Raw genomic sequence first — 72,089 nt, forward strand, 5'->3', positions numbered from 1 at the left:
ACGGTAATCACATCGATCTTGGAACCATTCCCGACGCGCATCGTCAGCTCGTCCTTAGCCAATCTTTCTTTAATCCATAGCTCATGTTTTGAGTTACAAATATGAGCAATTGAACCAGTATCAAATACCCAGGTGTTACTACGAGCACTTGTAAGGTACACATCAATAACATGTATATCAAATATACCTTTGTTCACTTTTCTATCCTTCTTATCCGCCAAGTATTTGGGGCAGTTCCGCTTCATGTGACCAGTCCCTTTGCAGTAGAAGCACTCAGTTTCAGGCTTGGGTCCAACTTTGGGCTTCTTCTCGGGAGTGGCAACTTGCTTGCCATTCTTCTTGAAGTTCCCTTTCTTTCCCTTGCCCTTTTTCTTGAAACTAGTGGTCTTGTTAACCATCAACACTTGATGCTCCTTATTGATTTCTACCTCCGCGGCCTTAAGCATTGTGAAGAGCTCGGGAATTGTTTTGTTCATCTCTTGCATATTGTAGTTCATCACGAAGCCTTTGTAGCTTAGTGGCAGTGATTGAAGAACACTGTCAATAAAACAATCAACGGAAGATCAACTCCCAGCTGAGTCGAGTGATTATAATGCCCAGAAATTTTGAGTATGTGTTCACTGACATAATTGTTCTCCTCCATCTTGTAGTTATAGAACTTGTTGGAGACTTCATATCTCTCAACCCGGGCATTTGCTTGAAATATTAACTTCAACTCTTGGAACATCTCATATGCTCCATGACGTTCGAAATGTCTTTGAAGTCCCGGTTCTAATCCGTAAAGCATGGCACACTGAACTATCGAGTAGTCATCAGATCGAGCTTGCCAGACGTTCAAAACATCAGCTTTTGCTCCTGTAGCAGGACTTTCACCTAGCGTGTGTAGGATCGAAAGTATGTCTAGAGGGGGGTGATTAGACTACTTGACCAAATAAAAATCTAGCCTTTTCCCAATTTTATGTCTTGGTAGATTTTAGCAACTTAGCACAAGTCAAGTAATCAACCTACACATGCAAATCTAAGAGTATAGCAGCGGAATGTAAATCATTGCATATGAAGGTAAAGGGAGGAGTTTGGAGGGAGCAAACGCAATGTAGACAAGGAGATTTTTGGCGTGGTTCCGATAGGTGGTGCTCGTACATCCACGTTGATGGAGACTTTAACCCACGAAGGGTAACAGTTGCGCGAGTCCACGGAGGGCTCCACCCATGAAGGGTCCACGAAGAAGCAACCTTGTCTATCCCACCATGGCCATCGCCCACGAAGGACTTGCCTCACTTGGGTAGATCTTCACGAAGTAGGCAATCTCGTTGCCCTTACAAACTCCTTGGTTCAACTCCACAATATTGACGGAGGCTCCCAAGTGACACCTAACCAATCTAGGAGACACCACTCTCCAAAAGGTAATAGATGGTGTGTTGATGATGAACTCCTTGCTCTTGTGCTTCAAATGATAGTCTCCCCAAAACTCAACGCTCTCCCACAGATTTGGATTTTGTGGGAAGATGATTTGAGTGGAAAGCAACTTGGGGAAGGCTAGAGATCATGATTCTTGTGGTTGGAATGGAATATCTTGGTCTCAACACATGTGTAGGTGGTTCTTTCTCAGAAAATGAATGGTAGAAGTCTAGGCACGTTCTGATAGCTCTCTCCTCGAATGGAGGAAGGGTGGAGGGGTATATATAGCCCCCACACAAAATCTAACCGTTACACACAATTTACCAAACTCGGTGGGATCGAATCATGAAACTCGGTCGGACCAATTTAGTTCAAAATGTGAACGTTAGGCTTTTCGGTGGGACCGACAAGTCAACTCGGTGAGACCGATTTCATTAGGGTTAGGGCATAACGTAATCTCGGTGAAACCGATCACATAAACTCGGTGAGACCGGTTTCTGTAATAGGCAAACAGAGAGTTGGTCAGGCAAACTTGGTGGGACTGATCGCTCATTTCGGTGAGATAGAAACGTTATGAAAAGGAAACAGAGAGTTTGGATTGCGAACTCGGTGGGACCGATCGCTCATCTCGGTTAGACCAAAACGTTACGAAGGGAAACATAGAGTTTGCAATCCCATCTCGGTGGGACCGAGATCCCTATTAGTGAGACCGAACTGATTAGGGTTTCTGGCTATGGCTATGTCAAATGAACTCGGTGGCGCCGGATAGATCAAATCGGTGGGGCCGAGTTTGACTTTTGGTTTGGGACATATGTGGATATGAGAAAGTGGTTGAGGGCTTTTGGAGCATATCACTAAGCATTTTGAGCAAGCAAGCCATTAATCAACACCTCATCCCCTTTTAATTGTATTGGCTTTTCCTATAGACTCAATGCGATCTTGGATCACTATAATGAAAATGTAGAGTCTTGAGCTTTTTGCCAACATGTGTCCTTAGCATTTTGAGGGGTCCACATTCCTAGTCCATGCCATGCCAATCATTGAACTTTCCGAAATGATCATCTTGAAAGAGCATTAGTTCAATGAGCTATATGTTGTTAGGAATTACCAAAACCACACAGGGATAGTTGCACTTTCAATCTCCCCCTTTTTGGTAATTGATGACAACATATAGATCAAAACTTCAACAAATGATAATAAGATTGAAATACATCGTCGCTTTGAGAAGTGTGTGATAAGCAAGAGCTCCCCCTAAATTTGTGCATTATTTAAAATTTTCTTTTGAATGCAAATGCACAATCGATTAGGATCATGGGTTACTCTTCCATGTCACATACATCTTGGTGGAGCGCTCAAAATGATAGAAAATAAAATATGCACTCATCACCAAGGCAAAGTGAATGATCATACATTAGAGATAAATAATAGCAGCAATAAGCACAAGCATTAAAGTATGATATGATCAAACACATGATCAACCAAGTATCTCACACACAAAAACATTAAGTATCATCCAAGCAAGCACACAAATAAGTGTCAACCAAATAGCAAAAGAGATAGCAAAAAGAAGCAAGCACTCTCTCTCGAAGCCTATGGTCTATACACTTTCTCCCCCTTTGGCAACAAGTTACCAAAAAGCTCGAAAATGCATAGTGCTATGCGTCTCTCTAGGCTTGATCTTCGGGAGGAGGCATTGAGAGGACTCCAAGGACGAATGCATCTGTTGAAGTTGTTGGAGTTGGTGGAGTGGCAACTGGAGGAGCTGCTGATGCTGTGGCTGCAGGTGCTGATGTAGTCGCTCTTGTGTCAGTCACTGGCACTTCAACAGATCTCTGTCCTCTTGGCACACTTTGAAAGGCATCTGTGGTAGCCTGCCCTTTCCTCTCCTCAGCTTCTTCCTGGATCTGCTCAACTGCTGTCTGCATCTCTGTCACCTTCAAATCAAGATCATAAAAGTTAGGTTCAATGATCCTCTCCAGGCTTTCTTGGTTCTGAGTCAGGGTGGCCAGTCCTTTCTCAATCCTCAAGGTGGCTTGAATCAGATATCCAAGTTGATCTTGCTTAGATTTGAGAAATACTTGAGAGGCTTCTTCAGCACTTGGCATCTTTGCTGCTTTCCCAGCTTTAGCTTTCTCTCTCTTCTCCTAAGCCTCTACAGATGTGGGGTCTTCAGCATCCATGACAACTGTGTTGTCCTCGAAATCAGGCCTCAAGGGAAGATGTTCCTTGTCCAATAAATATGTTCATGTGCCCATCTTGGAGTTGATGAGCATTTGGATGTGTGGAGCATACCCACATGACATCTTTTGATCTGCAGCTGTCCTCTTGATTGTCTCAACAATCAGACTCATCACCTTGAACTTTTGGGGCACATCAAACAACTGCAACAAGTTAATGGAATGGCCTCTGATCATTCTATGATGTCCTGACTTGGGCAATAAGGTATGCCTCAAGATAGTGTTGATGGTGGTCAGGCCAGACAATAGATAGTACACAGAGCCTAGCCTGTGAGTTTACAGGGCTTTCTCAGGAATCTCCTTGTACATGTTAGCCATGGAGCTGTGATCCTTCTTCTTCTTGGCATATACATCTATGTCATCTTCATGCTCTGCAGGGGCATTGATCAGTTTGGCCCATACAGCAACTATCGATTGGTACCTAGTACCCTCAGACATCAAGACAATTCTGCCATCGGGATAGAAATGTGCTGTCGAGTAGAATTGCATGATGAGTTCATCATTCCACTTGGTCAACTTCTGACCCACAAACTTGTCCACTCCACATAGCCTGAAGCTCTCATGCACTCCTGGAAAGTGGTCTTCATTGTTGTCAATATATTTTCAATCTTCCCACTTCATATCACAAACAATTGGCTTCTTATCAAGCAAAAAGTCTCATAGAAGTCTTGCTGCTCCTTGGTGTGGAACCTATAATCCACAACAGTCCTTCTCCTCACAGCATATGGATCAGATTCTCTCCATAGTGTGAGACCTGCATCTTTTCTGATCTTCATGTTCTCTGCCACTGGATGATTGTCACCATGGTCAGGGATCTTTGGCCTGAGCTTCCTAAGCACTTGGGCTTCAGCATCTTCTTCTTCTTCAACTTCAGTCTCAGGCACTGGGGCCTTGTTCTTCTCAACAGCTGGTATATTCCTTGTGCTCCTCTTTGGTGCAGTCTTAGGAGATGGAGCAGAAGCTTTGGGGGCTGTCTTGGGCTTAGAAGGGGCAGCCCTAGACTTGATGGCATCCCCCATCAGCTTTTGAGACTTGGGTGCTGGTGCAGCATCCTCTTCCTCTTCTTCTTCATCAGATGAGTGGTTCTCAAATTCTGCCATGGGATCTAATTTCTTGCACCATCTCCCTCTCTTCCTTTCCTTCTTCCTCTTGCCCTCACCAGTAGCCTCTCCACCAGTTGATTTGGAAGTTTCAAGTGTGGAGGCTCTGGCTTTTGACATGGGCACTCTCTTTGCAGGAGCTCTCTTCTGCATACCAGGCTTGGTGGATTCAGCTGTGCCAAACTCTTTCTTGACAACCTTTTTCTTGGAGCTCACCTCCTCCTCAGCAGCCACATAGTCTTCATCTTCAGACTCAGAATTTTTCTTCCTCCTCTGCCAGATCTAGGGCAGCTGGTCGTGTAGCAGCAGCAGCATCGCGTGCGAGATCTAGGGCAGCTGGTCGTGTAGCAGCGTCAGGTGAGGCTACCCTGAGCCGCCAGCCACCACCGGCCAAACAGCCGCCCCGCCTCCCGCGTCCGGTGGTGCGCCGCCCTGCCCGCACCGAAACCACTCCCCACCGCAGGTCCACCGCCGCCCCGGTCATCCCTCTAGGCCCCCCATGCCAAGATTTTTCTCCGGAGATCCCCAGACCACCACCCCACCATCGCCGGCAACCACCGCTCCCACCCTGAACCCTAGGATAGATACTGGGGTACCTCTCCGGCGAGCCCCCTCCCCGCTGCGACTAAAGTGTAGCTAAATCGGAGGAGCATCGCAAGCGCGAGCAAGAGCGAGAGCAGCAGCAAGAGCAAGAGCAGACCAAGCAGGGGACCGAGAGCAAGAGCAGAGCAGCAGCGCGAGCGAGAGCTAAAGCAGCAACAACTCCTACTAATGTGGACGTCGCCGCCGAGGGAGCGACGCCGTGGAGGAAGTGGCCGGCACCGCCGCCGTGGATGGAGCCGCGCCGTGTCGGCTCGGGACCGAGCGCCGGCAACACCGTGAGATCGAATCAACAAGAAAATGCGGCGATTAGTGTACAACCTCTTTGGTGGTGCCGATTAGGCCTCAGCTTCATCCGAGGAAACGGTGATGATGATGCTCTTCCAGTGGTGTAGGTGAAGACGATGCTGTGGGAATGGAGGTGGCGCGAAAGACGAGGGGAACATCGGGGCAGCTCCTTGGAGGTGGAGGACGGGGTGGCTGAACCGGCGGGACGACGAGATCAACGAAGGATCCTCATCCGGTACGGTGGATGAGGGACGTCGAGGTGTTGCTGTGGACGACGTCGTCAGGGAAGAGGCTCCGGCTGGGTGGCGGACGGAGGAGGGTGTGGGGCTTCGCGGGTTTTCGCGGCCTCGGTGTACGAATGGGTGGGCGGATGGGATGGGAGTGGGGAACCATGGCTTAGGGATGCACTTGTTCGAAATGTGGGGTACGTTACGAAAGTACCCCCACCGATTTGAGCTAGGTGGTTCTTTCGGTTTAGGGGTTTCACGGGCATTTCGCGTGTCGGGATTTCACAGGAGGTGGGAGTTTTCGCGCGCGTTGTAATTTTGGAATAGCAAGGCACGGGTTGAGATGGAGGGAGTTGTCGGAGCACAACGAGACAAAGATATATCTTAAATATTTCGGGAAAACAAGGCGCGGGTTGAAGAGGCGGGAGTTTCGCAGCACGATAGAGAGAGACGCTAGCTTGAAATTTCGGCATAACAAGGCGCGGCTTGAAATTTCGGGAGAACAAGCTTAACGTGTACCAAAAAAAGACAATTCACACCTCATCACTAGAGAGAGCCATGTCCCGTTTTACTATATTACTAGAAATGCATTCAAATACAAAAAAAACTAAAAAAATCGGGACAACAAACATAACGTGTACGGTACCAAAACAATTTGCACTTCCCTCAACAATAAAAAAGAATGTGTGTTGTCTAGCATATGTACTAAATTTGAGTAAATTCCTATATAAATACGAACTACATGTACATACGATCTCAAATTCAAATATATGTATCCATTTTATGTTGAATTCAAATCATAGTACATGTATGCTCTAGCTAGATGTTCAGAATCTAAACCATGTATGATATACTACGTACAATGTGTTTAATAAGCACAACACACACACACACACAAACACCATTTAGACTAGTAAGGTACACGTGCATTGCACGCATGAGATTTGGCAACCAAATTATGAATGAATACCACATTCTAGCATGTAAGCTTTGAGTCATATATGCATGATGTAGAAGTTCATTTAATTCTTATAGTTCATTTCATTCAAAATCATCTAGTTTTTATAAGAAAGCTAATCTATTTTAAGATTCATGGAATTGTGCCTTGTAAGGCATAAAGTAAAAACAAATAATGGCAAATCATGTAGAAAAACATTTGGGCAATTCTGATACGGAAGATTCTAGAACAAAGAAGAAGTGCTTGTGTTTTGAGGTTTGTGCATTATGCTTAAGTTCAACCATGGAGTCTTCTAGATTGTACATGTGACAAAATCCGGTGGAATCTAGATGATATCCAACGGCTAGTAGTGCTCAAATTTGCCATCTCTGCACCATCGGATTGGCCTCATCCAACGATCATCTTTCAAAGTTAAAGTTATCCGCACACTATATAAAAATATAAATTATAATATATATAGGGGGTATAGAGATAGATATGTGATGGGAAAGCCACCCATCATCTCCAATTAGAATAGTGTGTCCATGCACGGATGCAATGTGGCCAAACGATGTCTGCCATCGATATCACAAATTCAAATTAGTCTGACCTTGTTCAATGTGTACACAGTACAACATGCTCGTTTCCAAACCACACCGCACAAATCTCAGTTATATTCATGCATGCATCGGTTTCAAACATCATGATCTCTTATTCAAATATTTGAATTCAACTTTACATTGATTATGACCTCTGATAACCCACAAGTATAGGGGATCGCAACAGTTTTTGAGGGTACAGTATTCTACCCAAATTTATTGATTCGACACAAGGGGAGCCAAAGAATATTCTCAAGTATTAGCAGTTGAGTTGTCAATTCAACCACACCTGGAAGACTTAATATCTGCAGCAAATTATTTAGTAGCAAAGTAGTATGGAAGTAACGGTAATGGTGGCGAAGGTAACAGTAGCAGTTTTGTAGTAATTGTAACAGTGGCAGCGGAAAAGTAACTAAGCAAAGATAAATATGTGAAAAGCTTGTAGGCATTGGATCAGTGATGGATAATTATGTCGGATGCGATTCGTCATGCAACAGTTATAACATAGGGTGACACAGAACTAGCTCCAGTTCATCAATGTAATGTAGGCATGTATTTCGAATATAGTCACACGTGCTTATGGAAAAGAACTTACATGACATCTTTTGTCCTACCCTCCCGTGGCAGCGGGGTCCTATTGGAAACTAAGGGATATTAAGGCCTCCTTTTAATAGAGTACCGGACCAAAGCATTAACACTTAGTGAATACATGAACTCCTCAAACTATGGTCATCACCGGGAGTGGTCCCGATTATTGTCACTTCGGGGTTACCGGATCATAACACATAGTAGGTTACCATTGACTTGCAAGATAGGATCAAGAATTCACATATATTCATGAAAACATAATAGGTTCAGATCTGAAATCATGGCACTCGGGCCCTAGTGACAAGCATTAAGCATATCAAAGTCATAGCAACATCAATCTCAGAACATAATGGATACTAGGGATCAAACCCTAACAAAACTGACTAGATTACATGGTAAATCTCATCCAACCCATCACCTTTCCAGCAAGCCTACAATGGAATTACTCACGCACGGCGGTGAGCATAATGAAATTGGTGATGGAGGAAGGTTGATGATGACGACGGCGATGGATTCCCCTCCCCCGAGCCCCGAACGGACTCCAGATCAGCCCTCCCGAGAGAGATTAGGGCTTCGCGGCGGCTCCGTATCGTAAAACGCGATGAATCCTTCTCTCTGATTTTTTTCTCCCCGAACGTGAATATATAGAGTTGGAGTTGAGGTCGGTGGAGCCTCAGGGGGCCCACGAGGCAGGGGGCGCGCCCCCACCCTCGTGGACAGGGTGTGGCCCCCCTGGTGTTGATTCTTTCGCCAGTATTTTTTATATATTCCAAAAATATTCTCCGTGAAGTTTCAGGTCATTCTGAGAACTTTTATTTCTGCACAAAATAACACCATGGCAATTCTGCTGAAAACAGCGCCAGTCCGGGTTAGTTCCTTTCAAATCATGCAAGTTAGAGTCCAAAACAAGGGCAAAAGTGTTTGGCAAAGTAGATACGATGGAGACGTATCAACCACACCTAATCTTTTACACCCACACAGTCGTCTCCTCTTTTATAATTGTACCACTAACTTTCTCCCGTGCATGCATGCACACACATGTGACGCCCCCGATTCAATCGTACACTAATTATACATGCAAATGTATACGATCAAGATTAGGGACTCACGGGAAGATATCACAACACAACTCTAAAATAAAAATAAGTCATACATGCATCATAATACAAGCCAGGGGCCTCGAGGGCTCGAATACAAGTTCTCGATCATAGACGAGTCAGCGGAAGCAACAATATCTGAGTACAGACATAAGTTAAACAAGTTGCCATAAGATGGCTAGCACAAACTGGGATACAGATCGAAAGAGGCGCATGCCTCCTTCCTGGGATCCTCCTAAACTACTCCTGGTCGTCGTCAGTGGCCTGCACGTAGTAGTAGGCACCTCCGGTGTAGTAGGAGTCATCGTCGACGGTGGCGTCTGGCTCCTGGGCTCCAACATCTGGTTGCGACAACCAGGAAGAAATGGAAAGAGGGGAAAGAGAGAGAAAAGCAACCGTGAGTACTCATCCAAAGTACTCGCAAGCAAGGATCTACACTACATATGCAAGGGTATATGTGTAAAGAGGCAATATCAGTGGACTGAACTGCAGAATTCCAGAATAAGAGGGGGATAGCTAGTCCTATCAAAGATTACGCTTCTGGCAGCCTCCATCTTGCAGCATGTAGAAGAGAGTAGATTGAAGTCCTCCAAGTAGCATCACATAGAATAATCCTACCCGGCGATCCTCCCCTCGTCGCCCTGTGTGAGAGCGATCACCGGGTTATATCTGGCACTTGGAAGGGTGTGTTTTATTAAGTATCCGGTTCTAGTTGTCATAAGGTCAAGGTACAACTCCAGGTCATCCTTTTACCGAGGGACACGGCTATTCGAATAGATAAACTTCCCTGCAGGGGTGCACCACATAACCCAACACGCTCGATCCCCTTTGGCCGGACACACTTTCCTGGGTCATGCCTGGCCTCGGAAGATCAACACGTCGCAGCCCTACCTAGGCACAACAGAGAGGTCAGCACGCCGGTCTAAATCCTATGGCGCAGGGGTCTGGGCCCATCGCCCATTGCACACCTGCACGTTGCGAGGGCGGCCGGAGAGCAGACCTAGCAACCTCCATTACAAAGGAAGTTGCGTCACACGGTCCAACCCGGCGCGCGCCGCTTAGTCGCTGACGTCAAGAAGGCTTCGGCTGATACCACGACGTCGAGTGCCCATAACTGTTCCCGCGTAGTTGGTTAGTGCGTATAGGCCAGTGGCTAGACTCAGATCAAATACCAAGATCTTGTTAAGCGTATTATTTTGAAGCAACCGCGGACGCCGACCAGGGCCAGGCCCACCTCTCTCCTAGGTGGTCTCAACCTGCTCTGTCGCTCCGCCACAAAGTAATAGTAGGGGGCCGTCGGGAACCCAGGCCCACCTCTACCGGGATGGAGCCACCTGCCCCTTCAGCCCCCATCTCCGAACAGTATCATAAGTAATGTAATAGTATAAAGTATATAGCATATGCCCGTGATCACCTCCCGAAGTGATCACGGCCCAGTAGTATAGCATGGCAGACGGACAAGAGTGTAGGGCCACTGATGGAACACTAGCATCCTACACTAAGAATTAGGATAGCACGTAAAGGTATCAACAATTGTCGTAACAATGACAGGCTATGCAGCAGAATAGGATTAACCGAAAGTAGTAACATGCTACACTACTCTAATGCAAGCAGTAGAGAGAAGGAATAGGCGATATCTGATGATCAAGGGGGGGGGGGCTCGCCTGGTTGCTCTGGCAAGGAGGGAGCGTCGTCGATGTAGTCGTACTCAGGGGCATCAGCGTCGGTCTCAGGGTCTACCGGAGAAGAAGAGGGGGAAGAAACAGTAAATACATTGCAAACAGATGCATGACGATGCAAGACAAAACAAAGATCGGTGCTAGGTGTGCCCTAACTCGGTAGGAGGTGATACATGCGAAGGGGGAAAACATCCGGGAAAGTATTCCCGGTGTTTCGCGTTTTCGGACAGATGAACCGGAGGGGGGAAAGTTGCGAGTTTGCTATGCTAGGGGTGTGTGGTGGACGAACGGGTTGCGTATCCGGATTCGTCTCGTCGATCTGAGCAACTTTCATGTAGAAAACATTTTCATCTAAGCTACGGTTTATTTTCTATGTTTTTCTAAAGTTTTAATCATTTTCTGAATTTATTTATCTATATAATTCTAACATTATCCAGAACAGTGTGGGATAACGTCAGCATGACATATGTATGACGTCAGCAGTCAACCGTATAGTTGAACTGGTCAACCTAACAAGTGGGACCCACCTGTCATACTCTGTTTAGGTTAATTAGGATTTAGCTAATCTAATTACTATTTAATTAAACTAACTCGCTAATTAGATTAATTAAACATGATTAATTAACTTAATTAATTCACTAATTAATTAATTAATTTTATTAATTCATTTTTTATAAAAACATTCTGGGGCGGCCCCACATGTCAAAGGCCCAGAGGGGCCTATTGGGTTCGAGCACTAACGGGCACAGGGCGGCGCGAGCGGGCGCATGCCCAGGAACGGGCGGAGCCGGCAAGGCGCCGGAGCAGGGGGCGGTGGCCACGGCAAGGCCATGGCCGGAACGGGGAGGAGCGCTGGGCAAGGGAAGGTGGCGGAGGGGTGGCCGCGGCGGCAGTAGGAGGCGGCGCCGGAGTGGGGCGAGGGGAGCAGGGGCGAGGCCACGCGCGTGGCGTGGGCATTCGACCAGGCCACGGCTGCGGCAGCTTGAGCAGCAGCTTGAGCAGCAGCAACTAAGAGCAAGGGCGCGACCCTAGCGGCAGAGCGGGCGCGCGCTGGCCTCCGAGCAGGGGGCTCGCGCGGGCGCGGCACGGCTGCAGGACAGGTGCGACGCGGCGGAGCAGTGCAGTAGCAGCAGCAGGTCGCGGGCAAGCGTGGCGTGCGGGAGACGGGCACCTGGGCGCGGCCATGTGCGGGCAGCAGCAGCGCTGGAGAGGCGACGGACGGGCGCGCGCGAGGCCACGCGCGTGCGTGCTCGTGCACGGGACGAACCAGCGAGCGCGGTGACCGCGGGGAAGGGAGGAAGGAGGAGGTCCTCACGGGGGTTGTAGGGTCAGGGGCAATGGGGGGCGAGGAGGAGGACGGAGACGACCGGCGACGGGGAGGCAGTCCGCGGGGAAGCGGTCCGGCGAGGTCCAGGCGGGCCCTGGGCAGCGACGGACTAGGGCGAGGCGGCGGCGCACGGCGGCGTCTAGCCCCGATCCGATCTGGATCGGGGGAGAGTGGGAGCGCGAGTGGGGGAGTGGGAGGTGTCGGTGGCTAGGGTTTCGGCACCAGGGGGTTAAGGGAGTGGGGATGGGCCGGCCTGGCATGTGGCTGGGCCGAGGCCCAATGGGGGCAGGCCTTTTCTCTTTTCTGTTTTTATTTTTTTGTTCTATTTTTATTTATTATTCTCTTACTATTTTTATTTTATATCACAATTTATTTTTGTTTTTAAAATACATATTCAACACCCAAATTTGCATTACTAAATATACCTCTGCCACAATAACTTTGGCACCTAAATAAAATAGTTTCCTAATTATTTATTATTTAAAAGTATTTATTAAATAACAGTTTTGCTGCTGTTTTAATTACTATGGTGCATTTAAATACTTTACATAAGTGTGGTTTCTTCACCAATATTTAGTATGGATTACTTGCCACATCGCGAACATTTTAGTTTTAATGTTTGAAAACTTTTATCGTTTGACCTTAATTCAAATTTGATTTTGAAATGTTTTGATCTAACGCGAGGTTAGCAATAATAACAGAGGTGACGTGGCATCATTAGCGTAGGTTTACTGTAGCATAATTATCCGGGCGTCATAATTCTCCTCTACTACAAGAAATCTCGTCCCGAGATTTAAGAGGGGAGTAAGGGGGAAGATTAGGTTACGAAATTTCAACGATTCTTCTCGGTCTTGGTTGCTCTTCTCGAAGAGATCGATCCATTACATTGATGTCTTCATTCCACTGCTTCAGGTCATCATGATGAAGTCATCATCCTTTCTTCAGAAATTTCATCGTACTTTCGAAAGGACAAGGGGTAACTTCGAAAGAACGGACCTTACAAGGTTGACTATCTGGCAGATAACTCAGGGAATGTGGTAGAAAGTAACTCTCGAATAGATACTTAATAAAATATCGAGAGTAAAGTAAGAAGGTACCATGAGAAGTTTCCAATGGGCAAGCAATCATTCGGTGGCCTAATCAGAAGGTGAAAGGGGTTCAGAGCAACGAGAACAAGTATTGCGTCTGATACCAGAATAGATCACTAGGCAGGTGGCCCGTGAATTACATATGAAGTCAAGCGCGAGGAATAACTTTGACAACAGGGTGTACAGGAGAGTCAGGTTTCGATCCTGTGGAACTGTGGGTTATGGGCCCAGCATGTGAGTTAACGGTAGGAAGGGCGGTGACATCTTGTATGACCATGTAGGCAAGACATGTCAGTGAATAGCCTGTCAGTTATGTCGGCAACAACGTCGGTACCAAGGGCGAGGGACGAAGAGAACCATCTTCCTGCTCGTTGAGCGAGGCAGACCAATAGGCAAAGTTCTCGTCCATCGGTGGTTACCGGAATGTCATCAACAATAGTAACAGGGTCTTTTGACACGATTGTACACCTAGGCGTTTACATAAGCAGAAGAATATTACTTCTTAGATCATATAGATCACCGGAAAGGTTAAACAAACCAATGTAAAGGAAATGTGATCATCAGATTAAACAGAACAAATGGAAAGGAAAATGTGTTTAAACACATATTACAGGGGTATATCCTTCCCAAGGGCAAGCAGAGCATCATATCCATGACGAGATATAACATAGAAAACCCTTTAGGAAAGGGGAGAGAAATTTCATGACATTACCCATGCAACAGTGTTTGGATAATTGATAAGGAAATTTAGCATTGTGCTTCAAATGTTTTTATTGAAAATCGGAGTACCACACACATGCTTCGAGAAAGCATTGACATGGTCTTCAAGCAAAAGACAGACTTTGGATACACAAAGGATCCATCAGGAACAACTTATAGCATAAGTCTTGCAATTTCCTCATGGAAGAATGGTTAACCTTGCTAAAAAGGAAACTATAATAATAGGGCCTGCGGCCAGGTATGGTAGGCATGACACCACCTTACCGGGTCATATAAAGACCAATGTTAAAACTCTTGGAAATATGTTCCAACCATCGTATCTGGCCGAGATTCAGATCTGATTGGTGTCAGGATACCTCAGACTCGGGATGCCTGAGAAGAAGAGGTGCAACACAAATAGACGAGATGACATTGTAGATTCTCGGGAAATGAACTGTGGAAGCGAGTTCTGAAACAAGAGTTCATCATTAAACCAAGGAGAGGATGAGGAGGTAGCTGATGGACTTAGCGACAATTCATCGAGATTTCCCTAAAGATGGATTTCCACAACTATGTGAATCCAGGAGATAACATTAGTCAGATCAAATGATATAATGATGTAGGCTCGAGGGAAACATACACAATTGAACAATGATAGAAAGGTGCACCCAGGAATCTGGACTAGGTAGCACGATCAATGTTCAAATGATGATTCAATAAGCAATAGTCTTAGAATGAAACTATAGACCAATAACTTCAAAGCAATAGGGTTGCTAGAAGTATAGAATTTACACATCACAGACCATTTGTCGATATTCCGGTTAGAAACAACACGGGGACCAAGAAAAGAATGGTGATGGTAAGAAGTATCACTTGTATCAAGAATTCTTAAGGGTGGTGAATTTCTCGCAACATTCTTGACATAAAATACGATAGTGCTCCAAGGTAGGACATAACTTAAGCTGGATAGCAAGGAGCTCCATAGCATGAACAAGTATGTGTTGGGGGGAAGGCAATAATGGTGTCGATGATAACACAAACATCGAGGGGGCAAGCATGGAATTTCTCATCAGGAACTCAATGTATGTCTCGGAAGACGTTAAAATGCTGATGATGATCACGGCACATTTGTCGAGGGGTTTCAAGAAGATGTAATCGATCGGCGAAGACATCAAGCCAAGGGAAAGGTGAAGCAAAAGGTTATTATAACCATAGATAAGATGCCATCTCAGAATTCCGAGTTGTTTCTCAAGACGAACAAAATGATGCTGAAAGTCGATGTAATCTTAGAGCACTGTTGGAATTATGTCCCAGAGATGAAGGACATAGGTAGATGGTCAAGCAGTCAGCCTAACGATGATGATGTAGTCAATCAGTTGGGAATGACATGATCGAGTACAACTCGTAAGCAATGAAGATTACTAAGAGTTGCTGAATCGCAGTGTAGACTCATTCCAATTTTTGGTGTCTTTGAGTGTTTAATAACTCAGAGCCCATGAAAAATTTGAATCAGTGAGAATGTAGTACTTGATGAAGAACCCATAAGAAGTTACGTAGTTCCGTGATAATCTCGAGATACTAGGGGGGGGGGGGTAATACTCGACGACAGACCAAAGTAGAGGTTGGACTGGGGTATTGTTCTGCAAAAGACAAGTGCTTAAACTTGCATGAAATGGTATTTAAAGGAGATCATGGTCGGATCCACGATTGCAAAATGCCAAATCCCAGATATAAGATGAACTTATACCAAGGGGATAATTAATTTAAGAGAAGCTTTAATGATAATATCTACATCGTGTCCATGGGCATGAACACAAAGTTCAAGGTCGACTCCCACTTCTCCAATGCATAATCTTTCATTCACTTCTCACTTTCCATGAAGTTGTAGCATTGAAATTTTATCTGACTAAAAGCCAGTAGAGTATAACCCGCATAACTTTCGAGTTCACACGGATAATGAAAGGCACGGGTTCAACCCATCGGGGCATCTTAGGAACATATACCACAAACTTCAGTAGCAAATAACTCAAGTTCGGAAGTAGAGCATGGTTGACAAAAGCAGATGATACAACATACCAAAGGCGTTATGTATCAAGGGAAGAACTCAAGGTGTTGAGAATATGCTGGAACGGTCGGATAATAATCCACAAAAGGATCTGGCGGACCGCAAAGAATTGGATGTGAGTATCGATACTCAACTAGAAGAAGAAAGAATGCAAGGGGATCAGATTATAGAAACAACTGACTAATTCAATCAAGTGCAAAGGAATTATGATCTCCAAATCAAGAGACCAGAAGCAAACGCTCTGGTCAAGGCTTAGGGGTACAATCGATGGCAATTTGATGGGTCGATAACCAGCTCATGTTCAAAATGACATCTGAGCCGGAAAGATAATTTAGAAGGATCATCGATGATTGCGTGCATTCACACTCATGTTGAATCAATAGGATCAAAATGACGGTGTCAAAGGAGACTAATGAATATTGCCAGCCATATGGGACCATAATGCAAGCAGACAAGTATTTGCAGAGCAATAAGCTACTAAGGATTTTCGGAGGATAGAATAGTATTTCGAAGACTTTTGTGAAACACCTGAACAACGGGGAAAGAACGGATACTCGGTAAGTGTAAGGAATTATCCCTAGGGGGTATTCATGTGGCAAGAACTGCAAGGCAGTAGGCACAAAGTATTCTCGCATAATAGAGAGAATTTCGGGGTATCTTGTAATAACAAGATCAACGGGGAATGACTGTATGAATGGCAAGTGTACGTGGTTATTCATATGGGTTTATCGATGGAAGTGAATTGCAAAAGCGATGGCACAAAGTCTTGAGAGAACATCGTAGAGTATCCTCCGAATCTTCCGGCGCAGCAGGCGATCATCTGGAATGAAGGGGCTCTCCGGGAGGAAGTGGTTACGAGAACCTAGAGTCATATTTAGTAAAATCATTTAACCCGAATAGAGAAGAGATTAGAGTCCTAGAGTATAGGTCGAGGAATAAAAGATGCTAATTCCACCCAGCGGCAACGTGGGTCCGTAAGACACACAACCATGTTAGTAAAAGTTTTGCAATGTCTAGACTCAACTTTGGCCAAGGAGTTTGGAAGGGGATTCCTACAGGCAGTCGGCTCTGATACCAACTTGTGATGCCCCCGATTCAATCGTACACTAATCATACATGAAAACGTATACGATCAAGATTAGGGACTCATGGGAAGATATCACAACACAACTCTAAAATAAAAATAAGTCATACAAGCATCATAATACAAGCTAGGGGCCTCGAGGGGTCAAATACAAGTGCTCGATCATAGACGATCAGCGGAAGCAACAATATCTGAGTACAGACATAAGTTAAACAAGTTGCCATAAGATGGCTAGCACAAACTGGGATACAGATCGAAAGAGGCGCATGCCTCCTTCCTGGGATCCTCCTAAACTACTCCTGGTCGTTGTCAGCGGCCTGCACGTAGTAGTAGGCACCTACGGTGTAGTAGGAGTCATCGTCGATGGTGGCGTCTGGCTCCTGGGCTCCAACATCTGGTTGCGACAACCAGGAAGAAATGGAAAGAGGGGAAAGAGGGAGAAAAGCAACCGTGAGTACTCATCCAAAGTACTCGCAAGCAAGGATCTACACTATATATGCAAGGGTATATGTGTAAAGAGGCAATATCAGTGGACTGAACTGCAGAATGCCAGAAAAAGAGGGGGATAGCTAGTCCTATCGAAGACTACGCTTCTGGCAGCCTCCATCTTGGAGCATGTAGAAGAGAGTAGATTGAAGTCCTCCAAGTAGCATCGCATAGCATAATCCTACCCGGCGATCCTCCCCTCGTCGCCCTGTGTGAGAGCGATCACCGGGCTATATCTGGCACTTGGAAGGGTGTGTTTTATTAAGTATCCGGTTCTAGTTGTCATAAGGTCGAGGTACAACTCCGGGTCATCCTTTTACTGAGGGACACGGCTATTCGAATAGATAAACTTCCCTGCAGGGGTGCACCACATAACCCAACACGCTCGATACCCTTTGGCCGAACACACTTTCCTGGGTCATGCCCGGCCTCGGAAGATCAACACGTCGCAGCCCTACCTAGGCACAATAGAGAGGTCAGCACACCGGTCTAAATCCTATGGCGCAGGGGTCTGGGCCCATTGCGCATTGCACACCTGCATGTTGCGAGGGCGGCCGGACAGCAGACCTAGCAACCTCCATTATAAAGGAAGTTGCATTACGCGGTCCAAACCGACGCGCGCCGCTCAGTCGCTGATGTCAAGAAGGCTTCGGCTGATACCACGAAGTCGAGTGCCCATAACTGTTCCCGCGTAGTTGGTTAGTGCGTATAGGACAATGGCCAGACTCAGATCAAATACCAAGATCTCGTTAAGCGTATTATTTTGAAGCAACCGTGGACGCCGACCAGGGCCAGGCCCACCTCTCTCCTAGCTGGTCTCAACCTGCTCTGTCGCTCCGCCACAAAGTAACAGTCGGGGGCCGTTGGGAACCCAGGCCAACCTCTACCGGGATGGAGCCACCTGCCCCTTCAACCCCCATCTCCGAACAGTATCATAAGTAATGTAACAGTACAAAGTATATAGCATATGCCTGTGATCACCTCCCGAAGTGATCACGGCCCAGTAGTATAGCATGGCAGACGGACAAGAGTGTAGGGCCACTGATGGAACACTAGCATCCTATACTAAGAATTAGGATAGCAGGTAAAGGTATCAACAATTGTAGCAACAATGACAGGCTTTGCAGCAGAATATGATTAACCGAAAGCAGTAACATGCTATACTACTCTAATGCAAGCAGTAGAGAGAAGGAATAGGCGATATCTGGTGATGAAGGGGGGGGCTTGCCTGGTTGCTCTGGCAAGAAAGAGGGATCGTCGTCGACGTAGTCGTACTCAGGGGCATCAACGTCGGTCTCAGGGTCTACTGGAGAAGAAGAGGGGGAAGAAACAGTAAATACATTGCAAATAGATGCATGATGATGCATGACAAAGCAAACATCGGTGCTAGGTGTGCCCTAACGCGGTAGGAGGTGATACAGGTGAAGGGGGAAAACATCCGGGAAAGTATTCCCGGTGTTTCGCGTTTTCGGACAGATGAACCGGAGGGGGGAAAGTTGCGAGTTTGCTATGCTAGGGATGTGTGGCGGACGAACGAGCTGCGTAACTGGATTCGTCTCGTCGATCTGAGCAACTTTCATGTAGAAAACATTTTCATCTGAGCTACGGTTTATTTTCTATGTTTTTCTAAAGTTTTAATCATTTTCTGAATTTATTTATCTACTTAATTCTAACATTATCCAGAACAGTGTGGGATGACATCAGCATGACGTATGTATGACGTCAACAGTCAACCGTACAGTTGACCTGGTCAACCTGATAGGTGGGACCCACCTGTCATACTCTGTTTAGGTTAATTAGGATTTAGCTAATCTAATTACTGTTTAATTAAACTAACTAGCTAATTAGATTAATTAAACAGGATTAATTAACTTAATTAATTCACTAATTAATTAATTTTATTAATTCATTTTTTCTTTTTTTTCTTTTTTTATAAAAACGTTCTGGGGGCGGCCCCACATGTCAAAGGCCCAGAGGGGCCTATCGGGTTCGAGCACTAACGGGCACAGGGCACGGCACGAGCGGGCGCATGCCTAGGAGCGGGCGGAGCCGGCAAGGCGCCGGAGCAGGGGCGGTGGCCACGGCAAGGCCATGGCCGGAACGGGGTGGAGCGCTGGGCAAGGGAAGGTGGCGGAGGGGTGGCCACGGCGGCAGCAGGAAGCGGCGTCGCAGTGGGGTGAGGGGAGCAGGGGCAAGGCCACGCGCGGGGCGCGTGCATTCGACCAGGCCGAGGTTGCGGCAGCTTGAGCAACAACAACTAAGAGCAGGGGGCGCGGCCTTAGAGGCAGAGCGGGTGCGGCCACAGCGGCGGACGCGCGCTGGCCGCCTAGCAGGGGGCTCGCGCGGGCGCGGCGCGGCTGCAGGACAGGTGAGACGCGGCAGAGCAGTGCAGTAGCAGCAGCAGGTCGCGGGCGAGCGTGGCGCGCGGGAGACGGGCGCCTGGGCGCGGCCATGTGCGGGCAGCAGCAGCGCCGGAGAGGCGACGGACGGGCGCGCGCGAGGCCACGCGCGTGCGTGCTCGTGCACGGGACGAACCAGCGAGCGCGGTGACCGCGGGGAAGGGAGGAAGGAGGAGGTCCTCACGGGGGTTGTAGGGTCAGGGGCAACGGGGGGGGGGGGGGAGGGCGAGGAGGAGGACGGAGACGACCGGCGACGGGGAGGCAGTCCAGCGGGGAAGCGGTCCGGCGAGGTCCAGGCGGGCCCCGGGCGGCGACGGACGAGGGCGAGGGAGCGGCGCACGGCGGCGTCTAGCCCCGATCCGATCTGGATCGGGGGAGGGGAGAGTGGGGGCGCGAGTGGGGGAGTGGGAGGTGTCGGTGGCTATGATTTCGGCACCAGGGGGTTAAGGGAGTGGGGATGGGCCGGCCTGGCATGTGGCTGGGCCGAGGCCCAATGGGGGCAGGCCTTTTCTCTTTTTATTTTTTTGTTCTATTTTTGTTTATGATTCTTTTACTGTTTTTATTTTATCTCACAATTTATTTTTGTTTGTAAAATGCATATTCAACACCCAAATTTGCATTACTAAATATACCTCTTCCACAATAACTTTGGCACCTAAATAAAATCGTTTCCTAATTATTTATTATTTAAAAGTATTTATTAAATAACAGTTTTGCCGCCGTTTTAATTACTATGGTGCATTTAAATACTTTACATAAGTGTGGTTTCTTCACCAATATTTAGTATGGATTACTTGCCACATCTCGAACATTTTAGTTTTAATGTTTGAAAACTTTTATCGTTTGACCTTAATTCAAATTTGATTTTGAAACGTTTTGATCTAACGCGAGGTTAGCAATAGTAACAGAGGTGACGTGGCATCATTAGCGTAGGTTTACTGTAGTATAATTATCCGGGCGTCACAACACAGTACCAGTCGGCATTATCCATCACACACATGCAATCTTTTTCTTGCGGTCGGTCTCCCATGCATGCACACACACACATACCTCCCCCTCTCCATCATATCAGGCATTCTTTATCTCTCACGTGCATGCGCAATGATCGATGTTCCACTATGTGTGTATTTATATAGCTAGGTCTTTCACAGTTTCCCACACAAACCAATCAATCTATATATCTAGTGAGGTCTCACCCTCTTTCCACGTCCACAACCATCAATCTATACCTCTCTATATAGGATTACATAGCTAATACACACACATTAATTATATATCCAACGTCCCCCTCTCATCATCCCTGCCTTCCGCTTCATCTCTCAGACGCGCGCACAGTGGCGAAGACAGGGGGTAGCAAGGGCCCTGCCCCCCTAACATCACTATATATCGAGGCTAATATGAATGTGATCATTAGACAATTGCTGGTAAAATGGTTTAAGTTGATGAATTGGCCCTCCTCGTAAAGGATTAGCAATGCTTGGCCCCTTAGCTCATTTATTTTTCATGGCTTCGCCACTGCGCGCAACGACGCACGTTCTCACCCCCCTCTCTTTAAATATCGGTCTCGCACTTGTGCACTCCTTCATAGTCTCCCTCCACTTGGCCCCCCGCACCATCTACTAGCCCCCACTGGATTTTGCCACATGTACAATCTAGCAGACTCCATGGTTGAACTTAAGCATAATGCACAAACCTCAAAACACAAGTGCTTCTCCTTTGTTCTAGAATCTTCCGTATCATAACTGCCCAAACTTTTTTTCTAGTTGAATTGCCATTATTTGTTTTTACTTTATGCTTTACAACGCACAATTCCACGAACCATAAAATAGATTAAGGGCTTCTTTGATTCAAAGGATTCTCAAAGGAATTTTGGAGGATTCTAATCCTTAGGAATTTTTCCTATCTTGGTTGTTTGATTCGTAGGATTGTAAACCATAGAAATTTTTTCAGTGGATTCATTTGCACTAGATTTCATAGGAAACATCCCATCCAGTCAAACCTCTTTGAAAGAATCCTACATTTTTCTATGCACAATCAAATACTCGTAAAATCCTATAGGATACAAGATGACACTCCACTCTAATCCCATGTTTTTCCTATTCCCGTGTTTTGGAAATCCTACAAATCAAAGAGGCCCTAGCTTTTTTATAAAAACTAATTTATTTTGATGAGATGAACTATAAGAATTAAACGAAGGTCTACATCAGGCATATATGACTCAGAGCTTACATGCTATAGTGTGGTATTTATTCATAATTTGGTTGCCAAATCTGATGCGTGCAATGCACGCGTACCTTACTAGTACTTCGAGTATGTGCAAAACACGTAAATTAGGATTCCAATGGCACGCTACACAGTGTCTCTCTTACAGTTCATGAAGCCACGTGGCACATGTGGAGTTGTTGTCGCGACCTCCTTGTGTGGATTGATCACAGTGACGTGTTGCTTGTTCCAGAAGAATGTACTCGTCCTCTCTGAGCCACACTAGCGGTACATGCATGAAGCAAAGATGTGCACGCACGCCACGCACGCACTCATTCCCTCGCACGCACACGTGGGTACACGGGGGGACGCATTTTTGTATGAAAATCCACCCCATGTGATAATTTGACGCGTGTAAAGTCCTTCACTTCACCGATGGTCAATTAATACAGCGCATGCAAATTGTGTGGACTTGAGGGCGGAAGAAAGACATTACTACTCCACTGCACGCATGCGAGTAGTTAAATCATGGGTTGCTAGTACTTCCATTGGTATCCTTCGTATTTTGTGCCAATTTTTGACCATATTTGTAAGTAACAAAATATTTATGCATGTCATAAAAAGTGGCACAAAAAAAGGGGGCGAATAAACCAGGACGCAGGCAAAATGATCAATTTTTGCGAGGGCTACTGTTGGTGGCCTTTGTATTTAAATATGGATGGAGTGGAGTAGTACTATCTTTATCTTAGCCTCGTAGGGCTCTCCCAGCGCCTAGGCTCGCCTCCCTGCCTCGCCCACTGGATCCCGCAATGGAGAATCCCGCGGGCTGCCCTCTCGCTGCGGCCCGCAGCCCTGCCGCCTTTGAGCGGAACCCACATGTGTTTTAGAGGGGATCCATTACTCTGGAATCACAGATCGGTGGCGCCAGAGGACATGCCAGGGCTGCGTTTCAGGTGGTGGGCAGCAAGGGAAAATCGGATCGAGGAAGCATCGCATCGATTGGAGAGAAGTTCCAAGGAGTTGCGCCTGGCGCAGCACAAGGCGGAGGCACAGGTCGATCTCAGGGGAGAGATGCTGAGGATGTCAGCATCTGGCAGCGTCGTGTTGATTTCGAGCTATGGCTAACGGCAGAGATCATATTCACGGAGTCGACTGCGGAGGAAAGAATGTGCATGCCTACGCAATGGTATGAGCAACCGGTGCAACTGTTCAAATGGGCGGTAGGAGAAGCCAAATCCCGGGACCAGTTGCGGCGGCGCTGCTGGGCATGCATCGTAGGCGAGGTGAGCTGCCCTCCTTCCCCGCCAACGATGCAGTGACGTAGTCGGTTGCTGCTGCAGTGAACTTGTACCGCCATGTCGGTTTGCAACCTTGACAATCACTACATCTATATGTATTGTATTCCTGTGAAAATACTTGGTCGTTTGGAAAAAGATGGTAAGTGATTTATCACTAGTTTTAGAATGCTTGGTCGTGACAATCAACCGAAGACACAACCAGAAGTCTCCATCGCGTAATACTTTACGGTCGGTCGCTGATGATCCACAAGTATAGGGGATCTATCGTAGTCCATTCGATAAGTAAGAGTGTCGAACCCAACGAGGAGCAGAAGGAAATGACAAGCGGTTTTCTGTAAGGTATTCTCTGCAAGCACTGAAATTATCGGTGACAGATAGTTTTGTGATAAGGTAATTTGTAACGGGTTACAAGTAACAAAACTAGATAAAGTGCAGCAAGGTGGCCCAATCCTTTTTGTAGCAAAGGACAAGCCTGAACAAACTCTTATATAAAGGAAAGCGCTCCCGAGGACACATGGGAATTATCGTCAAGCTAGTTTTCATCACGCTCATATGATTCGCGTTCGTTACTTTGATAATTTGATACGTGGGTGGACCGATGCTTGGGTACTGCCCTTCCTTGGACAAGCATCCCACTTATGATTAACCCCTATTGCAAGCATCCACAACTACAAAAGAAGTATTAAGGTAAACCTAACCATAGCATGAAACATATGGATCCAAATCAGCCCCTTACGAAGCAACTCATAAACTAGGGTTTAAGCTTCTGTCACTCTAGCAACCCATCATCTACTTATTACTTCCCAATGCCTTCCTCTAGGCCCAAATAATGGTGAAGTGTCATGTAGTCGAAGTTCACATAACACCACTGGAGGAAAGACAACATACATCTCATCAAAATATCGCACGAATACCAAATTCACATGACTACTTATAGCAAGACTTCTCCCATGTCCTCAGGAACAAACGTAACTACTCACAAATCATATTCATGTTCATAATCAGAGGGGTATTAATATGCATAAAGGATCTGAACATATGATCTTCCACCAAATAAACCAACTAGCATCAACTACAAGGAGTAATCAACACTACTAGCAACCCACAGGTACCAATCTGAGGTTTTGAGAGAAATATTGGATACAAGAGATGAACTAGGGTTTGAGAGGAGATGGTGCTGGTGAAGATGTTCATGGAGATTGGCCCCCTCCCGATGAGAGGATCGATGGTGATGACGATGGTGATGATTTCCCCCTCCCGGAGGGATGTTTCCCCGGCAGAACAGCTCCGCCGGAGCCCTAGATTGGTTCCGCCAAGGTTCCTCCTCGTGGCGGCGGTGTTTCGTCCCGAAAGCTTCCTTCTGATTTTTTCTAGGGCGAAAGACTTCATATAGCGAAAGATGGGCACCGGAGGCCTGCTAGGGGGCCCACGAGACAAGGGGCGCGCCCAGGGGGGTTGGGCGCGCCCCCACCCTCGTGGCCAGGGTGTGGGCCCCCTCTGGTTAATTCTTTCGCCAGTATTTTTTATTAATTCCAAAACGTGCCTCCATGAAGTTTCAGGACTTTTGGACTTGTGCAGAATAAGTCTCTAATATTTGCTCCTTTTCCAGTCCAGAATTCCAGCTGCCGGCATTCTCCCTCTTCGTGTAAACCTTGTAAAATAAGAGAGAAAAGGTATAAGTATTGTGACATAATGTGTAATAACAACCCATAATTTAATAAATATCGATATAAAAGCATGATGCAAAATGGACGTATCAACTCCCCCAAGCTTAGACCTCGCTTGTCCTCAAGCGGAAGCCGATAACAAAAAATATGTCCACATGTTTAGAGATAGAGGTTTCCACATGATCATTCTTATAACAGCAACATATATTGTCATATGATTTCTTATGCTAAAGTAACAATCTATTCACAAGGTCGAGTGTGAATCAGAAACTTCATTGAGAACCAACAAACTATGATCTCAGCCATTGAGGCAATTGCAATTTATCATAACATAGGAAAGAGTCAATATAAGAGCTTTTCAGCAAGTCCACATACTCAACTATCATTTAGTCTTTCACAATTGCTGACACTCACGCAATACTTATGGTTATGGAGTTTTAATCGGACACAGAGAAAGATAGGGGCTTATAGTGTTGCCTCCCAACCTTTTACCTCAAGGGTAACGTCAACAATAATAGTTCATGCTAACTTACATCTAACTGGATATATATATATATATATATATATATATATATATATATATATATATCAGGATCTTTCCAACACAATGTGCTTGCCAAAGGATAAAATGTAAAAAGGAAAGGTGAAGATCACCATGACTCTTGTATAAGATATAAGTCAAGAATAAAAGATTGGCCCTTCGCAGAGGGAAGTAGAGGTTGTCATATGTTTTTGTGGTTGGATGCACAAAATGTTAATGCGAAAGAACGTCACTTTATATTGCCACTTGTGATATGGACCTTTATTATGCAGTCCATCGCTTTTATTTCTTCCACATCACAAGATCGTATAAAGCTTATTTTCTCCACATTAATAAATCATACATATTTAGAGAGTAATTTTTATTGCATGCAACAATGACAACTTACTTGAAGGATCTTACTCAATCCATAGGTAGGTATGGTGGACACTCATGGAAAAACTGGGTTTAAGGATATCCAGAAGCACAAGTAGTATCTCTACTTGGTGCAAAGAATTTGGCTAGCATGAGGGGGAAAGGCAAGCTCAACATGTTGGATGATCCATGACAATATACTTTATTTCAGATATAAGAAAACATAACCCATTACGTTGTCTTCCTTGTCCAACATCAACTTTTTAGCATGTCATATTTTAATGAGTGCTCACAATCATAAAAGATGTCCAAGATAGTATATTTATATGTGAAAACCTCTCTTTCTTTATTACTTCCTATTAATTGCAACGATGACCAAAACTATGTTTGTCAACTCTCAACAACTTTTATTCATCATACTCTTTTATATGTGAAGTCATTACTCTCCACAAGATCAATATGATCTCTTTAATTCGTTTTACTCTTTATTTTCTCTTTTATTTTTATTCCCTCGAGATCATAGCAAGATGATCAAGCCCTGGACTCAAAACTAATCTTTATTATATATAGCTCACGGACTCGATTACATAGAAGGATCATAAAGCAAAACTCAAAACTAGATCATACTAAAACTTTATTCTACTAGATCAAGATATTACCAAAAGGATCGAACTAAGAAAAAAGGTAAAGATAGGAGTGTGATGGTGATACGATACCGGGGCACCTCTCCCAAGCTTGGCAGTTGCCAAGGGGAGTGCCCATACCAGATACTTAGTTCTCCTTTGCTGGTGAAGAAGATGGTGGTGATGATGGATATTCGCACATCGAGTGTAGGAGATCCTCCAATTTGGGGATAATGCCCTTGAGTGCGGTGATATGCTCCTTCAACAAAATATTTTCACGTGTGAGATACTTATTTTGTATGCGAGCTAACTCAATCATCTTGAAAGCTTCAATCTCCGTTGGGGTAAGAAGATTGTAATGAGGTTGGAGGATGTCTTCGTCTTCTGTTGCCGGAGCTTGATCCTCCATGGCCTTCTTGATCCCATCATCCTTGTTGATCATCCCGGGTTCTTCTCTCTTCAACTCTATCTTCATTAGCCAAGCATCATTGCCCTCATTGTTGGAGGAGGGGGACGACATAATGCTTGGCCTTTGATAACTCTGGCAGAAAACAACTCGAAACAAAAACAGAGGATATTTGCGTGGTGCGGTGGTCAAAACCTTTGGGAGATTATATAATGAATTTTTACCGAGTAAAAGAAGTATCGTGCAAGAAAACGGAGTCCGGAGGGAACACGAGGTGCCCACGAGGCAGGGGGCGCACCCAGGGGGTAGGGCGCGCCCTCCACCCTCCTGGATGCCTCGTGTCCCTTTCGGACTACTTCTTATTTTCCTATTTTCTTAAATATTCCAAAATGGAGAAAAATTGCCATTAGAACTGTTTTGGAGTCGGTTTACTTACCGTACCACATACCTATTCCTTTTCGGAGTCTGAAACGTTCTGGAAAGTGTCCCTTATATATTTCTCTGGGGTTACGGTCTCAATAACATTAGTTTCAACATTTATTGGATTACTTGAGATATAATGTTTGATTCTTTGACCGTTCACCACCTTTGGATTCGTGCCTTCGAAGTTGTTGTTTTTTATAACCTTTTCTTTAAATAGTTTGGCATTCTCATAGGCCTGGGTTCTCCATTCATCAAGTGAGCTAATGTCAAATAGCCTCTTCTCACCGGCAAGTTTCAAATCATAATTGAGCTCTTTAATGGCCCAATATGCCTTATGTTCTAGTTCGAGAGGTAAGTGACATGCTTTTCCATAAACCATTTTATGCGGAGACATACCCATAGGATTTTTATATGCAGTTCTATAGGCCCATAATGCATCATCAAGTTTCTTGGACCAATTCTTTCTAGATCTATTAAAAGTCTTTTGCAAAATTAATTTAATCTCTCTATTACTTAGTTCTACTTGACCACTAGACTGTGGATGATATGGAGATGCAATTCTATGATTAACATCATACTTAGCAAGCATTTTATGAAAAGCGCCATGAATAAAGTGTGAACCACCATCAGTCACTAAATATCTAGGGACTCCAAACCTTGGAAAAATAACTTCTTTAAGCATCTTAATAGAGGTGTTATGATCAACACTACTAGTTGGAATAGCTTCTACCCACTTAGTAATGTAATCAACAACAACTAAGATATGTGTATACCCATTAGAGGAAGGAAACGGTCCCATATAATCAAAGCCCCAAACATCAAATGGTTCAATAACAAGTGAATAGTTCATAGGCATTTCTTGACATCTGCTAATATTACCAATTCTTTGACATTCATCACAAGACAAACTTACGCGCATCTTTGAAAAGATTAGGCCAATAAAAACCGGATTGCAATACCTTATGTGTAGTTCTATCTCCAACATGGTGTCCTCCATAAGCTTCGGAGTGACACTTGTGTAGGATCTGTTCCTGTTCATGCTCAGGTACACAACGTCCAATAACACCATCTACTCCCTCTTTATAAAGATGTGGATCATCCCAGAAGTAATGTCTTAAGTCAAAGAAAAACTTTTTCTTTTCCTGGTATGTGAAACTAGGTGGTATAAATTTGGCAACAATGTAATTAGCATAATCAGCATACCATGGAGCAGTACGAGAAGCATTTATGACAGCTAATTGTTCATCAGGAAAGCTATCATCAATAGGTAGTGGGTCATCAAGAACATTCTCTAACCTAGAAAAGTTGTCTGCAACGGGGTTCTCAGCTCCCTTTCTATCTATAATATGCAAATCAAATTCTTGTAGCAAGAGAAACCATCTAATAAGTCTAGGTTTAGCATCCTTCTTTTCCATAAGATATTTAATAGCAGCATGATCAGTGTGAATAGTTACTTTAGAATCAACAATATAAGGTCTGAACTTATCACAAGCACATACAACTGCTAAAAATTCTTTTTCAGTAGTAGCATAATTTCTCTGGGCACTGTCTAGAGTTTTACTAGCATATTGAATAACATTTAATTTCTTATCAACTCTTTGTCCTAAAACAACACCTACAGCATAATCACTAGCATCACACATAATTTCAAAGGGTAAATTCCAATAAGGTGGCTGAACAATAGGTGCATAAATCAAGGCTTTCTTAAGTATTTCAAATGCTTCTACACAATCATCATCAAAGACAAAAGGAACATCTTTTTGTAACAGATTAGTCAGCGGCCTAGAAATTTTAGAAAAGTCCATAATGAACCTTCTATAAAAACCGGCATGACCAAGGAAACTCCTTATACCTTTAATGTTCTTATGACACGACATCTTTTCAATAGCATCAACTTTAGCTTTATCAACTTCAATACCTCTTTCAGAAACTTTATGCCCCAAGACAATACCTTCATTGACCATAAAGTGGCACTTCTCCCAATTCAAGACAAGATTAGTTTCATCACATCTCTGCAAAACTCGATCAATGTTGCTTAAGCAATCATCAATAGAAGTTCCATATACGGAGAAATCATCTATGAAAACCTCAACAATCTTTTCACAAAAATCAGAGAATATAGCCATCATGCATCTTTGGAAGGTAGCAGGTGCATTGCATAAGCCAAAAGGCATACGTCTATAAGCAAAGGTACCGAAAGGGCAAGTAAAAGTGGTCTTTTCTTGGTCCTCTTTTGACACAGGTATTTGAGAGAAACCAGAATAACCATCTAGAAAGCAAAAATGTGTATGTTTAGATAATCTTTCTAGCATTTGATCAATAAAAGGTAAAGGGTAATGATCCTTTTTAGTAGCTTTATTCAATTTGCGGAAATCAATTACCATTCTATAACCTGTAACAATTCTTTGTGGGATCAATTCATCTTTATCATTAGGAACAACAGTAATACCTCCGTTCTTAGGGACACAATGGACAGGGCTTACCCACTGACTATCAGCAACGGGATAAATTATACCTGCCTCCAGAAGTTTTAGTATTTCTTTTCTTACCACTTCTTTCATCTTAGGATTTAACTGTCGTTGGTGATCAACAACTGGTTTATCGTCTTTCTCCAATTTTATTTTGTGTTGGCATAGAGTGGGACTAATGCCCTTAAGATCATCAAGAGTATATCCAATAGTAGCACGGTGCTTCTTCAGAGTTTTCAATAATTTCCCTTCTTCCTGCTCTGAAAGGTTAGCATTAATAATAACAGGATATATCTTCTTTCATCAAGATAAGCATATTTAAGAGTATCAGGTAATGGTTTAAGCTCAAACACGGGATCACCCTTGGGTGGAGGAGGATCCCCTAGAATTTCAGCAGGCAAGTTGTGTTTCAAAACAGGTCCCTGTTTAAAGAATACTTCATCTATTTCCCTTCTTTCATTCATAAACATATCATTTTCATGGTCTAGCAAATATTGTTCTAAAGGATCATTTGGAGGCACGGCAATAGAAGCAAGACCAATAATTTCATCTTTACTATGCAATTCTTTATCATGGGGTTGTCTACGAAATTTAGCAAAATTAAAATCATGAGACATATCCCCTAAACCAACGGTAACAATATCCTTTTCGTAGTCTATCTTAGCATTAACAGTATTCAAGAAGGGTCTACCAAATATAATGGGACAAAAATCATCTTGTGGGGAACCAAGAACAAGAAAATCAGTAGGATATTTAACTTTCCCACACAAGACTTCAACATCTCTAACAATCCCAACTGGTGAAATAGTATCTCTATTGGCAAGCTCAATTGTAACATCTATCTCTTCTATCTCAGCAAGTGCAATATCATGCATAATTTCTTTGTATAAGGAATGAGGTATTTCATTTGCACTAGCACCCATATCACATAAGCCATGATAACAATGATTTCCTATTTTAACAGAAATAACAGGCATGCCAACAACAGGTCTATGTTTACCCTTAGTAGCGGGTCTAGCAATTCTAGCAGCTTCATTACAAAAATAAATAACATGCCCATCAATATTATCGGACAAGAGGTCTATAACCATAGAAATACTAGGTTCAACTTTAATTTTCTCACGAGGTGTAGGTGTTCTAGTATTACTCTTACGAACCACAGTTGAAGCTTTAGCATGATCCTTTATTCTAACAGGGAAAGGTGGTTTCTCAATATAAGCGGTAGGAACAATAGGATCAAAATTATAAGTGATAGTCTTTTCTTCAACTTTAGTAGGTTCAACTACTTTTACTTCAATGGGAGGATGATATTTAAACCACTTCTCCTTAGGGAGATCAAGATGAGTAGCAAATGATTCACAGAAAGAAGCTACTATCTCAGAGTCAAGTCCATATTTAGTGCTAAATTCACGAAAAGCATCGGTATCCATAAAAGACTTAACACAATCAAACTTAGGTGTTATACCTGACTCCTTACCTTCGTCGAGATCCCAATCTTCAGAGTTGCGTTTATTTCTTTCCAATAAATCCCATTTTAATTCAATAGACTTCATCATAAAAGAACCCGTACAAGAAGTATCGAGCATGGAGCGATTATTGAGAGAAAGCCGAGCATAATTTTTTTGGATAATAATTTCCCTTGAGAGCTCATGATTGGGGCATGAATATAACATTGACTTAAGCATCCCCCAAGCTTGAGCGATGCTTTCTCCTTCGCGAGGCCAAAAATTATATATATAATTACGATCACGATGAACAAGATGCATAGGATAAAACTTCTGATGAAATTCCAATTTCAATCGGTTGTAGTTCCATGATCCCATATCATCACATAGCCTAAACCATGTCAATGCCTTTCCCTTCAAATATAAAGAAGACCTTCTTCTTAATAACACCTCGGGCATACCTGCAAGCTTAAATAATCCACAAACTTCATCCACATAGATTAGGTGCAAATCGGCATGCAATGTTCCATCTCGTGTAAAAGGATTAGCTAGCAGTTTCTCTATCATACCTGAAGGAATTTCAAAGTAAACATTTTCAGTAGGTTTAGTAGGTTGAGGAGCAAATCTTTGCTCTACTGGTCGGGGTGAAGATACCCCGAACAAGCCCCTCAAAGGATTATGTTCCATAGTAACAAGAGACAGTAAATTTCAGCACACTATATAAATTTTTCCTTACCAAATTCCACCTACCAAAGGCGCTTCACTCCCCGGCATCGGCACCAGAAAAGAGTCTTGATGACCCACAAGTATATGGGATCTATCGTAGTCCTTTTGATAAGTAAGAGTGTCGAACCCAACGAGGAGCAGAAGGAAATGACAAGCAGTTTTCAGTAAGGTATTCTCTGCAAGCACTGAAATTATCGGTGACAAATAGTTTTGTGATAAGGTAATTTGTAATGGGTAACAAGTAAAAAAAGTAGATAAAGTGCAGCAAGGTGGCCCAATCCTTTTTTTAGCAAAGGACAAGCCTGGACAAACTCTTATATAAAGGAAAGCGCTCCCGAGGACACATGGGAATTATCGTCAAGCTAGTTTTCATCACGCTCATATGATTCACGTTTGTTACTTTGATAATTTGATATGTGGGTGGACCGATGCTTGGGTACTTCCCTTCCTTGGACAAGCATCCCACTTATGATTAACCCATATTGCAAGCATCCGCAACTACAGAATAAGTATTATGGTAAACCTAACCATAGCATGAAACATATGGATCCAAATCTGCCCCTTACGAAGCAACTCATAAACTAGGGTTTAAGCTTCTGTCATTTTAGCAACCCATCATCTACTTATTACTTCCCAATGCCTTCCTCTAGGCCCAAATAATGGTGAAGTGTCATGTAGTCGACGTTCACATAACACCACTAGAGGAAAGACAACATACATCTCATCAAAATATCAAACGAATACTAAATTCACATGACTACTTATAGCAAGACTTCTCCCATGTCCTTAGGAACAAACGTAACTACTCACAAATCATATCCATGTTCATAATCAGAGGGGTATTAATATGCATAAAGGATCTGAACATATGATCTTCCATCAAATAAACCAACTAGCATCAACTACAAGGAGTAATCAACACTACTAGCAACCCACATGTACCAATCTAAGGTTTTGAGACAAAGATCAGATACAAGAGATGAACTAGGGTTTGAGAGGAGATGGTGCTGGTGAAGATGTTGATGGAGATTGACCCCCTCCCGATGAGAGGATCGATGGTGATGACGATGGTGATGATTTCCCCCTCCCAGAGGGATGTTTCCCCGGCAGAACAGCTCCGCCGGAGCCCTAGATTGGTTTCGCCTCGTGGCGGCGGTGTTTCGTCCCGAAAGCTTTGTTCTGATTTTTTTTCTAGGGCGAAAGACTTCATATAGCCAAATATGGGCACCGGAGGCCTGCCAGGGGGCCCACGAGACAGGGGGCGCGCCCAGGGGGTAGGGCGCACCCCCACCCTCGTGGCCAGGATGTGGGCTCCCTCTGGTTAATTCTTTCGCCAGTATTTTTTATTAATTCCAAAACGTGCCTCCGTGATGTTTTAGGACTTTTGGAGTTGTGCAGCATAAGTCTCTAATATTTGCTCCTTTTCCAGTCCAGAATTCCAGCTGCCGGTATTCTCCCTCTTCGTGTAAACCTTGTAAAATCAGAGAGAAAAGACATAAGTATTGTGACATAATGTGTAATAACAACCCATAATTTAGTAAATATCGATATAAAAGCATGATGCAAAATGGACGTATCAGTCGCACCAACAGACTGTCGGTCGGACCCGCGTCTCACCGAAGGGACACGCATCGGCTTGGTCTGAACTGTACGACCAGTTACATCACTGACTTGTGCGACCGCATTTGAGCAGTGTAGTACTCCCTCTATCTTAGTTTACAAGTCTTGCACGTGTACCTAGGTCGTTAATTTGACCAACTTAATAAGAGGCATACAGTAAGAAAAATATATCAATACAAACTTCAAATATTCTTTTTAATGATATATTTTTTATGTTAAACAATTTATTTTATATAAGTTACATTGGCGACCTAGATATACGTGCAAGCCTTGTAAATTGAGATGGAGGAAGTACTTGAAATTTATGTTCCACTAAACTCATCGGGAGCCGTTTCGGGCCTCGAAACCAAAACCATCAATTAATCTTTACCTTGTTCCCATCACATTCCAAAGTACTAGTGCTACAATTAAGTGCAAGCCTGCTCACACCTACTAGTACATACCAAACCTGAACGTGTTCCCACTATGCAGGTTTTAGTACTAGTGCTAGTACTTAGGTTATAAAAAGGGGAACTACTTAACCGAAAATTAGTCTACCTTCCTCCTCATAAGTCCTTCTTCGTCCGTCCTTGCCATGGCCGGTATGCAGAGCTCTAGGTCGAGAACTACTCGTAACAAGGGAGCGGCAACCAAGGCTACGGAAAAAAAAGAGGGCTCGCTGCCACGCAGAGACCTCGAAAGATCTCTCACGGGCAGGCGATGGCTCCCAGGAGCGCCCTAGCCGCGGAGGCGAACATGCCGAGCTGGCGGCGCTAGAGTCGTTATCCCTCGACGGCATGACCGATCAGCTCAGTAAGCACCTCAATAAGCAGAAGGAGTTCATCCACGGCTTGGTGGAGCTGCTGAAGGAGAGCCTCGACGACATGCCCGCTGAGCTCAATGAGCAGGGGGAGTTGACCGCCGGCTTGGTGATGCTGCTGACGAAGAGCATTCCCTCGGAGAAGAAGGCGACCGGCGAAATCCTGGAACTTCAGGAGGACAAGGCGAAGCTCTGCCACGAGCTCGACCAGCTGAAGGAGGAGAACGCCGACTGGAAGAAGCTGCATGAGAATAGTAGTTCCTCGATGAAGATGCTGCAGGCCCTCGTCATGCAACAGAAGGAGGAGTTGGCGAAGCTCCGTATCAAGCACCCGGCTGCTGTCAAGGTACGTAATGCGGCCGTGGAACAGATGATGAAGGCTCGCGTCGAGAAATCCCACGTCATGGACAGAATGAAGAAGATGGCGGAGGAGACGCGCAAGGAGATGGAGGTCGTGGAGGCGATGAAGAAGCAGTTACGACTCCGTGGCCAGCAACCCTTCATGTAGTAGAGAGCAGCGCCCCAGACTTGTGTGTGCGTCTTCCTTCTTTTTTTGGGTGATAATCTTCCTTCTTCTTTTGCTCCTGTGTTTCTTCTTTTGCTTCGGGTGTTTCGCCGCACGTGTCATGTTCTCTGCGAGGCATGAATAGAACAATGCTAACAATGAGATGACTAGCAAATTAGATCATTTTTTATCGCCATATGGCACTGGGCTGCCGTGTTTCGTGCTCCTCCGTCGTACTACTCCAGCGGAAAACTTGAGTATACCGCACGGTTCTTTGCTCCTCGTCAGGTCGTCGGCACATTTATACAAGCAGTCAAATCACAAGGCCCCGCCTTCCAGCAGTAATGAGCCATCGAATCACAAAGGCCCTCGCCTCTCTTCAAAGCGACCAAGCTAGACTGCCCCGCCCTCTAGCCTTTTAAAAAATGTATACTTTTGTACGGTAGTAGTATCGATGGATTGCGCCATGGAGCAAAACTAACAGGATGAAATTAAAGAAAAAAGGTGGTACATATAGAGAGCACTTGTCACCAAATTATGCATATAGTACTATTAAAAAAGCTAGGACGTGCTTAAATGGGGTGCAAAATGATATTAAAGAAATTAGCATACCTATTTAATTCTTGGGTTCTTATTATTTATGCCACTAGTTGTGTATCACTACTCAGTTTTGCCATTAGAAGTTACAACTACTCAAAAATGCCATCGATCCGTGAGATGCCTGCTCAAAAATGCAATTAGATATCTAAAAAATGCCATCGTTAGGTTAGATGTTTGCTCAAAAATGCCATTAGACATTGTTATTTTCACGTCAAAACCGTTGAGCATGTTATATGACAAAAATAAGCCGATTCTCACAATGATAAGTGTGGCCCCGCTTGTCAGTACTAACCAAGCGAATAATTTTACAGGAAAATAAGAACGCTGTTGGGATCAATAGGCCCGACACTTTATTTTACTGTAGTGAGATAGAGGGAGAGCTGGCATGTTGGTCCATCGGTATTTATGTCATTGTAAAATGGCCAAAGGGATTTGAGTCACAATAATGGTGTACATCACAACACACCCCTCAAATAAAACTAAGCACCTTGAACTTCTTTGACAACTAAACTGTTGGCTATATGATGTTGGCCATATATATTGTACGTATATAATATGAAGAAACGAGTGGTAGTACTATACCAACTAAAAGATGAACTGTAAGAAATACTAGTATGTACGTACTGAAGAGTTAAAGTAACAAGAAGGAACATAACATAGTTCTGCTGGGGGCTCAGCACAACACACCCCTCAAATAAAACTAAGCACACCTGAAATTAAACTAATCAACTAATCCGGTAGACACTGCATTAGAACCACCATGAGCAACGACACTACCACCTTACTCGGACTCCTCGTCCACGTGCTCGACTTCGTCCTTGTCCCTCTTCCTCTTGGGCGATACTTCTTTGCTTGAACCGCACACTTGGCTCTTGCTCTTCATCCAACCCATGTAGATGTTGAAACAAAGGTAGCCATCCATTGCAGCGTAGTGGATGTGGTCTCTATCTAGTACATTCCACTCCCATGCATGATGAAACTTGAACGGAGGTTTCTTTAGTGTACGTACGAAGGATGAACCATGGCTCCTGCCAGGGTCAGCATTGAAGGCTGATCACGGGAGGGCACCCGCCCTTCCTTCTGGAGGTCGACGGGGTTGCCTACGATGAGGCCTATCCGACCCAGGATTTCCTTATCGTTCCTAAAGTCTACAGTAACGAATTTGACTCTGCCACCCTTGAGGAACTTCTTAAATTCCTCGCACTCAACATCGGCATGGCATATGTTGTAGACCAAGCATAAGTCATGCACACAAACCTAGATCACGGCGGGCTTCTTCTCTAGTCCAGTGACCCACTCATCATTTGAGTTTTTGAACATGCATCTGAAGCGAGCTAGGCATCCTTTCACCGTTGCCGAAGAACGGGTGTAGATGATGTCGAACTCATCGCCGGTGATGGTTCTAACCTTGTAGTCACCGCCGATCATGGAGATTTGGGACGCCATGGATTTGGGAGGAGGGTTAGGATTAGTGGACTGTAATGTGAAAGGACGGGAAGACTAGGAGCGAACTGTCGTAATGTTAAAGGACGTCCGGGGACGAGTATGAGCGACAATTGCCAGCGGTTTTTGTAAAAATGTTGAGTGGGGCGTGTGAACGGCAGGGTAGTGGCTTGCCTGGTGGATAAATGGATTCATGCACAGTACTATGGGACCCCAATTAGATGTCATGTCTACTCGACGCCCAATTAAATGGCTTTCGATATCATGTCAAGCGCCGGGAAAATTACAGGTGATACGAAGCTTTCCATTCTCCCATGATACGGGATTCCGGGAGCCCTTGGATCTAAGATCGAACGGTTGCATGGCGTGATTCTAGACCTATGGGTGAATATCCTATCCTGGAGGGTTATTCTGCAAATTTTCAGCAACTTAGCATGCGACCGTTCGATCTCAGATCCAAGGGCTGCCAGCAGCCCGTATCATGGTCGCGCCTACCACGACCGTCGCCTCGCTCGTGCAGTCGCGCCCTTGGATATTTAACACGGTGCGTTAGGCTATATGATGTTGGCATGTCATACATAGTCATCACTTATACAACAAGGTTAGCTATAAGGTTGGCTATAAGAGTATTTTTTTTACTTCTCTCTATCTCTTTCTTCGAAGTATTTATTGCATTTACCAAGGAGTGACCTCTTCCAATGAAATGGTAGTCTCAAGTCATTAAAAGCATGCACACCCCACATCTCTTATTGGTTTATATGTCAAGAAACAAGAAACGATGTATGCACCGCTCCTAAGTGTTTTGGGATTATTTGGTTTTCGTAAGATGACTTGCACACCTAGACGGAGGGAGTAATTAACTTGCCACATCAGACTTTATGCCTATGTGGCAGGCCTAGCACCTGTACGAGCAAGTACAATACTGGGCTATAAGCCCGCTTACATGGCATTTTTGCATATGTGGAGGAAAGAGGCAAGGAAAAAGTGGAGGAGTGGGCTCTCATGCAAGAGCCAGCCTCTACATGGTGGAGCATTGGGAGAGGCACCTGTATACTATGGAGGTGGTCAGGAATCGGGAGACTCACGCCGGTCGTAGCGCCACAGTTAAAATGATAAAATGGCAAGTCAAATCACGAGGCCCCACCTGTCCAGCAGTAACTCGCTGTCAAATCACACAACCCTACGTTTGCAGTAGCCTACTCCCTCATCTTCTCGCGTCTCTGTCGAACCAACTAGGCGGAACTGCCCTGCCTACCGCGCGGGAAAAGCCCCGCCCTCGACTTTTAAATAATACGGTATACTAATATTGTATCCATGGATTGCGCCATGGAGCAAAGCCTCAAGAAAACGGCGGTACACATGTATGGAGTATACAGCACGCCCGTCGGGTTTGCGTGGCACCCCAGACGGTCAGTCGGTATTGCACGCCGCTCTCCGAATGGAACGCGGGTCATATTGTGTTTGCACACACATGCTGTCTCCTTTGGGCAGTGAGGTTATGGTTTCTGGTCATGTGGCATTTTTTTGTGTTATATGTTATAATCCGATGCTTCAGATCAAAATGACGACAACTTCACCTCCCGGGCACGTGCATGAAGACTTCTCGACAGTCATTGATGAGGTCAAGCCGGCTCCGGTAGACAAAAGAAAACTAGTACTCCACTATATAGGTAGGAGCCTCCGCGCTTGCTTGCTAGTGTTGCTCTCTTCACACTGTCTCGTCCTCTCCAGATCTAAACATGACAGCGGTGGCCACACTCTCTCACTCTGCTCACCGCTGGTCAAAGATCCAGCTGGATCCTCTCCGCTGGGGAAGGTGAGAAGGTGTCACACGGTCGTCCTCGGCGACGGCTCTTACCCACTACCAGCACGTACCGATCAGCATGCCTTGCCGTTCTCTCCCAAGCACCGCTGGCTAGGGAGGGCCTCCGACCCCTTCTTCCTCGCTGCCGTAGTGTGGGCAGATCCGGCCTCCCGTCGCCCACCTATCGACATCCCGGCAACCCTTAGCTATAATTTCCTTCGAAACTGGCCTTGCTCTACTTTCCGAGCTCCTGGCTGCATTTGTATCTTTTACTATTTCCCAGGCCCCCTCGTAGATAGGATCGATCGGCTGTTCGAAAGCCACCTAAATTTTGACTGTTAAGAGGTAAAAGTAGTTCATGCACTCGAATCTAGTACTACTTGGTTCAAACAAGGAAGAAAGGGGGTGGGGGGTGGGGGAAGATTTGTTACCTGAATCTAGGACTTGGTCGAAAGAGGAAATAATGGGGGCGAAAAGTAGCAGAGACTGGCTATCCAAGTGGTCTCTTGGTCTAATAGGGAAATAAAGGGAAACACAATACAAACTCAATATAAACCCGATCTATTGGTTGAAAAAGGAAATATATCCTGTTCTGATGTTTTTTGCCCCGAGCCACTCTTATGTAATGCCGCTAGTAAAATGTAGCAATCACACTGTTAAAACTAAGGACACGTTAAACCAATGTTGTTTTCAATGTAATGCCTCCAGTAATATGAATCAATGGAAATTTTTTCATGTCCTGCTAAATTTCCCATTAAGATAAGTTGCTTCTTTTCGTTAGAAATGCAACTGTCCTGGTCCGCCTACTCTCCCGTGCCCAAATACCAACCCTATAGCAGCTGTTAATGTAATGTTGCTGGTAAAATGAAGCAATGGCACCATTAAAGTAATGTCATATTTAGCGGTTGTCATAGATAATCCTAATGCCCACACTAATATCTTGCAATGCTGGTGCTTTAGAAATTGCTACTGTCCTTGTAGGATTGCCATTCAGATAAGGAACATGCTTCTTTTCATTTGATGTATGTTTCATCACTTGTTTGTCACCCTCCTTTCCACCTTTTTTGTCCAAACAGAGACATATATTTCACGCTTGATCTTAGTTGAACTGCACAACTGATATCCAAATTATAGTTGAACATTGCAGGAGCTTCACAACCAACCTTGATATTGCTCAATTTTATTGCAACTAATGAAGATGAAGCTATGTGGGTTTCGTTTTCTGATGGAAATGGAACCGGGGCTGAAGCCCTTTTCTTAAAAAAAATGAAGAAGAAGCTGCTAGCTCATGGGACATTGCTTCATTTTAGGTGAACTGCACCAAAAGGTCCCATGAATTGAATCATCCATGTTGGTGACTGGTGTCATCCCTTCTATGATGGTGTTGACTGCAGATATGGTTCCCATCACGAGGTATGTGGATTTTTGGTCTGATCGTTTGCCAAAGATCCCGCATGTTGAGTCTGCTCTTGTGCTACTGTTTTGGCACTGCCATGATAAAGCGGTAATGTTATTATTTTGCACCTTAATCTAGTGGCACTATTAATTTGAGGCAATGTTTTGGCATCGCCAGTGCCACAGATTTTTTTATATATCGAAAGAGGGGGTTTCCTCGGATTTCATTAAAGAAACCCTACCATAGAGAACCATTATCCGACAACACTCAGTGTAAACAGGCAGTTATGCAACTACTACTAGACCGGACTGAGTACTAGCAGGAGACAAGTTCGCCACATAAGCTAGGCAAGTAGGGGGACGCAACACCAGCTCGACAAAGTTTGGATTACAACCCAAATGCTACCACAGAAACATCAGGGGGGAAGATAGAGCCAGCTTCAGCATCCCAGTCTAAGCACCCCCGCCCTCCATCCTTGCGACGCACGGTACACCTCGTTTGCCACCTCCTCGACCCTAGTGTCACTGGTAAAATGAAGTAATAATATAGTTAAAATAGAGCGAGTGTCCTCTCTATCATTTCATTTCCAATGTAGATAAAGAAAGTGCTTCTCTTTGTAAGTACATGTTTCATCAACTAGTCCCATTGTTAATGTTTAAGCGTTTTTGCAAACTGGGGTGCTTAATTTTAGTTGATCTGCACAAAAATAGAGATTGGAATGTCTCAAGGCCCCTCCTTGTACTACCGCTGTACACTGATGTTCATCACTGGCAGAAGGTGTATCGGGGAGACTTGGGTCGATTACTCGATTTCCAGTATGAGGCGTACCGTATGAGGCGTCGCAGGGCCCATCTCGCCCTCGCAACATGGCATACAATGATACTATCGCAATATTTTCTTCTATTTATCACTATATGTTTCATCAACTAGTGCCACTACAATGTAATCACGCTTTTTCATTATTTGTGCAAACAGGGTTATTCAGCTGCATTTTGGTGGAACTACACAAATGTACGGATGGAACCGGCATATATGCAGAGTGCGAGGTGCCAAGTAAAAATTACCGACACCAACCCTGCTCCATCTAAGCATTGGCATCCACCACCACCAGTGGCATGTGTGGCGCTCATTGTGGACGGATCTTTCTCGGCAGCAAATCCTCTAACCAAATACTAGTAGCTTAGACTTCAAAAAAAAAATACTAGTAGCTTCTATTGGCAGTTTTCTAGGGAGTACTCTTTTCTGAAAGAAGCACCAATCTATTTTTCTTTATTTGTACAGAGTGTCACAACTTTGACCCAAGGTCCAGAGCTATTTTAGGGTGATTGGCGTAGTACTCGGAGACTGATTGTAAGCATGATTTTTATTAGCTGTCACACTGATTGTAAGCATGAGCAGATGGAAGATTAGGTTAGTGCGAAGCTTACCTTAAACCCTACCGACGCCGTTGAAATGAGGCGAGCATCGAGGGAACCATGGAGAACGGCGGGGATGCGACGTCGCGCCATCTGGCCCCCTCTTGCGGTGGTAGAACGAATACTCATGTGGCTCCGGCTGGCTCTGCACCCTCACGAACGGCACACCGTACTCGATCGATTCGTTATCCTCTCGGTGCTCGACCTTCGACCTGTATGCCCACCACTTTCGCCTGACTTTCGCCTCGGGCGAATCTGTCTGCTGCATCGCCCAGAGGAGATACTCGATGAACTCGAAGGACTGCGGCGTGACTGCCGCCGAGGAGTACATCGCCGCCCTCATCGCCGCCGTCTCGCTCTTTCGCATACATTGCCACATGGCCCTCAGCATCCTTGAAATCTCCCACTCACTATCAAACCAAGTAAGGATCTCCTTCAACCTGGCTAACTTTGCCTGGTCACCGCCGGCGATCTGCCTGATTCGCTGCTGCATCCTCTCCATAGATGTCCTTCTGAGTGGTCCGGTGCTAGCTTTGGAAGATAGGAGGAGAGACGGTGGTCTTGCAATAGAGAAGAGGGAGAGGCAAGACGTGGTTTTGGAATGGAGATGATGGAGAGGAGAGGGGTTGGTTTTGCAATGGAGAAGAGGGAGAGGTGAGACAGTGGTTTTGGAATGGAGATGATGGAGAGGAGAGGTTTCCCTACCTTTCGGTCGCTGGCAGGTGGGCCCCGCACTTGGTGGGACCCATGTGTTAGTGTATCAATGGCAAGATGGGCTACGTCAGGGGATCCTCGTCCGAGGAGAGAGGAGGTGGTTTTGCAATGGAGAAGAGGGAGAGGCGAGGCGGTGGTTTTGGAATGGAGATGATGGAGAGGAGAGGAGGTGGTTTTGCAATGGAGAAGAGGCAGAGGAGCGTGCGGCAACAATTTAGGATTGGACGAGAGGGCCGGCGCGCTGTGACTGGATCAAAATCAAAATCAAATTACCCTTCAATTAAGAAAGCGACCCCACATTAACTAATCTCTCTTTTATTCTGGGTCATCATTGACCATGATTTTCACAAATAAAATATATGTTATACATTGCAAAAATAATATAATTTGAAAGTACATTCAGATATGAACCAAACGATACAATTCTTGGTGACATGCATTCACATTTTGCTTGTCAAATACAGTACGTGGTGAAACTTTGACCCAAAATACAAAAAACAAAAAATACTTCCAAGACCAGCGCCGCTCCTCTCCTCTTAAACCACCACCCTCCTCTCCTGTTCCAATCTAAATCCAGCGCCGCTCCTCTCATCTTCCATTTCAAAACCATCGCCCCTCCTCTCGTGTTCCAATCCAAAACCAGCGTCGCTCCTCTCCTGTTCTAATCCAAAACCAGCGCTGCTCCTCTCCTCTTCCATTCAAAAACCACCGCCAGCGATTGAAGGTGTTGTGGAGAAGTTGATCGATGGAGGAGTACAACCGATACGTGAGGATCGCAGCTGGCGACCCTGTGAAGCTAGCTAGGATGTTGGAGATACAATCTTGGTTTGAGAACAAGGACCAACTAGCGGCGACGGCGATATCCATGGCCAAATATCTGCAACAGAGTGAAAAGGCGGCGATACCCCCGAAGGGAGTCGCGTGGGAGTACATAGAGCTCCTCCTCTGGGCCATGGAGCAAATAGACTCACCGAATCCGATCGTGAGGGAGCGGTCGTGGGAGTATCGATCCTAGATGGAGCATCCACCAGAGATTGAAGGATCGAGCATCTACAGGGTGCCGTTTGTGAGGGTGTCGTGCCAGAGCGAGCCGGTGGAGTCTTCGTCGACCGAACCCAACTTCAAGAGGTGAAAAGCAGTTGGCCCGACGACGCTTCCCCGCCATCCTCTCCCTCGCCATTCACATCGTCTCACGGGGCGGCTGTCTGCCGCTGAGGAATAGGAGGGGACTGCCCCCCCCAGCCCTATAGTCGGGCAGGTTGTGAATTGCCAGGAGGAGCTTAGGGTTGTCAGTATTTGCAGGTTGTGAATTGTGTTTTGTGTTGTGTATTTTGAGAGTACTTTCAGATATGAATGTCTTTTGAATTTCAGATTTACAGTATTGAGCATATGAAGTATTTTATGAATTCTAGAGATCTATTTTTAGCACTTAAAAAATGTAGTTTCATAGGAGTATAAAAGTGCAGACAATGTGATTCTCAGAGAAGAAACTGCAAGTTCAGTTTTAGATAAGAAACTGCTACTTTCAGAGGCAGAGCATTTATATTAACACGGCCTTTTCAAATAGGGTTAACATCATGTTGGAAGTTTTATTCATGGTCGAAAATGTAACTACCAGCCAGTTAACATCATGCTGATCAACATTCATGCATAGCACATCTTCATATGATGCATAGTCAAAAAGGTATGCTATTTTCAAAATGCCCACACAATGTCGAGTGTGCGAAAAACAGAGAAAATGAGGGACGAAGTTTTGGCAAGTGTTGGACGTGGTATGCGTAGATGACAATGGGGACCCACATGTCAATAATGGCAGAGGCAAAAAATTTGGAGATATTTTCCCTGCATCAGGTGGAATCGAACCCGGGCGGAAGAGCTGTCGCCTGTCGGGTAGTGTCACTTGGCCACTGGGCTAGTTCAGTACTTTCGTTACAAATAGGGCACTGCCTCAGGTGGTCCGATCTCCTCCTGTGCCTTTGTGCGCTCGCCGCGGCGCCGCTGTCTGCCGTTGTGAACATGCTAAACAAACGAGAGGAATCTGGAGAGGACTGTACGTGGAGAGGCGGACAGTCGGGACCCACCAGGTTTATGGCCGTACACAAGCAAGTGCCTCATCGAAAAAATACTCCCTCCAAATGCTATACCGACGTTGGGGCCCACGGGTTTGTCAACATAGTTACATTTTTTTAGGTGCTTCAACGTAGTTACTATAGGAGATAAATTCACAACGAAGCCGGGGAGCTGGCAGGTATCATTTATTATCACTGGGGCAACAAGTATCTGCTGGGTTTTGGGCTGCCCTGTCTAGGCTTTCTTTTTTAACATGCACAACCCATGACATGCCGGTTTATATTTTTTTGAGGACTGTCATGTATCGACCGGCCTATGGACCTCCCATCCAAGGTTTTATTTTTCCTGAAACATCGGCAGCCCAATTTATGTATTTTTTTTGAAGAAAAAGCAGAGGTCTGTTCGATTTTTCTATATAAGAATAGGAACGCCTGGTCCAAGATATGTTTCCCTTCTAACTATGTTATATATATTTAAATTATTTTATATGTTATTATATATTATTGTTATTGTCATCATATATTTAACAGATACTTACATATGTAAGAAAACAATATCCCACATCTTATTAACTTATAAAAATAATTTCTTAACAATAAAATGCTCGATTTTTGGCAACGAAAACCCTGGTGATTGTGTACAAAAGCTTGGTAAGATTTAAGGACCAATGTAATAATTAATCACTTATTACTTAAATATATTTATAACAAAATGCTCAGCTCCTGTTTATTTTTTGATAACATTGTTGCGCCCAGCCCAACATTATAATTAGAATCAGCCCAGCAAAATCGTGTATATCGAGAAAGTGCAAATGGCCTGTAATTTTTTAGGAAAAAAATAAATGGGCAGCATGGACGCTACATTATTTGTTCACCCAGCCCATCAAATGGACTGTAATTCTAAAAAAAGAGATCAAATTGAGTGTAAATTCTGAAAAATGGGTTGAATACGTGCCACATTTTTGGAGGCTTAAATGTGGGCCAATAGGTCGAAGCCAACGCAAGCCAGTGTCAACTTAGTCAACAAATGATTCTGACATCGTTAGCTATTGGATTTACATCCAACGACCGTCATCCATCTTCAATCTCTCGTCTTCTTCCTCCAGCGGCGCCGGGACCACCTGCTCCCGCCTCCTCCTGCTAGCAGCTCTGCTTAGCACGCTTCGCTGTGAAGCGCTACCCCACCGTTGGCCAGGCCATCCCTCCACCCCTCCACACCTCCTGTTCTTCTCCACCGACTGCCGAACCACATTGCACCAGAGCCAGTTAACCCTCGTACACCTCTCCATCTGCGACTCTACTCCCGCGTCTTCCCATCTCCGGCTCGTTGCTGTCCGGGGCCTCGCCGTCGTCCACCACCTTGGATGCGCTCGGCGCAGAGTGGTCAATGTGGTCAATGAACGACATCCATCGGACGTAGACTGTGCGTGGAGAGGCTGACAGCTGGGTCCACGGCCGCACGCAAGGAAATGCCTCCTTATTACGCGCAAAATAATGATTCCTCCACCTGATAGCTGGGACCCACCGGAAGGGCCTCTGTATTTTGCACAAAAACATTCCCTCCGCTGACAGGTCGGACCCACCAGCTATATCTTCGCACGCAAGGAAGTGCCTCCTTATTACGCACAAAAAAATGAATACCCCCTGCTAGCTGGGACCCACCATAGTGGGAGGCTGACTTGTGGGCCTACTAAGTTGACTGGGATGGAGGCCTTTGTCAACTTAGTCAATATGAACGATTCTAGCTCCAGTGACCGTACGATGTCCATCCAACGGCCCTAGTGCTTTTTCAACCTCTGGTCTTCTTGCTCCAGCCGCCCAAACCAGCGCCGGTCGTGCCGCGTGCTCCTGCCTCCCGTGGCTGGCTTGTTGGGGAACGCAGTAATTTCAAAAAAATTCCTACGCACACGCAAGATCTACCATGTTGATGCATAGCAACGAGAGGGGAGAGTGTAGTCCACGTACCCTCGTAGACCGTAAGCAGAAGTGTTATGACAACGCGGTTGATGTAGTCGTACGCCTTCACGATCCGACTGATCCTAGTACCAAAGTACGTCACCTCCGCGATCTGCACACGTTCAGCTCGGTGACGTCCCACAAACTCTCGATCCAGCTGAGTGTCGAGGGAGAGCTTCGTCAGCACGACGGCGTGATGACGATGATGATGAATCTACCGGCGCAGGGCTTTGCCTAAGCACTACGACGATATGACCGAGGTGGATTATGGTGGAGGGGGGCACCACACACGGCTAAGACAATGATCAACTTATGTGTCTATGGGGTGCCCCCTCCCCCGTATATAAAGGAGTGGAGGAGGAGGAGGGCCGGCCCTCTCTATGGCGCGCCCTATGGGAGTCCTACTCCCACCGGGAGTAGCATTCCCCCCTTCCAAGTAGGAGTAGGAGAGGAAGGAAGGAGGCGAGAGGGAGGAAGGAAAGGGGGGCTGGCCCCCCTCCCAATTTGGATTGGGCTTGGGGGGGTGCCCCCACCTAGGCCGCCTCCTCCTCTCTCCCACTAAGGCCCATTAAGGCCCATGTACTCCCCGGGGGGTTCCGGTAACCCCCCGGTACTTCGGTAAATGCCCAAACTCACCCGGAACCATTCCGATGTCCAAACATAGGCTTCCAATATATTGATATTTATGTCTCGATCATTTTCGAGACTCCTCGCCATGCCCGTGATCACATCCGGGACTCCGAACAACCTTCGGTTCATCAAAACACATAAACTCAAAATTCCAATTGTCACCGAACATTAAGAGTGCGGACCCTACGGGTTCGAGAACTATGTAGACATGACCGAGACTCATCTCCGGTCAATAACCAATAGCGGAACCTCGATGCTCATATTGGTTCCTACATATTCTACGAAGATCTTTATCGGTCAAACCGCACAACAACATACGTTAGTTCCCTTTGTCATCGGTATGTTACTTGCCCGAGATTCGATCATCGGTATCTCAATACCTAGTTCAATCTCGTTACCGGCAAGTCTCTTTACCCATTCCGTATGCATCATCCCGCAACTAACTCATTAGTCACAATGCTTGCAAGGCTTCTGTAGCCCCAAACTTTACGAAATGACAACTTGGGTTTCTTGCCAAACCACAGTTCATAAGGTGTCGTCTCAACGGATTTAGAAGGTGCCCTATTTAACGTGAATGCAGCCGTCTCTAAAGCATAAACCCCAAAATGATAGCGGTAAATCAGTGAGAGACATCATAGGTCGCACCATATCTAGTAAAGTACGATTACGACGTTCGGACACACCATTACGCTGTGGTGTTCCAGGCGGCGTGAGTTGCGAAACTATTCCGCGTTGTTTCAAATGAAGACCAAACTCGTAACTCAAATATTCTCCTCCACGATTAGATCGTAGAAACTTTATTTTCTTGTTACGATGATTTTCTACTTCACTCTGAAATTCTTTGAACTTTTCAAATGTTTCAGATTTATGTTTCATCAAGTAGATATACCCATATCTTCTCAAATCATTTGCGAAGGTAAGAAAATAACGATACTCGCCGCGAGAATCAACACTCATCGGACCGCATACATCAGTATGTATTATTTCCAACAAGTCTGTTGCTCACTCCATTGTTCCGGAGAACGGAGTCTTAGTCATCTTGCCCATGAGGGATGGTTCGGAAGCATCAAGTGATTCATAATCGAGTGATTCATAATCGAGTGATTCATAATCAAGTGATTCCAAAATCCCATCAGCATGGAGTTTCTTCATGCGCTTTACACCAATATGACCTAAAGGGCAGTGCCACAAATAAGTTGCACTATCATTATTAAACTTATATCTTTTGGCTTCAATACTATGAACATGTGTATCACTACTATCAAGATTTAGTAAAAATAGACCACTCATCAAGGGTGCATGACCATAAAAGATATTACTCATATAAATAGAACAACCATTATTCTCTGATTTAAATGAATAACCGTCTCGCATCAAACAAGATCCAGATATAATGCTCATGCTCAACGCTGGCACCAAATAACAATTATTTAGGTCTAAAACGAATCCCGAAGGTAGATGTAGAGGTAGCGTGGCGACGACGATCATATCGACTTTGGAACCATTTCCCACGCGCATCGTCACCTCGTCCTTAGCCAATCTTTGCTTAATCCATAGCCCCTATTTCGAGTTGCAAATATTAGCAACAGAACTAGTATCAAATACCCAGGCGCTACTGCGAGCATTAGTTAGGTACACATCAATAACATGTATATCAAATATACCTTTCACTTTGCCATCCTTCTTCTCCGCCAAATACTTGGGGCAGTTCCGCTTCTAGTGACCAGTCCCTTTGCAGTAGAAGCTCTCAGTCTCAAGCTTAGGTCTAGACTTTGGCTTCACTTGAGCAGCAACTTGCTTGCTGTTCTTCTTGAAGTTCCCCTTCTTCCCTTTACCCTTTTTCTTGAAACTGATGGTCTTGTTGACCATCAACACTTGATGCTCCTTCTTGATTTCTACCTCCGCAGCCTTTAGCATTGCGAAGAGCTCGGGAATTGTCTAATCCATCCCTTGCATATTGTAGTTCATCATGAAGCTCTTGTAGCTTGGTGGCAGTGATTGAAGAACTTTGTAAATGACACTATCATTAGGAAGATTAACTCCCAGTTGAGTCAAGTGGTTGTGGTACCCAGACATTTTGAGTATATGTTCACTGACAGAACTATTCTCCTCCATTTTGTAGCTGTAGAACTTATTGGAGACTTCATATCTCTCAATCCGGGCATTTGCTTGAAATATTAACTTCAACTCCTGGAACATCTCATATGCTCCATGATGTTCAAAACGCCGTTGAAGTCCCGGTTTAAGCCGTAAAGCATGGCACACTGAACTATCGAGTAGTCATCAGCTTTGCTCTGCCAGACGTTCATAACATCTGGCGTTGCTCCTGCAGCGGGTTTGTCACCCAGCGGTGCTTCCAGGACGCAATTCTTCTGTGCAGCAATGAGGATAATCCTCAAGTTACGGACCCAGTCCGTGTAGTTGCTACCATCATCTTTCAACTCAGCTTTCTCTAGGAACGCATTAAAATTCAACGGAACAACATCACGGACCATCTATCTACTACAACATAGACATGCAAAACACTATCGGGTACTAAGTTCATGATAAATTAAGGTTCAATTAATCATATTACTTAAGAAGTCCCACTTAGATAGACATCCCTCTAATCATCTAAGTGATCACGTAATCCATATCAACTAAACCATGTCCGATCATCACTTGAGATGGAGTAGTTTTCAATGGTGAACATCACTATGTTGATCATATCTACTATATGATTCACGCTCGACCTTTCGGTCTTAGTGTTCCGAGGCCATATCTGCATATGCTAGGCTCGTCAAGTTTAACCTGAGTATTCTGCATGTGCAAAACTGGCTTACACCCGTTGTATGTGAACGTAGAGCTTATCACACCCGATCATCACGTGGTGTCTCGGCACGACGAATTGTAGCAACGGTGCATACTCAGGGAGAACACTTATACCTTGAAATTTAGTGAGGGATCATCTTATAATGCTACCGTCGAACTAAGCAAAATAAGATACATAAAGGATAAACATCACATGCAACCAATATAAGTGATATGATATGGCCATCATCATCTTCTGCCTTTGATCTCCATCTCCAAAGCACCGTCATGATCACCATCATCACCGACTTGACACCTTGGTCTCCATTGAAGCATCGTTGTCGTCTCGCCAACTATTGCTACTACGACTATCGCTATGATAACCCACAAGTATAGGGGATCGCAACAGTTTTCAGGGTAGAGTATTCAACCCAAATTTATTGATTCGACACAAGGGGAGCCAAAGAATATTCTCAAGTATTAGCAGCTGAGTTGTCAATTCAACCACACCTGGATAACTTAGTATCTGCAGCAAAGTATTTAGTAGCAAAGTAGTATGGAAGTAACGGTAACGATAACAAAAGTAACATTAGTAGTTTTGTAGTAATTGTAACAGTGGCAACGGAAAAGTAACTAAGCAAAGAGTAATATGTGAAAAGCTCGTAGGCATTGGATCGGTGATGGAGAATTATGTCGGATGCGATTCCTCATTCAATAGTTATAACATAGGGTGACATAGAACTAGCTCCAATTCATCAATGTAATGTAGGCATGTATTCCGAATATAGTCATACGTGCTTATGGAAAAGAACTTGCATGACATCTTTTGTCCTACCCTCCCGTGGCAGCGGGGTCCTATTGGAAACTAAGGGATATTAAGGCCTCCTTTTAATAGAGTACCGGACCAAAGCATTAACACTTAGTGACTACATGAACTCCTCAAACTACGGTCATCACCGAGAGTGGTCCCGATTATTGTCACTTCGGGGTTGCCGGATCATAACACATAATAGGTGACTATAGACTTGCAAGATAGGATCAAGAACTCACATATATTCATGAAAACATAATATGTTCAGATCTCAGAACATAGTGGTGATGGAGCATTAAGCATAGCAAAGTCATAGCAACATCAATCTCAGAACATAGTGGATACTAGGGATCAAACCCTAACAAAACTAACTCGATTACATGGTAAATCTCATCCAACCCATCACCGTCCAGCAAGCCTACGATGGAATTACTCACGCACGGCCGTGAGCATCATGAAATTGGTGATGGAGGAAGGTTGATGATGGTGACGGCGACGGATTCCCCTCTCCGGAGCCCCGAACGGACTCCAGATCAGCCCTCCCGAGAGAGATTAGGGCTTGGCGGCGGCTCCGTATCGTAAAATGCGATGAATCCTTCTCTCTGTTTTTTTCTCCCCGAACATGAATATATGGAGTTGGAGTTGAGGTCGGTGGAGCACCAGGGGGCCCACGAGGCAGGGGCGCGCCCAGGGGGGTAGGCGCGCCCCCACCCTCGTGGACAGGGTGTGGGCCCCCTGGCCTCGATTCTTTCGCCAGTATTTTTTATTAATCCCAAAAATATTCTCCGTGAAGTTTCAGGTCATTCCGAGAACTTTTATTTCTGCACAAAAATAACACCATGGCAATTCTGCTGAAAACAGCGTCAGTCCGGGTTAGTTCCATTCAAATCATGCAAGTTAGAGTCCAAAACAAGTGCAAAAGTGTTTGGAAAAGTAGATACGATGGAGACGTATCAACTCCCCCAAGCTTAAACCTTTGCTTGTCCTCAAGCAATTCAGTTAATAATTCGAAAGTTATAAAGAAAAACTTTTACAAACTCTGTTTGCTCTTGTTGTTGTAAATATGTAAAGCCAGCATTCAAGTTTTTAGCAAAGATTATGAACTAGCCATATTCACAATAACATTTAGGTCTCATGTTTACTTATATCAATGGCATAATCAACTAGCGAGCAATAATAATAAATCTCGGATGACAACACTTTCTCAAAAGAATCATAATATGATATAACAAGATGGTATCTCGCTAGCCCTTTCTGAGACCGCAAAACATAAACCCAGAGCACCTTTGAAGATCAAGGACTGACTAAACATTGTAATTCATGGTAAAAGAGATCCAGTCATAGTCATACCCAATATAAATTAATAGTAATGGATGCAAATGACAGTGGTGCTCTCCAGCTGGTGCTTTTTAATAAGAGGGTGATGACTCAACATAAAAGTAAATAGATAGGCCCTTCGCAGAGGGAAGCAGGGATTTGTAGAGGTGCCAAAGCTCGGTTTTTGAAATAGAGATAAATAATTTTTGAGCGGCATACTTTCATTGTCAACATAACAACTGAGAGATCTCGATATCTTCCATGCTACACACATTATAGGCGGTTCCCAAACAGAATGGTAAAGTTTATACTCCCCCTCCACCAACAAACATCAATCCATGGCTTGTCCGAAACAACGGGTGCCTCCAACTAATAACAGTCCTGGGGGAGTTTTGTTTGCAATTATTTTGATTTGATTTTCTTAGAGCATGGGACTGGGCATCCTGGTGACGAGCCATTTTCTCATGAGTGAGGAGCGGAGTCCACTCCTCTTGAGAATAACCCGCCTAGCATGGAAGATACAGACAACCCTACTTGATACATGAGCTATTTGAGCATACAAAACAGAATTTCATTTGAAGGTTTAGAGTTTGGCACATACAAATTTACTTGGAACGGCAGGTAGATACCGCATATAGGAAGGTATAGTGGACTCATATGGAATAATTTTGGGGTTTATGGAAGTGGATGCACAAGCAATATTTCCGCTTAGTACAAGTGAAGGCTAGAAAAAGACTGGGAAGCGACCAACTAGAGAGCGACAACAGTCATGGACATGCATTAAAATTAATAAAAATTGAGTGCAAGCATGAGTAGGATATAATTGTAACATCCCAAATTTTCAATTTGGAATGTTATACATAGGTCATTCATGCATATCATATTTTACTGCATTTCGTTCCTCAATCCTTGAAATTCTAAGCAACTCAAGGACCCACGGAGAGAGTTGGGGATTTCACGTTTCTCATATTTGAATTTTATCAAATATTGAAACAAGGATCATTTTGGTTTTAATTAATTTTTCTCTCTGAAAATATTTCATATCAAAATATATGAGAGGAGATAATATGAATTCTCCAAAATAAATGAAATATTGGAGGAAAAAATATTAAAATCAAATAAATTATTTTATTTGGATTTTATTACAATTTTATTCGAATTAGGAAAAATACGCGTTTTTCAAAATTGCACTAGAAGCCCAAATAAATGTTCACTTTGTCCGGCATATCTTTAGAGGACAGGGAAAATTTATTTCGGGATTTCTGGAGTAGTTTAGTATTTTTTTCTTCGTTTTTCTGCGCGTCGGAATATTTAAAAAAATAAAAGGGTAACCGACCTAACCGGGCCGTGCCCGACTAGGACACGCCCAGCCGGCCTTTATCAGCCGCGCCGCCCGAGCCACCCCAGCCCACCGAAGCCCGCGCCGCGCCCAACCCTAACCCTTACCATGCGCCGCCGCCGCCAGCCGCCGCCGCCGTTGCTTTGCGCCCGCGCCACCGTCCCGCCGCCCCGCGACCCCGCAGCCGCTGTTGCCGACCTCGCCGGAGGTAGCGCCGCCGCCGGTTTTCGCAAGAAAAACCCTTTTTTTGGTTTGTTCGGTTTTTTTAGAAACCCTACATCCTTTTTTAATAGATCGGTTCGGTTTTCCGTCGGTTTATTTATTTAGCGGACGTTCGTCCGTATGCTCGTTGTAGTGAACGTTGTTCGCCCTTTAGCCGCAGACAGCGAACGTTCGTTCGTTAGCCTGTTCGTCAGTTTTTCTTTTTCCAGGGTTTTTCAAGTTTATTTTCGATCGCGATTTCTGCCCTGATTTTCGTTTTAGTTTAACTTTTCGCTCGTTTATCGGAATCAGGCGATTCAATCGCCTAGGTCTTCGTCTCGAAGCCCTCTTTCTGTTTAGCCAACTTGAACAAGATTTTGGTACTGTAAAATTTGACTTTAGTCCAGAATAGTAATCGGATCTTGTTTCTTTCGCAGTTTGAGTTCGTTGCTCCATTTGATTTGATTCTTTTTGCAAACCGGAGTTCTTCAATTGAACTTTCTGGTTAGATCTTCTTATTTGAGATTTACCCGTGCATCTTTGCTTGATTGCTTATGTATGCTATTGTTTGTTTGTGATAGAATTCCCGGAGTGCGAAGCATGCTACTACGAGTCTCTAGGATTTGCAGATCGTCAGCAAGGCAAGTAACACATTGATCATACCCCTTTATTACCCAGTTTTTATGCATTAGTTACAAACCTCACACATTGCATGAGTAGGATCTCTGAACATGTGGGTTTGGGAAGTAGATGATGAGGTAGAACCTATTACCTGTTTTATTATCAAACCCTTGGTAGTTACTTCTACGTTATGCTTATTGCCATGCTATGCTCGTAGACATGGATTGGGTTTGAGTGTATCCATGACAGATGTGAGTTTGTTAATTAATGGTTCAACTTAAGGTGGCAACTTTAACACACATCTGGGGGGATTGCTTGTGGGCACCTAGAGAATCCGGTGTTGTCCTAGGATATCCCGGAGTACCCGTGTGATCATCCTACGGTCCACCACCCAGGCTCAAAGGGATCATAAGATTATTCATGCTAGAAACTTACGTGTGCAGCCACAAGCCATTATGGGATCTGGCATAGTTGAGTATGTTGCATGACCTCTTCCAGTGGTAGGCTAGCAGATGTAGGGGATGTAGGTTGGTACTGTCTACCCGGGGTTAGAGTTAATGCTTCTGAAAGACTGTGTCTCGGTCATCCGTTTCTCAAACACCATGCAGTGCGAGAAATCCAACGGAGGAGATCGAGTCTTGTGGGGAAAAGTGCGCAAACCTCTGTAGAGTGTATAAACTAATCATGGTTAGCCGTGTCCCCGGTTATGGACTACTTGAGTATCTGGTACTTGAATTATTAATGTGATCTCATCACTCTAAATTAACTTGTTGGGTTGTTAATGATTACTTTAATTGGGATTGAGTTGGAGGAACATTCTCGATGATGTTTCAACCACCATGATAGTTAAATAAAAAAATATTGCTTTGTTGTAGGGAAAAATTGGCTTTCCGCAAAAATATATAACCATCGAGCCTCCACCAGCCAAATATGCATGTAGTGATAGCATTTATCTATTCATTGCTCTACTGTGTTATATTGCCGGCATATTCCATGTGCTGACCCGTTTTCGGGCTGCAACGTATCATGTTGCCGACTTTTCAGATGAGGAGTAAGCTGCGCTAGGTCGTTTGTCATGCACTCAGCTATGCCGTTGGAGTTGATGGACTCACTTTATCTTCCAAGCCTTCCACTGTTATCTTATTTAGATGGCCTTAAGCCATATTTATTGTAGTAAGTTCTCTTCGGAGACTTTCGATGTAATAAGTGTGTGATTGCTACTCTGTTATAAATCCTTCGAGTACTGTGTGTGTCAGCATTACCGATCCAGGGATGACACTGAAGCACAGAGACTTGACCGTCTGAGGTCGGGTCGCTACAAGATGGTATCAGAGCACACGCTGAATGTAGGACACGACCACTAAAAAAAGCCATAGGTCACTCTTCTCTACTCATTTCTGACTTCTCTCTATTTTCTACTCCATAGGATGGCGGACTCGAGGAACAAGTTTGCACAACCGGATGAAGACACACCCTTTGGACGACACTTGAAGGAAGTCACTAGGTACCTGAACATCGGAATACCAAGCTTCACCGGGACCTACACCGCTACTTTACCAGAAGAGGAGCGCTTGATGATTCGAGTTCAAGTTCCAGGAAGGACATTCACGCCAGTCACTGAGTCCATCGAGTTTTCCTTTGATGCCCCAACCTGGAGTCTAGGAAAGAGCATGGCAGCCCACATTGCCATGGGACACATCAGCGAACTTTACCACAAGGATCTTAAGGATACTATCTACCAGATATGTGGGCGCCGAGATGAGCAATGGGAGATAGTCAGCACCAGGAGGGACAGATCCATTGCAGCTTTCATCCAGGAGTTAAACCAGCACATTTGATGCCAGGAGAACAAGATGTGCACAAGCATGATAGATTTGAAGAAGGCGATGACTAGGATCACCGAGCTAAAAGAGGAACTCAAGTCTTCACGCGATGGATATGGGTAGGAAATGACGATACTCGTGGAGAAGAATGACAACCTGACAAGGAAGCTAGGAGTTTTCATGGGAGACCCCGCGCCAGGAGGAGAAGACGACGAGCCCAAGGAGATTCGTGCTGAAGACTACATCAGCATTGACGACACCGACTCCGACCCTGATGGTAGTGATGATGATTAGGAAGACGAAGCTGGAGCGGATATCATGGAGTCTTCCACCGATCAAAATTTCTAGATGACCACCATATGATTAGTAGTATTCCCCCTATATATAGTAGTAGTCTGAGCACTTTTAACGCTAGTTCTAGAACGATTGTATACCCTTGCTTGATTGATTGAGTGATATGATATGATTGTGTTTGTCTCATGTGCGTATGGGTAGTGCTTTCTCACTAGACCTCCTTTCTATTCTAATCTCTCCCCTCTAAACCCATCAGGTGCCTCCGAGACGTGACACCGGATTTGTTTTCCCACCGGAGATCACCCAGTTGATCCAGCAGCAGAATGCCTTGATGCAGATATTAGTCCAGAACCAAGGCAACAACAACAACCCTCCACCACCACCACCAGTTGACAACTTAGCCCGCTTTCTGAGGTTGCAGCCGCCGGTGTTTTCCAGTAGCACCGAGCCCATAGTTGCGAATGACTGGTTACGCAAGATTGGAAGGAGTTGACCACCGCAGGTTGCACAGATGCTGAGAAGGTGCGTTTTGCCGCACACCAATTGGATGGACCAGCAGCATCATGGTGGGAGAATTACACAGCCACCTTCCCTATAGCCAATATCACTTGGGATCAGTTTCAGCAAGCCTTCCGCACAACCCATGTCTCAACTGGAGCTATGAGCATGAAGAAGCGTGAGTTTCGCAACTTGCGCCAAGGAAATCGTACTGTGGCTCAGTACGTAGATGAGTTTAGTAAGCTATCCCTTATGCCCCTGATGATGTGGCCACAGATGCCGCGAAGCACGAGAAGTTTATGGAAGGGCTGAATGATGAGATGAGCATGCAGTTGATTGTGGCAACATTTAACAACTACCAAGAGTTGGTAGACAAGGCTCTTATGATGGAAGGGAAGCAGCAATAGATTGAGAGCCACAAAAGGAAGTATGTACAAGGAAAGTACAATTTTGGAGCTCAGCAGAAGCCTCGTTTAACCCCGAAATCGGGAGGATATACCCATAACCATGGAGGCCATACTCACAATGGAGATAGTTCCTAAAGGTTTTGTTGCAGCATTAGAGGTTCAGTCAACATTATTGGAAAAGATACGAGAAGCTCAGAAGGAAGACAAAGAAATTGCTGAAATAAAGGAGAAAATGAGCGAAGGAAAAGCCAAGGGTTTTCGTGAGGACGAGCACGACACCTTGTGGTTTGAGGACTGTGTATATGTGCCCAAGAATGCAGAGATCAGCAAGTTGATACTACAGGAAGCTCATGATTCGCCATACTCGATACACCCCGGAAACACCAAGATGTATTTGGACTTGAAGGAGCGTTTCTGGTGGACTGGAATGAAGAAGGATATTGCCGAGTATGTAGCGGTATGTGATGTATGTCAGAGAGTGAAGGCAGAACATCAGAAGCCAGCAGGATTACTGCAGCCTATGCCGATACCCGAATGGAAGTGGGATAAGCTTGGCATGGATTTTATCATCGGATTACCGAGGACCCGATCGGGATATGTTTCTATCTGGGTAGTGGTGGATCGCTTGACCAAAGTAGCCCACTTTATCCCAGTGAAAACCACCTATACCAGTGCAAAGTTGGAGAAGATATACATGACCAGGATCGTATGTCTACACGGAGTTCCGAGGACCATCGTATCAGATAGAGGAACACAGTTTACCTCAAAGTTTTGGCACCAACTGCACCAGACCTTGGGTACCAGGCTGGAGTTCAGTACTGCTTTTCATCCGCAGACAGATGGACAAACCGAGAGAGTCAATCAGATTCTGGAGGACATGTTGAGATCTTGTGCGCTAGATTATGGATCTAGTTGGGATGACAACTTGCCCTAAGTGGAGTTCTCGTACGAGAACAGCTACCAGGCCAGTTTGAAGATGGCACCGTTTGAAGCCCTGTATGGAAGAACATGCCGAACACTGTTGATGTGGGATGAAGTTGGAGACCTCCAGTTGTTTGGACCGGATTTGATTAAGGAGTCCGAAGAGAAGGTTAAGCTGATTCGAGATAGACTGAAGGTAGCTCAGTCCAGACAAAAGAGTTATGCAGACTCGAAACACAAAGAGGTAGTCTATGAAATCAGAGATAGAGCATATCTGCGAGTGTCACCTCTTCGAGTAGTTAAGGGAAAGTTAGCACCGAGATTTGTAGGACCGTACCGTGTTTTGGAACGCATGGGAGAGGTTGCTTACAAGTTGGAGTTACCCGAAGGACTGTCAGGAGTTCATGATGTGTTTCACGTTTCCAAGTTGAAGAAGTGCCATGCCGAGATGGCCGATATTCCTCTGAGAGATACAGTGCCCCTGGAAGCAATACAGTTGGACAGTGATTTGACATATGAGGAGAAACCTGTCAAGATTCTTGAGTTTGCCAGCCGAGTTACTCGCAGCAAGGTTATCAAGTTTTGCAAAGTTCAGTGGAGCCACCATACCGAGGATGAAGCCACCTGGAACGAGAGGATGATCTACGCAAAGACCACCCACACCTATTTTCTAGCCAACCCGAATCTCGAGAACGAGATTCATCTTAAGGGGGGTAGGTTTGTAACATCCCAAAATTTCAATTTGGAATGTTATACATAGGTCATTCATGCATATCATATTTTACTGCATTTCGTTTCTCGCTCCTCGAAATTCTAAGCAACTCAAGGACCCACGGAGAGAGTTGGCGATTTCACGTTTCTCATATTTGAATTTTATCAAATATTGAAACAAGGATCATTTTGGTTTTAATTAATTTTTCTCTCCGAAAATATTTCATATCAAAATATATGAGAGGAGATAATATGACTTCTCCAAAATAAATGAAATATTGGAGGAAAAATATTAAAATCAAATAAATTATTTTATTTGGATTTTATTGCAATTTTATTCGAATTAGGAAAACTACGCGTTTTTCAAAATTGCATTAGAAGCCCAAATAAATGTTCACTTTGACCGGCATATTTTTAGAGGACGGGGAAAATTTATCTCGGGATTTTTGGAGTCCGCTTAGTATTTCTTTTCTTTGTTTTTCTGCGCGTCGGTATTTTTTTTTAAAAAAAGGGTAACCGACCTAACCGGGCCGTGCCCGACTAGGACACCGCCCAGCCGGCCTTTATAAGCCGCGCCGACCGAGCCGCCCAAGCCCATCGAAGCCCGCGCCCAACCCTAACCCTAGCCGCGCGCCGCCGCCGCCCCGCGACCCCGCCGCCACCGTTGCCGGTTTTCGCGAGAAAAACCGTTTGTTTTTTTCGGTTCGTTCGGTTTTTTAGAAACCCTAGATCCATTTTTTAATAGATCGGTTCGGTTTTTTCGTCGGTTTATTTATTTAGCGGACGTTCGTTCGTACGTTCATTTTAACGAACGTTGTTCGCCCGTTAGCCGCAGACAACGAACGTTCGTGCGTTAGCCTGTTCGTCAGTTTTTCTTTTCCAGGGTTTTTCGCGATTATTTTCGATCGAGATTTCTGCCCTGATTTTCGTTTGAGTTTAACTTTTCGCTCGTTCATCGGAATCAGGCGATTCAAGCGCCTAGGGCTTCGTCTCGAAGCCCTCTTTCTTTTTAACCAACTTGAACAAGATTTTGGTACTGTAAAATTTGACTTTAGTCCAGAATAGTAATCGGATCTTGTTTCTTTCGCAGTTTGAGTTAGTTGCTCCGTTTGATTTGATTCTTTTTGCAAACCGGAGTTCTTCAGTTGAACTTTCTGGTTAGATCTTCTTATTTGAGATATACTCGTGCATCTTTGCTTGATTGCTTATGTTTGCTATTGTTTGTTTGCGATAGAATTCCCGGAGTGCGAAGCATGCTACTACGAGTCTCTAGGATTTACAGATCGTCAGCAAGGCAAGTAACACATTGATCATACCCCTTTATTACCCAGTTTTTATGCATTAGTTACAATCCTCACACATTGAATGAGTAGGATCTCTGAACATGTGGGTTTGGGAAGTAGATGATGAGGTAGAACTTATTAACTGTTTTATTATCAAACCCTTGGGAGTTACTTCTACGTTATGCTTATTGCCATGCTATGCTCATAGACATGGATTGGGTTTGAGTGTATCCATGACAGATGTGAGTTTGTTAATTAATGGTTCAACTTAAGGTGGCAACTTTAACACACATCTGGGTGGATTGCTTGTGGGCACCTAGAGAATCCAGTGTTGTCCTAGGATATCCCTGAGTACCCGTGTGATCATCCTACGGTCCGCCACCCAGGCTCAAAGGGATCATAAGATTATTCATGCTAGAAACTTACGTGTGCAGCCACAAGCCATTATGGGCTCTGGCATAGTTGAGTATGTTGCATGACCTCTTCCAGTGGTAGGCTAGGAGATGTAGGGAATGTAGGTTGGTACTGTCTACCCGGGGTTAGAGTTAATGCTTCTGAAAGACTGTGTCTCGGTCATCCGTTTCTTAAACACCATGCAGTGCGAGAAATCCAACGGAGGAGATCGAGTCTTGTGGGGAAAAGTGCGCAAACCTCTGTAGAGTGTATAAACTAATCATGGTTAGCCGTGTCCCCGGTTATGGACAACTTGAGTATCTGGTACTTGAATTATTGATTTGATCTCATCACTCTAAATTAACTTGTTGGGTTGTTAATGAGTACTTTAATTGGGATTGAGTTGGAGGAACCATCTCAATGATGTTTCAACCACCATGATAGTTAAATAAAAAATATTCCTTTGTTGTAGGAAAAAAAATTAGCTTTTCACAAAACTATATAACCATAGAGTCTCCACCAGCCAAATATGCATGTAGTGATAGCTCTTATCTGTTCATTCCTCTACTGTGTTATATTGCCAGCATATTCCATGTGTTGACCCGTTTTCGGGCAGCAACGTATCATGTTGCAAACTTTTCAGACGAGGAGTAAGGTGCACTAGGTCGTTTGTCATGCACTCAGCTATGCCATTGGAGTTGATGGACTCACTTTATCTTCCATGCCTTCCGCTGTTATCTTATTTAGATGGCCTTAAGCCATATTTATTGTAATAAGTTCTCTTTGGAGACATTCGATGTAATAAGTGTGTGATTGCTACTCTGTTATAAATCCTTCGAGTACTGTGTGTGTCAGCATTATCGATCCAGGGATGACACTGAAGCACAGAGACTTGACCGTCTGAGGTCGGGTCGCTACAATAATCCACCATGAACATAAATATCATGAAGGCTATGTTGATTTTGTTTCAACTACATGCGTGAACATGTGCCAAGTCAAGTCACTCGAATTGTTCAAAGGAGGATACTGATGACCCACAAGTATAAGGGATCTATCGTAGTCCTTTCGATAAGTAAGAGTGTCGAATCCAACGAGGTGCAGAAGGAAATGACAAGCAGTTTTCAGTAAGGTATTCTCTGCAAGCACTGAAATTATAGGTAACAGATAGTTTTGTGATAAGGTAATTTGTAACGAGCAACAAGTAACAAAAGTAAATAAAGTGCAGCAAGATGGCCCAATCCTTTTTGTAGCAAAGGACAAGCCTGGACAAACTCTTATATAGAGAAATGCACTCCCGAGGACACATGGGAATTATCGTCAAGCTAGTTTTCATCACGTTGATATGGTTCGCGTTCGATACTTTGATAATTTCATATGTGGGTGGACTGGTGCTTGGGTGCTATCCTTACTTGGACAAGCATCCCACTTATGATTAACTCCTATTGCAAGCATCCGCAACTACAAAAGAAGTATTAAGGTAAACCTAACCATAGCATGAAACATATGGATCCAAATCAACCCCTTACGAAGCAACGCATAAACTAGGGTTTAAGCTTCTGTCACTCTAGCAACCCATCATCTACTTATTACTTCCCAATGCCTTCCTCTAGGCCCAAATAATGGTGAAGTGTCATGTAGTCGACGTTCACATGACACCACTAGAGGAGAGACAACATACATCTCATCAAAATATCGAACAAATATCAAATTCACATGACTACTAATAGCAAGACTTCTCCCATGTCCTCAGGACCAAACGTAACTACTCACAAAGCATATTCATGTTCATAATCAGAGGAGTATTAATATGCATAATGGATCTGATCATATGATCTTCCACCAAATAAACCAACTGGCATCAACTACAAGGAGTAATCAACACTACTAGCAACCTACAGGTACCAATCTCAGACTTAGAGACAAGAATTGGTTACAAGAGATGAACTAGGGTTGGAGAGGAGATGGTGCTGGTGAAGATGTTGATGGAGATTGGCCACCTCCCGATGAGAGGATCGTTGGTGATGACGATGGCGATGATTTCCCCCTCCCGGAGGGAAGTGTCCTCGGCAGAATAGCTCTGCGAGAGCCCTAGATTGGTTCCACCTCGTGGCGGCGGAGTCTCGTCCCGAAAGCTTGCTTATGATTTTTTCTCGGACAAAAGACTTCATATAGCAGAAGATGGGTACCGGAGGGCCAGCAGGGGGCCCACGAGGCAGGGGGGCGCGCCCAGGGGGTAGGGCGCGCCCCCCACCCTCGTGCCCAGGGTGTGGGTCACCTCTGGTATTTTCTTCGCTCAGTATTTTTTATTATTTCCAAAAATAACTTCCGTGGAGTTTCAGGACTTTTGGAGCTGTGCAGAATAGGTCTCTAATATTTGCTCCTTTTCCAGCCCAGAATTCCAGCTACCGGCATTCTCCCTCTTCATGTAAACCTTGTAAAATAAGAGAGAATAGGCATAAGTATTGTGACATAATGTGTAATAACAGCCCATAATGCAATAAATATCAATATAAAAGCATGATGCAAAATGGACGTATCAACTCCCCCAAGCTTAGACCTCGCTTGTCCTCGCGGAAGCCGATAATGAAAAATATGTCCACATGTTTAGAGATAGAGGTGTCGATAAAATAAAATACGGGCACGAGGGCATCATGATCATTCTTATAACAGCAACAAATATAGATATTGGCATATGATTTCTTATGCTCAAGTAATAATCTATTCACAATGTCAAGTATGAATCACAAACTTCATTGAGAACTAACAAACTATAATCTCGGTCATTGAGGCAATTGCAATTTATCATAACATCAGAAAGATTCTATGTAAGAGCTTTTCAGCAAGTCCACATACTCAACTATCATTTAGTCTTTCACAGTTGCTAACACTCACGCAATACTTGTGGTTACGGAGTTTTAATCAGACGCAGAGAAAGATAGGGGCTTATAGTTTCGCCTCCCAACCTTTTACCTCAAGGGTAATGTCAACAATAATAGTTCATGCTAACTTACATACAATTAGATATATATATCAGGATCTTTCCAACATACTGTGCTTGCCAAAGGATAGAATGTAAAAAGGAAAGGTGAAGATCACCATGACTCTTGCATAAGGGTAAGAGGTAAAAGTAAAAGATAGGCCCTTCGCAGAGGGAAGCAGAGGTTGTCATGCACTTTCATGGTTGGATGCACGAAATCTTAATGCAAAAGAACGTCACTTTATATTGCCACTTGTGATGTGGACCTTTATTATGCAGTCCGTCACTTTTATTTCTTCCATATCACAAGATCGTATAAAGCTTATTTTCTCCCACACTAATAAGTCATACATATTTAGAGAGCAATTTTTATTGCTTGCACCGATGACAACTTACTTGAAGGATCTTACTCAACCCATAGGTAGATATGGTGGACTCTTATGGCAAAACTGGGTTTAAGGGTATTTGGAAGCACAAGTAGTATCTCTACTTGGTGCAAAGAATTTGGCTAGCATGAGGGAGAAAGGCAAACTCAACATGTTGGATGATCCATGACAATATACTTTATTTCAGATATAAGAAAACATAACCCATTACGTTGTCTTCCTTGTCCAACATCAACTCTTTAGCATGTCATACTTTAATGAGTGCTCACAATCATAAAATATGTCCAAGATAGTATATTTATATGTGAAACCTCTCCTTCTTTATCACTTCCTATTAATTTCAACGATGACTAAAACTATGTTTGTCAACTCTCAACAACTTTTAATCATCATACTCTTTCTATGTGAAGTCATTACTCTTCATAAGATCAATATGATCTCTTTTTATTTCTTTTTATTCTTTATTTTTCTTTTACTCCCTCAAGATCATAGCAAGATAATCAAGCCCTTGACTCAACACTAATCTTTATTATATATAGCTCACGGACTCGATTACATAGAGGGATCATAAAGCAAAACTCAAAACTAGATCATACTAAAACTTTATTCTACTAAATCAAGGCATTACCAAAAGGATCGAACTAAGAAAAACGGTAAAGTTAAGAGTGTGATGGTGATACGATACCGGGGCACCTCCCCCAAGCTTGGCAGTTGCCAAGGGGAGTGCCCATACCCATATGATTATGTTTCCTTCTTCGGAGGTGGTGATGGGGATAATTGTGCCTTCAGCTTCTTCATATTATAATTGAGAAGAGCAATTTCCTCTTTTAAATCATCGACCTCCGACTCCAGCTTTAAGATCTTGTCACATAAATCTCCTTTGCTTTTCTGCCGAAAACGAGACGGGATAGATCGATTGTTAGATAGTTTAGCTCTCTTAGGGAGACTAGATTTCTTGAACTTCACGTGCATATCCCCAGGTTGAGGTAGAGGGACATCCTCCTCCTCCGAACTTGAATCGTTGATCCTCATCAAGTGAGCATCCTCCTCCTCATCTGTAGTTCGACCACAAGGAGATAGATCCCAATAGGTCTTTGGGTCAGCAATGAGGTGTGAGACATAGCTCTCTCCGTCAGAATCCTGAGATGACATCTTGCTTTAATCTGCGACAGGGACAACACGAAACAAACATAGAGGATAATTGCGTGATACGGTGGTCAAAACCTTCGGGAGATTATATAATGAATTTTTACCGACCAAAATACGTATCGTGCAAGAAAACGGAGTCCAGAGAGCGCACGAGGTGCCCACGAGGCAGGGGGCGCGCCCTCCACCCTCGTGGAGGCCTCGTGTCCTTCCCGGACTGCTTCTTATTTTTCTATTTTTCTAAATATTCCAAAACGGAGAAAAATTGCCATTAGACCTGTTTTGGAGTTGTTTTACTTACCGTATCACGTACCTATTCCTTTTGGAGTCTGAAATGTTCTGGAAAGTGTCCCTTATGTATTCCTCCGGTGTTACGGTTTCGATAATATTAGTTTCAACATTTATGGGATTACCTGAGATATAATGTTTGATTCTTTGACCGTTCACCACCTTCGGATTTGTGCCTTCGAAGTTGTTGATTTTTATGGCGCCGGAATGATAGACCTCCTCGATAATGTAAGGACCTTCCCATTTAGAGAGAAGTTTTCCTGCAAAAAATCTTAAACGAGAGTTGTATAATAATACATAATCACCCACATTAAACTCATGCTTTTGTATCCTTTTGTCATGCCATCTTTTAACTTTTTCTTTAAACAGTTCGGCATTCTCATAGGCAAATAACCTCTTCTCACCGGCAAGTTTGAAATCATAATTGAGCTCTTTAATAGCCCAATATGCCTTATGTTCTAGTTCGAGAGGTAAGTGACATGCTTTTCCATAACCCATTTTATACGGAGACATACCCATAGGATTTTTATATGCAGTTCTATATGCCCATAATGCATCATCAAGTTTCTCGGACCAATTCTTTCTAGATCTATTAATAGTCTTTTGCAAAATTAATTTGAGCTCTCTGTTACTCAATTCTACTTGACCACTAGACTGTGGGTGATAAGGAGATGCAATTCTATGATTAACATCATACTTAGCAAGCATCTTACGAAAAGCACCATGAATAAAATGTGAACCACCATCAGTCATTAAATATCTAGGGACTCCAAACCTCAGAAAAATAACTTCTTTAAGCATCTTAATAGAGGTGTTATGATCAGCATTACTAGTTGGAATAGCTTCTACCCACTTAGTAACGTAATCAACAGCAACTAAAATATGTGTATACCCATTAGAGGCAGGAAACGGTCCCATATAATCAAAGCCCCAAACATCAAATGGTTCAATGACAAGTGAATAATTCATAGGCATTTCTTGTCGTCTACTAATATTACCAATTCTTTGACATTCATCACAAGATAAGACAAACTTACGAGGATCCTTGAAGAGAGTAGGCCAATAAAAACTGGATTGCAATACCTTATGCGCAGTTCTATCTCCAGCGTGGTGTCCTCCATAGGCTTCGGAGTGACACTTGCATAGGATCTGTTCCTGTTCATGCTCAGGTACACAACGTCTAATAACACCATCTAGTCCTTCTTTATAAAGATGTGGGTCATCCCAGAAGTAATGTCTTCAATCATAGAAAACCTTTTTGTTTTGCTGGTATGTGAAACTAGGTGGTATATATTTAGCAACAATGTAATTAGCATAATCAGCATACCATGGAGCAGTTCGAGAAGCATTTATGACATTTAATTGTTCATCAGGAAAGCTATCATCAATAGGTAGTGGGTCATCAAGAACATTCTCTGACCTAGACAAGTTATCTGCAACGGGGTTCTCAGCTCCCTTTCTATCAATAATGTGCAAATCAAATTCTTGTAGCAAGAGAAGCAGAAACCATAAACGAGTGGAGGTTTCTAATAAGTCTAGGTTTAGCATCTTTATTTTCCATAAGATATTTAATAGCAGCATGATCAGTGTGAATAGTTAATTTAGAATCAACAATATAAGGTCTGAACTTATCACAAGCAAATACAACTGCTAAGAATTCTTTTTCAGTAGTAGCATAATTTCTCTGAGCACTGTCAAGAGTTTTACTAGCATATTGAATAACATTTAATTTCTTATCAACTCTTTGTCCTAGAACAGCACCTACATCATAATCACTAGCATCGCACATAATTTCAAAGGGTAAATTCCAATTAGGCGGCTGAACAATAGGTGCAGAAATTAATGCTTTCGTAAGTACTTCAAATGCTTCTACACAATCATCATCAAAGACAAAAGGTATATCTTTTTGTAATAGATTAGTCAGAGGCCGAGAAATTTTTGAGAAGTCCTTAATGAACCTCCTATAAAAACCGGCATGACCAAGGAAACTTCTTATACCTTTGATGTCCTTGGGACATGGCATCTTTTCAATAGCATCAACTTTAGCTTTATCAACTTCAATACCTCTTTCAGAAATTTTATGCCCCAAGACAATGCCTTCATTAACCATAAAGTGGCACTTCTCCCAATTCAAGTCAAGGTTAGTGTCTTCAGATCTTTGTAAAACTCGATCAAGCTTGCTCAAGCAATCATCAGAAGAGGATCCATAAATAGAGAAATCCTCCATGAAAACTCACAAATCTTTTCACAAAAATCAGAGAATATAGCCATCATGCATCTTTGAATGGTAGCAGGTGCATTGCATAAACCAAAAGGCATACATTTATAACAAAAGTACCAAAAGGGCAAGTAAAAGTGGTCTTTGCTTGATCATCAGCTGACACAGGTATTTGAGAGAAACCAGAATAACCATCTAGAAAACAAAAATGTGTATGTTTGGATAATCTTTCTAGCATTTCACCAATGAATGGCAAGGGGTAATGATCTTTTTTAGTAGATTTATTTAATTTGCGGAAATCAATTACCATCCGATAACACATAATAATTCTTTGTGGAATTAGTTCATCTTTATCATTAGGAACGGCAGTAATACCTCCTTTCTTAGGAACACAATGGACAGGACTTACCCACTGACTATCAGCAACAGGATAAATTATACCTGCCTCAAGGAGCTTTAATATTTCCTTTCTTACCACTTCTTTTATTTTAGGATTCAGCCGTCGTTGATGATCAATAACTGGTTTGGCATCTTTCTCCAAATTTATTTTGTGTTGGCATAGAGTGGGACTAATGCCCTTAAGATCATCAAGAGTATATCCAATAGCAGCACGGTGCTTCTTCAGAGTTTTCAATAATTTTTCTTCCTCCTTCTCTGAAAGGTTAGCACTAATAATAACAGGATATATCTTCTTTTCATCAAGATAAGCATATTTAAGATTATCTGGCAAAGGTTTAAGCTCAAACATGGGATCACCCTTGGGTGGAGGAGGATCCCCTAAGATTTCAACAGGCAAGTTGTGTTTCAGAATAGGTCCATGTTTAAAGAATACTTCATCTATTTCCCTTCTTTCATTCATAAACATATCATTTTCATGGTCTAGCAAATATTGTTCTAAGGGATCACTAGGAGGCACAGCAATAGAAGCAAGACCAATAATTTCATCTTTACTAGGCAATTCCTCTTCACGGTGTTGTCTACGATATTTAGCAAAATTAAAATCATGAGACATATCACCCAAACCAATAGTAACAACATCCTTCTGGCAATCTATCTTAGCATTAACAGTGTTCAAGAAGGGTCTACCAAATATAATGGGACAAAAGCTATCTTGTGGGGAACCAAGAACGAGAAAATCAGCAGGATATTTAGTTTTCCCACACAAGACTTCAACATCTGTAACAATTCCAATTGGTGAAATAGTATCTCTATTGGCAAGTTTAATTGTGACATCAATATCTTCTAACTCAGCAGGTGCAATATCATGCATAATTTCTTGATATAAAGAGATAGGTATTGCACTAGCAATAGCACCCATATCACATAAGCCATGATAACAATGATCTCCTATTTTAACAGAAATAACAGGCATGCCTACCACAGGTCTATGTTGGTCTTTAGCACCTGGTTTAGCAATTCTAGCAGTCTCATCACAGAAGTAAATAACATGCCCATCAATATTATCAGCCAAGAGATCTTTAACAATAGCAATATTAGGTTCAACTTTAACTTGCTCAGGGGGTGTATAAGTTCTAATATTACTTTTACGAACCACAGTTGAAGCTTTAGCATGATCTTTTATCCTAACAGGGAAAGGTGGTTTCTCAACATAAGCAGTAGGAACAATAGGATCATTATAAGTGATAGTCTTTTCTTCAACTTTAATAGGTGCAACTACTTTAACTTCAACGGGAGGATTATATTTAAACCACTTCTCCTTAGGGAGATCAACGTGGGCAGCAAAAGATTCACAAAAAGAAGCTACTATCTCAGAGTCAAGTCCATATTTAGTGCTAAATTTACGGAAAACATCGGTATCCATAAAAGATTTAACACAATCAAACTTAGGTTTTATACCTGACTCCTTACCTTCGTCGAGATCCCAATCTTCAGAGTTGCGTTTAATTCTTTACAATAAATTCCATTTGAATTCAATAGTCTTCATCATAAAGGAACAAGTACAAGAAGTATCGAGCATGGAGCGATTGTTGTCAAAAAGCCGAGCATAAAAATTTTGAATAATCATTTCTCTTGAGAGCTCATGATTGGGGCATGAATATAACATTGACTTAAGCCTCCCCCAAGCTTGAGCGATGCTTTCTCCTTCGCGAGGCCAGAAATTATATATATAATTACGATCACGATGAACAAGATGCATAGGGTAAAATTTCTGATGAAATTCCAATTTCAATCGCTTATAGTCCCATGAGCCCATATCATCACATAGCCTATACCATGTCAATGCATCTCCCTTCAAAGATAAAGGGAAAACCTTCTTCTTGATAACATCATCGGGCATACCTGCAAGCTTAAATAATCCACAAACTTCATCCACATAGATTAAGTGTAAATCAGGATGCAATGTTCCGTCTCCTGCAAAAGGATTAGCTAGCAGTTTCGCTATCATACCCGAAGGAATTGCAAAGTAGACATTTTCATTTTCCGTAGGTTCAGTAGGTTGAGGAGCAACTCTTTGCTCTACTGGTCGGGGTGTAGATACGCTGAACAAGCCCCTCAGAGGATTACTTTCCATAGTAACAAGTGGCAGTAAATTTCAGCACACTATATAAATTTTTCCTTACCAAATTCCACCTACCAAAGGCGCTTCACTCCCCGGCAACGGCGCCAGAAAAGAGTCTTGATACCCACAAGTATAGGGGATCTATCGTAGTCCTTTCGATAAGTAAGAGTGTCGAACCCAACAAGGAGCAGAAGGAAATGACAAGCGGTTTTCAGTAAGGTATTCTCTGCAAGCACTGAAATTATAGGTAACAGATAGTTTTGTGATAAGGTAATTTGTAACGAGCAACAAGTAACAAAAGTAAATAAAGTGCAGCAAGATGGCCCAATCCTTTTTGTAGCAAAGGACAAGCCTGGACAAACTCTTATATAGAGAAAAGCGCTCCCGAGGACACATGGGAATTATCGTCAAGCTAGTTTTCATCACGTTGATATGATTCGAGTTCGGTACTTTGATAATTTGATATGTGGGTGGACCGGTGCTTGGGTTTTGTCCTTACTTGGACAAGCATCCCACTTATGATTAACTCCTATTGCAAGCATCCGCAACTACAAAAGAAGTATTAAGGTAAACCTAACCATAGCATGAAACATATGGATCCAAATCAGCCCCTTACGAAGCAACGCATAAACTAGGGTTTAAGCTTCTGTCACTCTAGCAACCCATCATCTACTTATTACTCCCCAATGCCTTCCTCTAGGCCCAAATAATGGTGAAGTGTCATGTAGTCGATGTTCACATGACACCACTAGAGGAGAGACAACATACATCTCATCAAAATATCGAACGAATACCAAATTCACATGACTACTAATAGCAATACTTCTCCCATGTCCTCAGGAACAAACGTAACTACTCACAAAGCATATTCATGTTCATAATCAGAGGAGTATTAATATGTATAATGGATCGGAATAGATGATCTTCCACCAAATAAACCAACTAGCATCAACTACAAGGAGTAATCAACACTACTAGCAACCTACAGGTACCAATCTCAGACTTACAGACAAGAATTGGATACAAGAGATGAACTAGGGTTTGAGAGGAGATGGTGCTGGTGAAGATGTTGATGGAGATTGGCCCCCTCCCGATGAGAGGATCATTGGTGATGACGATGGCGATGATTTCCCCCTCCCGGAGGGAAGTGTCCCCGGCAGAACAGCTCTGCCAGAGCCCTAGATTGGTTCCGCCAAGGTTCTGCCTCGTGGCGGCGGAGTCTCGTCCCTAAAGCTTGCTTATGATTTTTTTCTCGGACGAAAGACTTCATATAGCAGAAGATGGGCACCGGAGGGCCACCAGGGGGCCCACGAGGCAGGGGGCGTGCCCCCACCCTCGTGCCCAGGGTGTGGGTCCCCTCTGGTATTTTCTTCGCTCAGTATTTTTATTATTTCCAAAAATAACTTCCGTAGAGTTTCAGGACTTTTGGAGCTGTGCAGAATAGGTCTCTAATATTTGCTCCTTTTCTAGCCCAGAATTCCAGCTGCCGGCATTCTCCCTCTTCATGTAAACCTTGTAAAATAAGAGAGAATAGGCATAAGTATTGTGACATATTGTGTAATAACATCCCATAATGCAATAAACATCAATATAAAAGCATGATGCAAAATGGATGTATCAGATACCACCCTATCATACCACATCACAACCATTTTGATAACATGTTGGCACGCAAGGTAAACCATTATAAACTCCTAGCTAATTAAGCATGGCATAAGCAACTATAATCTCTAATTGTCATTGCAAACATGTTCATTCATAATAGGCTGAATCAGGAACGATGAACTAATCATATTTACAAAAACAAGAGAGGTCGAGTTCATACCAGCTTCTCTCATCTCAATCAATCCATCATATATCGTCATTATTGCCTTTCACTTGCACGATCGAACGATGGTGATAATAATAATAGTGCACGTGCATTGGACTAAGCTGGAATCTGCAGGCATCTGACACACAGGAGAAGACAAGATAATATGGGCTCTTTGTTAAATCAACAATAATGCATATAAGAGCCACTTCAACATTTTCATTATGGTGTTCTCCTCTCGACCCCAAAGAAAAGGAAAGAAATAAAACTATTTACACGGGAAAGCTCCCAACAAGCAAAAGAAGAACAAGAAATATTTTTGGGTTTTCTTT

The sequence above is a fragment of the Triticum aestivum genome, chromosome 3D, assembly GCF_018294505.1.
Source record: "Triticum aestivum cultivar Chinese Spring chromosome 3D, IWGSC CS RefSeq v2.1, whole genome shotgun sequence".
In the NCBI taxonomy this organism is placed as follows: domain Eukaryota; kingdom Viridiplantae; phylum Streptophyta; class Magnoliopsida; order Poales; family Poaceae; genus Triticum; species Triticum aestivum.